Source organism: Eulemur rufifrons, chromosome 17 (genome assembly GCF_041146395.1).
Source record: "Eulemur rufifrons isolate Redbay chromosome 17, OSU_ERuf_1, whole genome shotgun sequence".
Classification (NCBI taxonomy): Eukaryota; Metazoa; Chordata; class Mammalia; order Primates; family Lemuridae; genus Eulemur; species Eulemur rufifrons.
The window spans coordinates 20803021-20863968 of NC_090999.1; the positions used below are offsets into that span (position 1 = coordinate 20803021).

The 60948-nt window shown below is 37.5% G+C and overlaps 1 protein-coding gene across 2 annotated transcripts; it reads left to right on the plus strand.

Annotated features, from left to right (window-relative positions):
• Positions 1–6694: 6694 nt before the first annotated feature.
• CDH6 (cadherin 6) lies at positions 6695–56283 on the plus strand. Of its 2 annotated transcripts, none has more exons than XM_069492505.1 (11): positions 6695–6922; positions 31116–31410; positions 34412–34531; positions 36842–37009; positions 40595–40782; positions 42745–42998; positions 48287–48423; positions 48920–49041; positions 50441–50558; positions 50683–50934; positions 55793–56283. In XM_069492505.1, exons 1-11 carry the CDS (start codon positions 6695–6697, stop codon positions 56281–56283), a joined length of 2373 nt encoding a protein of 790 aa, XP_069348606.1. The 2 variants fall into 2 exon arrangements, with proteins under 2 accessions (XP_069348606.1, XP_069348607.1); XM_069492506.1 differs by having other exon boundaries at positions 6842–6922; positions 55799–56283.
• The last annotated feature ends 4665 nt before the right edge of the window (positions 56284–60948 follow it).

Here is a 60948-nt window from a genome sequence, read left to right on the forward strand (position 1 = left end):
CTGCTGAGACTTTCTTTGACAGGTTAAGTAGTCGAAGCTCTTTTAATGTTAATCATTAAGACCTCACATGAATTCATTCATTTTTATTTTTTCAGACATCCTATGAGGAAGGTACTATTAATATTATCCCATTTTATAGATAAAGAAATTGAGACATAAAATTGTCCCCTGTTTATCTAGCTAGTGTTGATGGAGGCTGAGATTCTAACCCAGACAAGCGGCAGGCCAGAGTCTGCTCTTAACCACATTCTGATCTTTCCTGTCACGATAAAATAGTCTGGACTTTTCCCCCCATGTGGAAAAAGAACTTTTTCCTAATGCTGTAATTCAAGTTTTGTTTTGGTTCCAAGTGAGTATTTCAAACCTAACGAATATTCCTTGAGCCTCAACTATATATAAAATGCCATTTTATGTTCTGTAACACATTTGATTTTATCTTTATTAATGCAATGTGTGGAATATGGTTTTAGAACGAGGGTAATACTGTTGAAATAGCTTCATCTGGAAATACATCAGTTTGCAAACAGATTGGCTTATTATCCACAAATATAAACATTTACCAAAAAAAAAAAAAATCAGGCATCATTTGATGGCTGTTGCCATAATGATTCATTGGCACAAGGGAAGTGCTATGTGGTGAGAGGTGCCAAAGCTGTTTGACACATTTCAGTGGAGTTCATTACACACACGAAATGGAACCAATTTTACTCAACAGTGACTTTGACATTTACAGAGAAATGGAGGTTTAGAAATGAAGACTTCATGTGAAATCCCTACCAAAACTTTTAAATTGGCTCTATCCTTATGTCATCACTTCTAGAAGATCAACCGTGTTCTATGACATTATTTTTATTCACAGCAGGTAGCAACCTATTCAAAACAAAGGTTCTTGGGTGATTAGAAAATTGATCTCAAGCAAACTTAATTGGCTGTAAAATTCTTGTCTCAAAATAAACAACATACATATTTTTTAAGACTTAACTTGTAGGAAGTCATGTTTCCCTTTGACTTCACTCTGTTTAATTCATCCTGAAATACAATTCTGTTTCTTTAATATTCTAGACTTTAACAGACTAAATATCATCCTCATCCCAATTGCACCCAAAGACAGAGTGGGACCAGAGAGATTTCAGGCCCAGAGTTGGAGTCCAATAAGATAGATCTTAAATAGTCATAAATAACCAGCTTCATTAATGATGTAATGTGAGAAAATGTACCAAAAATTAATAAGGGATTTATGATCCAAACATTAAGAAGAGTTCTATGTGTATGGGTTAGGATGACTTAAGTGTAGACAATATTTACAGAAATGTTTTCTATGAACGGCATCATACAAAGTACTATGCTGCCGTATGTATATGCAACACCATTTTTCTGCAGAAACTATTTCATAATGGATTTTAAAACATTCTCTTACTATGGTAAATGGCTAAAGTATATTTATAATGTTGCTTTACTGAATGTTTTCAATGTCAAAGTTAAGGCTCCATGTACCAAAGATTAAGTGTGCTTGGTTTAATTTGTAAGTCTAGATAGCATTATAGTAATACTGCACTGATTACAATTAGTCAAGAACACCAGAACAAATGTATGTCAAGTCTGAATTCTAAAACTTTAACATAATTATATTGCTTTCAAATGTGCCTAATAATTACTTATATGTTTATCTGTAAATAGTGTAATGGAATCAATATCTCAAAACCAGATAATACATTTGAATCATTCAAACTGTTATCAAACATAAGTCACTAGAGAATCAATTCAATCAATGGAGAAATTTTCTAATTAGCATATTAATTATTTATGAATAAAAGGTGATTCCAAAGTACTCTGGGGAACTTGAAGACACATTAGTTTCTTTTCATTCTATGTATTTCTATGAAATATTTTTACACTATTAATTTCCAATAATCTAGGAAATAAGGTTTTGCTAATCAAAGGAAAACTTTAGCCCAGCTTTTGCATTAACTATCACACATTCTAAATTGGTAGAATCTGAATTAATGAGGCCCAGACTCCTCCTAAATGGCATGCATTAAACAAAACCTGGGCTTAACTATGTACTCTAGTGAATATTGAAGTATATATGCATATTGGCTCCCAGGCAAATAAATTTTCAAAGTATGCAATTATCAATGCTATGTGTGTCTTGCCCCACTGTCCATAAACATCTTAATTACTGTCTACTCATCACTAAAATGAGGCTTCTTCAAAGATTCAACCATTTTTCTTGATCAAACACTTCTGCATATCAAATTTTAGAGCATACAATCGCCCGTAGAAAATATTAATAGAAAGCTCCCCCCTGTCAAAAAAATTAGATCCCAACAAAAAGAAAAAGTAGAGACATATTTTATCAAATAGTCTTTTAAGTCCATTGCTAAACTGTCATTAGACTGTAATTAGGCAGTTCAATTTTTATTTTTATGAAGTTGTTTATGTTTCTAACTGATTTCCTCTTAATGCCAAGAGGGACTGCATGGTGAGGGTGGGGGAGGAAAAAGACACAATATCTGCTTTGTTTTGCTTTTATCCCCCTTTCCACTGTCCAATCTTCTGGTTCTTTCCTGACTGAATAACCATGCCTGCTATTTTAAATTTAGTATCTGGACATGCCCTTTCTTCTTTGTCCTTTCCGTTTACTCCCTGACATCTACAAAATGAGCCACCACCTCTGATTACTAGTTGCCATGTGGTTCTCCTGTATTTTGACTGCTTAGAAATCAACAGCTTCCACATTTTTCAAAGTTGTGGTACTTCTGGGCCCTTTCCTTCCTTTGCTTGAATTCATGACCATTCAGCAGCTTAAGAATCCTGGGGTTTTTTGTATTTAAGGCCATGCTTGGAGCATGCTATTTTTTTTTCATTTCATGTTTTTAGATTAAGTAAAATCGAAAATACAAGCATTGTTTTAGTTTTTTTTTTTTTCTGTTGCTTATAATATAAAACCGGAAGATTGGTAATTTACAAAGAAAAAGAATTTATTTATTACAGGTATGAAAGTTGAGAAGTCCAAGGGCAAGGGGCTGCACCTGGTGAGGGCCTCTTGCTGGGGGGCAGTCTGCAGAGTCCTGAGGCCATGCAGGGTCACATGGTGAGGGGCTCAGCGTGCTAACATGCTACTCAGGTTCCTCTTCATCTTCTTAAAAAGCCACCAGCCCCACTCCCATGATAACCCATTAATCCATTAATCCATTAATCTATACATGGATTAATCCATTCATGAAGGCAAAGCCCTCATGACCCCATCACCTCTTAAAGGCTCTACCTCTCAATACTGCCACATTGGAGATTAAATTTCAACATGCATTTTGGAGGGGACAGATATTCAAACCATAGTAGATATCATTCATTTTAGCTTATCCACTTCTTATCTGATACAACATTAGAATAATGTCAGTATGTTAATTACGAGTACCATTTTTACAAGGCCAAAATTACTAAATTGAAGCTATTTCTGATTTTTTTCACCTGAAATAAAGAAAAGATGATTCTTAAAACTTTAACATAATAAAATGGAAAGAAAAAAATACATAGATTCTGTGAATGGGTCCATCCTCCACCATCTTCCAGTGAACTTTCTTTTTTGCCCATATTCCCCTTCATGCAAGCCCTGGAGAGAAGACATACAGTATCCCTGCCGTTTCTGTTTCTGTATGATTACTGTTCAATGCTGAAGTCCACACGCACACAATTAGTATATGAATGAATTCTGATTTCTAAAGTGCTTCTATTCTTTAATTGTAAGAGAATTTGACTTGCTTGGAGATGTTTTCTGAACAATAAAAAAGCATTTAGGCCTAAGAGGGAACTATGCTATCTTCTGCAGACTTTTGCAATGTGATGTGGATGGTTTCTACACATACAATACAAATAGGAATAACAATAAATAATTAGTAATAATAACAGCTAATATTTATTAATACCTTACTAAGTGCCAGGCACTGTTCTACATGGTTTGCACATAATGCCTCATTTGATCCTTACAACACCCTATGAGGTATTAATAGGTACCGTAATTGTCCCCATTTACAGAAGAAGAAACTGAGGTACAGTGAGATTAAACAGTTTTCCCAAGTTCACAGAGACTGTGTTGCAGAGGCTAGATTTAAGCCCAGGCAGTCTGGCTCCAGCATTGCTGACCTTAACCACTATGCAATCCTGCCTATTAAGAAGTACTAAATGACAATTGCTAAGTTATAGGTTCAACAATTTAGAGGGTTTTTTAATTTAAAAAATCTATAGAATTTCAGGGAGAAGTCTATCTGTCTAAAAAACTAACACAAATCTTAATGGATCATAGTAATTCAATTTTGCATAATGAGTTTTTAACAAGGACACACCCTGTCGAGTTGATACAAAAAGAGAAAAACTGATGTTATAGCATCCTTAGAAATATTGCTTAAATTTGTATCACTTTAAAAGCTTATTACCAAGTTAGAAAAAAAATGACATACTTGACATTTTGGTATCTGTGATATTAAAAAGAACTAATATTTAATAATCAAGTGGCAACAGCTTGTGGAGTTTGCACACAACACCCACAGGGATCGGTTTTTCTTTAAAATGGCCCTTAGGAGTCTGCCTTTTAAACAGCTGACACCTCCATTCTCCAAATCCCTCTTTTCTGCCAGCACCATGGGGCGCTCACGGAGGGCAGCCGCAGACATCTAATTCTTCACCGCAGGATTTGTCTTTGCAAATAATGGAGAATGTGAGAAATTAAGAAAAATGTAATTTCAATGGAATCAACCTCAGTGTAATCTCTATTACTAAAAATGAATGGATGTCTTTGGAGGGCTTGTCTCCGTACATCTTCCAGGTTCCCTTTATACACCAACCATGAGGGAGGGAAGATGGATCGTTACCTGATTGTCACTCATTCCACACCTGTACCAAGGCTGCATAATGACAAGGATACTGTTGCCTGGCACTTTTCCAGCATGACTAATTGTCACCGTACTAATCTAACTTACCTGTGGAATTTTCAACTTCCCCAGCCTGCTGTCAAGAAGATGCATAATAATGGAATAAAGGGCTTAAAATGCCGAATGCTATGAAATATTGCACTTATCTTTCAATAGAAAGCTTTCACTAACCACGTGTTCGGTGGTTATAATTACTCATTGCTGGAGTAAAAAACAACAAACAAAAAAACCTGGTCACATACACATTTACCTAGTAGAATAATAGGAATCAAGTGAGCCAATCTTTTCTGATTTAGAGAAAAAAATACTAATCAGACGACTTAAGACGTGTTTCTTTATCTGCATGGTTTAGAGTGAATGTACCACTTCAATTACTACTATGTTCTATATTACAAAACACTTTCTTTTTGTTGTTGTTGTTACTATTGTTTAAGAAAATATTTTTCCTATATCACATAGCAATATAAAGGAGTAATTTATTGGGTTTTTTTAAATGTAGAAAAGTTTATAAAGAAAATCAAGGCATATAAGACTTTAATTGCATAAACTAGTAAACCAATTTGGGGCATCTTTGCCAAGTAGTCTGGCCCTAGGAATTATTAAATGGTAGGCTGTATTCTTGAAAATTAATATTTGCCATGGAAAATTATTACCCACAAACGTAATAGCTGACTTTTCTGAAAAGCCAGTCGATGGCCTTCACTGTACTACTGAGATATGTTTGATGCACCTATGAAAATTATATAGAAACTGTAATTATACAGTTTTAACAAAGAAAAATGTAATTTGACCAGTTTTAACAAATATGCTTGATTGTTTATGATACGAGTAACATTTAGAGATAAAGGCCAAAGACTTCCTAAAGAAATTTGAATAAAGTTGCTTATTTAATTCTTACAGTCCATTAAATACCAGTTTTATAGGTTGTTCAATCAGCTAACCTATAGTGCTATCAGGTCTTAGGAGGAAAAAAAGTTCTCTGGGCAAGTTTGGGAAATGCTGGATTCAGTATGTATGGGCTTATCCTCATCATTGCAAAATACCACTTTAGCAACTTCACTTCAGACTCTTCAATGTGCTCACGTGCACTCCAAAGAGGAGGCGGGTGGTCTTTTGCAACCCTATTTGACCTGATGGTCCTATATACCTGCAAAGCCAAGGTCTGCAGACACGCCTGGCACCTCCCAAGGACTCGGTGCCTTCTAGCGAGGTTTCAACATTATCCACTTTCAACTGAATTCAAATGGTCTGTGATATTCTTTGCGTTAGACTTGTTCGTGAGGATAAATACGGAAATAGAACCAGAAACACAAACTCATTTCTTCTAACCGGATCTCAGCCCACGTATTCTGAGGGAAAAGAGCAGTGCAATAATCCACGGTGTGTTGACCTACAGCAATGCCATTGCTTAAAACAGGATTTTTAGAAAAGAAGAAAGGAAACAGCAGCTTCTTACTCGGCACATGCCTTCCATTTAGCATATCTGAAAGACTGTATTCCTCATTTCAAAATTGATAGCCAACTTTTTTTTTGTTGTTTTGCTATTCAAATTTCTGTCCTCTTTTTCCAGCCTATTTGCTCTAACACTGAATTTTAAGCATCTCTAAAAATGCTTGATATGTTATTATTCTTTCCAGATATCCTCTGAGAGCCAAGCAAAGAACATTAAGGAAGAAAGGAGGAATGAGGTTGGATCCAGTGCAGTGAACAAAAGGCACTTCCAGGAGAGGGGGACTCGCTACCAGAAACCCGGCAGTGCCATCAGAATGAGAACTTACCGGTACTTCTTTCTGCTCTTTTGGGTTGGTCAGCCCTACCCAACTTTCTCAACTCCATTATCTAAGAGGACTAGTGGTTTCCCAGCAAAGAAAAGGGCCCTGGAGCTCTCCGGAAACAGCAAAAATGAGCTGAACCGTTCAAAAAGGAGCTGGATGTGGAATCAGTTCTTTCTCCTGGAGGAATACACGGGATCCGATTATCAGTATGTGGGCAAGGTAGGATTCCTTTGGGCGCTTTGACGTTCTGGGTTTAAAAGCCTGAAGAAGTTACTTCTAATAAATAGACGGGGAGGATGTGAACTAGTTCCCAGTACAGTAAGCATTGTTCCTTATCTGGTAAGACTTTTTTTTTTTTTTTTTCATTTGAGTATTTTCAGGGGAAAAAAAGACTGTAGCAAGAAGCTGAGAAATGTTAGCACTGCAACAAAGAGAGAGAATATGCTCCAGTTGAAAATGAAACGCCCACAACCATCCGCATGGGATTATCATAAATCCTTTAATTTTTACTTTAGCTTAAAAAATGTGGTCCAGCTATTCAATAAAGTAGGGTGTATTAAAAATAGGAATTGAGTGATTAAGTCATAAGGAAAAGAAGGTTTCTTTTTCTCATTCTGAAAGCAAACATTCTGAGCTATAGTCCTTTGGCCAAGTTCAAATTAACTATTTCTTAACTCTGCCACCTATGGCACCACCGTCCCCTGACCAAAGTGAGCCCTTTGCTGTCAAAACCCACCACGGCCTTAGATTTGGTGGTGGCTGCTGCTGCTGCTGCTGCTGCTGCTGTTTGATCTTATCTCCAATAATTGGCAAGAGCCAGGCATTTCAAAATCTTGTGATTTATTTATGGCAAGGTTTACAAAAAAGAAAAATGGTTATATAAAGGTGCTATTTCCAAATATCATCTGACCATTTTATTGACTCCAGAAAGTAAAGTGAGGAGGCCTGGACTATTATAGCCCTTCCAAATTACTGGAGCTGAGTCAGGGAAACAGCTCGGTTAGACTGTCATCGTGAGTTTCACTGGAATTTTATCACCAGCCCCATTCTTGTTGCAGAATATCTGCATACTGAAAAGATGCAAAAGAAAAAAACAAGGATACAGTTTTGTACTTTGCAGATTCTGTGTTTCATAAGTTGGTGTTGATTTAAAAAAATCATTGTCGCACATCCCTTCATAAACAAACTGAGGGTGAATGTAAAAATATACATGATAAAATGTCTTCCGTTATGATTACAGCTATGATGTTAAAACGTCTATATTAGGATACCATGCAAGTAACATAAATTTTGCAGATTCTAAGGGCTGCATGTTCATACTTCAGTCTGCCATGAAATATCCCTGAATAACTAACTGTGTGCAGAGATTCTCGTTGAGTATTTACAACGAAGGAAAGCCATCCCTGGCTTGAGCTGAGGTAACCAGGCAATGTTCCAATGAAGTGAATTATTAATGTGGAATAAAGTGGGAGAGGAAGTATTCAGTGAAGGGGTGAGCATCAACACAGATCCCCCAGGATCGAGCCATGTATTCGCTGTGAAATTCACACGCTGTGTGACTACTGGAAAAAGGCAGTTCACTCACTTGTACTTCACTCCACTTGCTTTGTGAAGTTTCAATAACACAATGTTAATATGGTGATGATTATAAAAGAATGATAATCTTAAAATCTTTAAAGCACTTTTTACAACACAAACAGCATTATTGTCATACAAGATTAAGTTTTAAAAAGTGCCTTGTCTAAAAGATGGATCCCTTTTTTCTTCCTGCTTTTCTTCTCAAATCATGGTGCCATTTTACATCTATAATCCCACCTATTCTTAAAGAAAGGCCAGGATATTTCAGGATACTCAAAACAGCAGTGGGTAAAACCACATAAGAATCAGTTTTACAGTTATAATTGTGAAAGGTAATATTGCCACGGGGGGGCGGGGGGAGGGGAGTTGCAAGCTATGGGCTCGAGCAGATGCGAGAATGCCTCGCTGCACTACCAGTTGCCAATTTTGTGCCCGAGAGAGAGAGAGAGAGAGAGAGAGAGAGCAGGTTGTTAACCTTTCTGGGCTTTAGTTCCTTTATGTAGAAAATGCATGCGGCAATGCCTACCTGCTGGAGTTGCAGTGTAGTTTAAGGGAGATAGGCACTAGTGGCTGGCACATAGTAGGTGCATAAAGTTACTATTATTGGTGAAAAATTCATTGCATACATTCTGTTAAATCTATGCACAATGCGTCAAAGTGGAATATAGACTTTTATAGCACTGCAGAAGTAAAATGAGGTAATTAACAAATCTCTCAGTGGAAAATACAGAGAATAGTGGCAAAATCCTTTCACAGACACAGCTTTGACTCGATCAGTTGGATTTGGGTATTTTATTGGCAGCTAATAAATTTCCCTACCGCACCGTCATGTGTCCTTCCCTAGTGCCCGTCCGTCTCCTCCTTGAATTGGAACACGTGAAAGGATATTAGCTGGAGGAAAAATCAAGGGCAAAAAGTTGGCATCGTTGCCAGCATTGCTATTTCACACGCATGTAAGAGGTGTTCTTGAACTGTTGATACAGCATTTTCCCAAGTCCATCCTTGAAGTTAAAGGATATCAACAGACAATTAAAAATAGAAAAAATAAAAATAAATTTTTAAAAAGAAGAAAGAAATGGAGGGATTATCCCTCATTTGTGGCAACAACTTGGTCCACCTTTAATTGACTTGGAATAAAGCAGACACCAGATGTGATTATCGAGATCCACTAGGTCAGGAAATTTTGGGGCAAGAAAAAATTTAAAAACAAAAAATGATTAGACTAGAGCAGAGGTTCCAAAAACTTTTTTGGTTGACAGAGCTCTTTTTCACAGTGCTTTTAAGCTTAAAAATACCTAACAGTTCCGTTATTAAGTAGTTAGGCTCAAACACCTTAATAAGTATTTCTCTTCTAACAAATTGATAACCATTTGAAAAAATAATACACATAAATTGACAAAAAATGTAATATTTTTACTTCAGTCTTAACCACAGTTGGTTACAAATGGAATGTGTGCATCTATTGGACACTGCACAACTTCCCAATCAGATTGGACATCACCTCACCTCGTTTTCTTTCCCACACTGATTTTTGCACTGTAACTGCTTTTTATCACAGCCACCGTGGAAAACCCAGCTTTAGAAATGTATGACATCATCAAAAGGAATGCAGTGCCACCTACTGTTGACACTGTGAACTACCTGGAGCTAGTAATTGGCAAGGTGTCTGGGAGAGGTCACGTGTAACTGTATTTCCCTGCAAATTTTAAAAGATTTCCTAGCGAGTTCCGTGCTGCACCCCAGGCTGCCTCAGCGCACACTCTGGGAACTACAGGACTTTATATGTAGACATATAAAGGTGTAGAAAAGCTAATAAAACTTTTAATCATACTATTAGCCCAACTAAATTACAATTGCTCAGATCCTATCCTGGGTGCTTAAAATTGAAAAGATTAATCTGTACGTGGAAGGATGGAAACGTTAACTGAGGCAAAATAATGCTGTCGAGCACATAGCACTTAATGTAGAAAAAAAATTTTACATTGCAAACATCTGTGTATATTTGTGTTGATTTGTTCAAATTACTTTGGGGTAAATCATACGGACCGCAGCGACTTGAATTTGATGGAGTGAGGGAAACGTGAGAATGCGTGTGGGAAACAAAGGACTTTCAGGTGTAGACGGGAGAAAAAGAGGGAGGGTCGCGTGAGGTCACCCAGCAAAAGAGGGAGTCCAGGGGCTGGAGCAGCCATCATATTTTAATTAAGCGCAAGCAATGAGACCTTCCTCCTCCTCCTCCATCTTCACAGTGCTCAGCCCTCCACTGCGTTCTGTTGCCAGAGATGTTGATGCAGAAACACCAGCAAGGCAGGGCTGGGCAGGGATGCGCTTATTGAGACTAAAAGTGGCCAAGGTCAATTATAGCTGAAATATTGAAACCAAATTCTGATTTGTGAGAAAATCTCAATACTTCTACTCAAGTGGTCCTGTATTGAGTAAGAGTTTGTGAGCTTAAGATATAGATATGGAAACAGATAGGATAGGATTTTTTTGTTTTCTAAAATGCATGGCCATTTGGGGACAACTTTGAACTGTTTTAGCCTGAGAGCTTGTTAGAAATGCAGAATCTCAGGCCCCACCCTGGATCTTACTGAATCAGAATCTGCATTTTAACAATAACCCCGGGCGAACTGTGTGCACATTAAAATTTGAGAAGCGCTGCTTTTAAAAATGCCTTTCCTGGGTCTCACCTCCCCAGAGATTCTGACTTAGTTGGTTTTTAATTATTTATGATTCAAACATGATGCCAAATGTGAGAACCACTGTCCTTGGATATTATTGCCAATCATTGTAACAAAATGTGGAAAGTTCAATGATAAAACAGGCATCCATAAAGTATTATCAAAATATAAAGGAGAGGGGCCAGCAAGGGTTTGGGATTGAGCAGAGCTTCCTAGATGTTTGAACCCCATCTCAAAGGCAGAGCAGGTGTTAGCTGATACTGCAGAGGGAGAATTGCCAGGACCTCTCAATTAATTGGATGCAGAAGCCAAAGGAGAGAAGGCCGGAGGTTCAAAGAGTCAGAGATTTAAAGATTGAACAACCAGGAGAGTGAAAGGGTCCTCACACTGACACAGAAAACACAAAGAGGTACATATTTTCTTGTCAGGAGCTCAAGGAAACAGTATTTGATTTTTGTACAAAATCCACTTGGGTGATCTTTGGCTTATGTAAATTTAATGGGAAAATGGAGGGAAGTATTATAATTCTCCATTTTCAGAAATCCCCATATCCCTCAAGCCAGCTTTATATAATGTAGCAATTTCTTGACAATGATCGGTATGTAGTCTGATATTACTTTCCATAAGAAAAGAAGAACAAAGCTAGATGTAGATACAGATTAGATTTTAAAGACGTGGGCATTCACTAATACAAAGATGAATTCATTTAAAATCTCAGAATTATTCCTAACTTTAGGCAAAAGATTTGCACACTATCATTAAGCAGCCCACAGCAATGCCTAATTCCCATCTCCTCCGTTTTAGCCTCCACAATGTTCTTTCTCACCTCCTTCCACACACAGTGCAGCCAAGACCAACCTCCAGCAGAAGCACTGAGATACTTCTATCTTTAGTAACATACCAGGAGATCTGTCTTTATGGAATTTAATAAACCATATACTTTCATAGGTATTATCTGATCTTAGCTTTTTGAAAGTTGGTGATGGTTTTCATTTTGAGAGTTTTGAAAAAAAAAAAATTGATAGGCTGTGTTTTTTTTAAATATCATGAAAATTGGGGTCTATTTGAGATGCTAACATATAGGTCTTCCTAATAGGCCTTTCGCTGGACTCTTTAAAGTTAATGTCTACCCAATTCAACGAAGCCACTCTTCTTAAGATAATTAAACAGTAATGTTTTAACAGCCCATAAAAATAAAAGTTGTCAGCAATATACACCTTTAAAATTAGGGATGAGCAATTATTTGTTCCTGTAATTACATGATCCAAATTAGTAAATGTGAGGCAATATTTTATCCATTCTGAAAGATCACTTAAAATATGCTGTTGTTAAAATATAGTTTTTTTCTTTCTATCTTATTCAATTTTTTCTTGAAAAGAGCATAAACTGAAGAATAGAACCCTCCTAACATTAATTCATTGGGTGATTCAGAGTCACTGAACCATTTGTCACTTCAAATAGCATCAGATTAAAGCATTGTCATAGCTAATATTTACTGAGCATTACTGTGTCCCAGACACCGTGCTAAGTGCTTCAAGTGTGTTATCTCATTGGATCCTCACAGCAACCCTAATGCACAGGCATTATTTATATGCCTGTTTTACAGACGAGTAAACTAAGGCTCAGGGCAGTGAAGTCTTTCAGCCCAAAGTCTCCCACGACCAGGGCCCTGACAGTGACCCCACTGTCTGACCACTTCACTCCCTGCTCAGTGATAGCCCCTCCCCTGCATGTCCACCGCTTCCCAGAGCCATTCCCATGCACAGATGAAAAACAACCCAGAACATGCTTTCGGTGATTGCATTTTACTGAATATCACAAATATCTACTGAGAATCTATTGTGCGAAACCCAAGGGTAGAGAGAAAAAGAACTTTCTTGGTGTAAGAGCTACGCCAATATGCTTGCATTATTCTTATGCATGTTCTTTTTGCTTTTTCTTGATTTTCATTTCCAGAACACATCAGTGATATTCAAAATAGTTATATGTGAGCATTTTAAAATTAGGTGTGCCATTCGTGATCTTTTTGGTCATTGTGATTTTTTTTTTTAAAAAAAGCGTCTTTTTCTTTCCCTTGATAATCTTCTCTAAACTTCTGTTCTGGTTCAATGGCCTGCAATAATCTTTTCTCCCTGAGTCAGTGCAAGTGCCTTGGGCACGTCTTTCTTCTTCATCATTTAAATTTAATGCTCAGCCATTTAACGTTTTTATATTTCCACTGGTTAGTGTATTTAAAAGAAAATGCATGTGTACATTCGTTCATTGAATGTATTTATAAAAAATGTTTCAAGAAGTAACTTCCCAACCACCATTATTGGCAATAATCTTCATTGTGTTTCCACTATGGACCAACCAATTTCACTTTCTTAATGACAAAAGCTTCAATTTGCCATATGATGCTAAGAAAATGTCCTGTGTAGCAGCAATTTTCTGACTTAAACTTCACTGTATGCGCAGCTCATGCAGAGAGCAGGAAAGTTAGAATGTCTGACCTTGGTCCTAAACCCAAAGGCGACTGTTCCACTGGCCAAGCCACACAAGCAGAATAATACATAGCAAGGCAAATGAGGACCCAATCCCAAATCCTCCAGCTCCCATTTCATTATGCCTGTGGAATCCTCTAGCCTCTAGCTTGAATTCAATTTGTTGAACAAAATGGAGGGATCAAGGTGAATAAAAGAGAGTTAAGAGTTTGGATCCTTTTCGTTCCCACCGTGGCTATGTTACCTTCACACTCCACAAGTTGCAGGGAGCTAGAGGTTGTTGGAAGGTTAGAGAGGCCCCACATTCGTTAGGACAAATTCCCTGGAACCTCTTCTGCAGGCATTGTCAAGTATTCCTTTATTGATTAGCATAACTTGTTTTTAGTAAACCTTGTAAATACTTGATTTGCACCAGAGTTCTTCATTTTCTGTCTTATCCTGGGTCCACCATGGCAGCTGGGAATATAAATATGCAGAATGCCAACATCCTAGTCTATATTTCTCTTAAAATCAAAATCCCTAATTGTAATTTTGCCTGAAATTGGTTTCAAAAATCAGATAAGAAATTCCTGACATATTGTAATCAACCATCAATAGATTCTAAAACCACTGAGATTTTTTTCATTTCCCCTCATATAAAAAGCCAAGACTATATCATAACCAGAATTATAAATTTAAGTTTTAGAGACCACTACCTCTCTAGCCAAAAGTTTCAAATGTCTTCCTTATGTTCCCACCCATCTTTTATGAAAAATAAACAGGTTTTTGTTGAGGGGGTTCTTCTCTTTGACAACCTTCGTCAAAGCTGGAGATTATGTTTAGATGTTAAAGTGCCGTTGGAACCTCAAGGAGGCAACTGTTTTTTGTGCAGGTGTAGGCTGCTGGCGGCAAACTCCGCCTTCCGACAAGTTTTACGTTGTCAGTTATCAAGATGACAATGAAATATAATCCTCGTGAGCATGGTAAATATGTCAGCATTCTTTGCAAACCTATCTTTCCCTCTGGAATTGAAGAAGAGATCTAAAGGAAGTGCAGCATTCCCCGTAAAAGAATAAGAAAGATATTTTTTATTGCCATTATCGATAAATAAGTATAAGTAACAGGTATTCTCAAAGGCCAGTGTAAGGAATCAAATTTGAAATTATGTGACCTGGAATAAGAAGAAAAGCAGCATACCAAAATATTTCACAGGGAAAATATTTATAGTTTCTTCCAGTCTTCCATTCACAGAGAATATATATGCACAAAAAAGAGGCATTTTAAAAGATTAAAATGCATACGTGCGTGAAAGATATGACTAAATATCTCAGGTGATTTGGTGTGTTTCCTAGGACTTAAGGACAGTTATGGGGTATAAGAAAAAGGTTGAACTATCACTCGGAATGTGGGATTTAATGCCGAGGAGAGGGAACGGAGACTGGCATTAACAAGGCAATTGAAGAAGTTATCTCCGCTGTGGCATTTTTCAGATATATTTGGAGAGAAAATGCTTTTCATTGATTTAACAATTATTCACTAGAGATCGTAAGTTAATAGCATCGTATTTATAGTGGACTATGTTTGGGCCTCAGCTGCACTCCTCACTATCTGTGTAATATTAGGCAAATTATTTAATCTCCCTCTGCCCCCTTGTTTCCTCAACTGTTAAATGAGGGGATTAATAAAATTATTGAGGTGAAGACTAAGTTAATACATAATGAGGGCTCAGAATGGGGCTTGGCATATCCTACCTACTAGTAAGGAGCTAAGAGAAGACCCGTCTAAGCAGGAAGGCGCCCTGCTATGACGTGTAGCTTTAAAGAACAGGAAAAAGGAAGAGAAAGAAGAACCAAAGGTGAGCAGCTGATTGACTGCGCCAGTGTCCAGTGTTGGGAAGTCAAGTTTTATGGTCTAGGAGCTGGTGCCAAACAGCGAAGGCAGCTGGATCTGACTCGTCAACAGCAATCAGGGTGCTAAGTATATATTAATATAAAAATACGAAGTTGTCTTTATTATCCCAAGCAAGACAAAGATAGAATGCACACTATACACCTCACATTATTTGATGATCCTGGTGACTTCTGTGGATTCCACCAATTTAATCTGCCTATCATTTCATTTGAAAACGTCATTTTTATGACGCTACAATTTGGGGTCTATATTATTTCAATTGATGTGAAATGTTAGAATCTGGTTAGGTCTTGTTTCCTTTCAATAAAAAAAAAAAGTTTAAGGTGCCCTCACAATTCAAAAAAAATGACTCTTTTTGCTTGAGATTTTAAGTTGGAATTATCATTGTTAAATTAGAATTAATATAATCTCCTTATATTATTGAACCAAAGTTTTGTTGTGGGAAAATTACTATTGATTTAATTATTAAATTACCCTGAATCTTTCACCTTTTTAAGAGCAAAATAATTAATTTCTTGTTTAAGGTTGAACTTCAATTTTAAATATATTGAGTTGTGTCTTGTATTGTGTTCCAGGCATGCTCTTTGAATTAGTTCTTGAATTTAAGCTTTTGAATACTTATATCATTGTAAACTCTGCAAGACCCTGAACTACATGTGTTACTCATCTTTATAACCCCAGTGGTGCCTAATACAGATTTTGCACATGGAAACAACCAAATACTATTTGAATTAAGCTACAGCTACCATAAAATATAAAAATCCACCTTGTTATGTAAAAACTGCTTCCCGATTTTTTCCAGCTTTATTGAGGTATAACTGACAAAAATTGTGCAGACTTAAGGCATACAATGTGATGTTTTGGTATACATATACACTGTGAAATGATTACCATAATTGTGCTAATTGACATATCCATCACTTCATATAATTACCATTTCTATGTGTATAAGAGAACATTAAAGATACATTTCCTAGACAATCTCAATACAATACAGTATTATTAACTATAGTCACCAGGTTGATATTAGATCTCCATGCCTCCTAATTGATTGATGCAATGGTTTAATATGGATATCATTGCTAGCGTTTTGTGTCATTGAGTTGACAACTGAAAAATCTGAAATGTTTAAAGTTCAAGGATGTATTAGACAGCAAGCATATAAACCAAGTTTCTTATGAAAGTCCTTCTGTGGAAACTACCTCTGGAAATTTCACATCAAAATTGCCCTAATATTTTATAATACAAAGGAGAAAATCTCAAGCTTTCTTAGTGCAAAACAGAAAAACTAAAGACAACACAGTTGTGTGTGCATAAACAAGAAAAATAAGAAAAGTTATAACAAATAAAAATGTCGTTATCATAAAAGTCAGTTCCTTCGAGACTTTTACAAATGAGAATCAGACATTATTTTGGGTCTTAGTAGAAGAAAATTTGAAACAAAATGAAAAAAAGGCAAAAAGAGTTGGCTGATTGAAAACAAATTTTTCTTAAAATTCCTAAGCTACACTGTACAGATAATTCGAATGTTCCATAAAAGAGAAATCATTTAAGACCTGAGAAGCTTTGATTGTAATGATTCAGAAAATGAATCAGCTATACAGAGAAATGTGATAATACAGGCAAGGAAAAATTCTATATAATGACTAATGTTTTAACCAACTGTATATTCTAATCAACATATTTTGAGTTCTCACAGAGAAAAATAATGATTTCTACAAAATAATCTCATCTTAACTCTTTCTACTACTTATATTATGAAAACAATTCAGAAGAGAAACATGAAAGAGGAAATGCAAAGAAAACCCTGCTTTAAAATACAGTTATGCAGAACTTTAGCATGCTGGTTGTTTTGTTTTCGTAAATTGTAAAACATAAGAATCTGGCTCTTTCCTTTCTTGATCTGGAGCCTGGGACTTTTGGGGGGAGGAGGGGGTCAATGCAGATAAATATCATCTAGGAAGCAAACTTTCCCTTTAGGAATTAGGTCAAGCTTTACAGTTGACCCTTGAACAATGTGGGAGTTGGGGGCACCAACCCCACACAGTCAAAAATTCACATGTTAACTTTTGACTCCCCAAAAATGTAACTACTAATAGCCTACTGTTGACTGGAAGCCTTACCAATAACATAAACAGTACATTAACACATATTTTGTAAGTTAGATATGTTATATACTGTATTCTTATAATCAATTAAGCTAGAGAAAAGAAAATTTATTACAAAAATCATAAGGAAGAGAAAATATAATTACTACTCATTAAGTGGAAGTGGATCATCACAAAAGTCTTCATTCTTGTGGTCTTCACATCGAGTAGGCCGAGGAAGAGGAAAAGGAGGGCTGGGTCTTGCTGTTTCAGGGCTGGCAGAGGCAGGAGAAGATCTGAGTATAAATGGACCAGTACAGTTCAAACCCCTGTTAGTCAAGGGTCAACTGCACTTTCTTATCCTATTTGAGTCTTGAGTTTCTGTCCTCCCAACCACGTAAATTATATGAAAAAGAAGAACTATTTGCCTTGTATTAAAGCTATGATCTTGGTGGTTGCCAACCCACTTGCCTTTTAAAGAAAAGTAGAGTTTTAAAATCAAGTCAAGAAAATTAAGTGACATAGGCCAGACACGGTGGCTCACACCTATAATCCTAGCACTTTGAGAGGTGGAAGCAGGGGGATTGCTTGAGGCCAGGAGTTCAAGACCAGCCTGAGCAAGAGTGAGACCCTCATCTCTACAAAAAAAAAAATAAAAAATTGAAAAATTAGCGGGGAGTGGTGGCATGCACCTCTAGTCCCAGCTACTTGGGGGCCTGAGGCAGGAGAATCACTTGAGCCCAGGGGTTTGAGGCTGCAGTGAGCTATGATGATGCCACTGCACTCCAGCCTGGGCAACAGTGGGAGGCCCTGTCTCAAAAAAAAAAAAAAGAAATGAAATGAAATGAAAAAAAGAAAGGAAAAAAGTTAAATGATGAGCAAACTTGAGTGGCAGTACTTTATTCACTTTTATCTCCTTTTCAACAGTCTAGACATCCTTTCCTTGAGTTTTAAAATGATAATATGGCAGTCAGAATTGGACTGCCATGCAAACCAGCAAGTAACTCCTAAAGAAGGGGAAGGTGTGGAATGGGAGAGACAGAAAAGAGAACACAACACAAGAGAAATCATTCCCTGGCAGGCTAAAAATCATCACAGATTATTTTTTCATAGCATTTCATTGCAGATAATTTGTAGTAAGGTGCAATGATAATGGTTTCTTAAGTTTTTTCAGGCTTTACAGTTCATAAAATGCTCTCACATGAACAAGCATTCCTCAAACAATCAGCATAACCACTCTTCCAGCGGAGCAGGATTCATTCCTTTTGCATGTGAGAAAACAGAGTCTGAGAGGGGTTCAGGGATCACAGGGTCAGGGGCAGCAGAGGAAGAAGCTGGGGCTGGAGTTCGGCTTTTTTGAGGGGGTTAAGTCTAATACTCTTTCCTTAGATCACATTACTAAGATAAAGTAGCAGAGTATTTCAGATACGGTGGACAAATGAGACAATGGATGGCATAAATGCTTAGAAATGGGAGGTTGGGGAGAGAGACACACAAGATCCTGGCACTAACATCACAGTGAGAACACTCTCCCCAGGGCGACCATCGGGCAGTGCAAATTTCTCTTCACTGTTGTTCCAGTTAGTTCCTGCAAAGCAAAAGAAAGGGGGTGGGGAGAGAGGAAGAGGAAGAAAAGGAAGAAGAGGAAGAAGAGCTTTTGAAATCTAAGCTGGTTCCCAAGCAAGAAAACCCAATAAATAAGCTCATAATCCTCTTTCCTAGAATCATTCACCATTGTTTCATTGACTGTAGAAGTTACAGAATTCAATTCACTCATTGTGCACATAACGGATGCTTGAGAGTTATGAATTTGAAGAGGAAATAGTCAACTACTTGTTTTATAAAGATACACAGAGTTAACTTTTTAGATCCGAAGAGTCAACATATAAGAATTTAATATCCAACATATTTTTTTTACATTTCAAGAAAAACACATTTTGGGAAAAGTTCATTAGCTATTAGGAACCACTTTTTTTTTTCTTTTTTTTTTTTTTTGGCTGGGCGCTTTGGCTCACGCCTGTAATCCTAACACTTTGGGAGGCTCAGGCAGTAGGATCATTTGTAGTCAGGAATTAAAGATCAGCTTGAGCAAGAACAAGACTCCATCTCTACAGAAAACAGAAAAATTAGCCAGGCATGGTGGGCTGTGCCTGTAGTCCCAGCTACTCAGGAGATTGAGGCAGGAGGATTGCTTGAGCCCAGGAGTTTGAGGTTGCAGTGAGCTATGATGACACCACTGCACTCTAGCCTAGGTGACAGAGCAAGACCCTGTCTCAAAAAAAAAAAAAAAAAAAAATTTAAATTTCTGCTTTTGAATCATCATACCTCAAATGTTTGCATTTTACCTGTTAATATTTTCCTCCAAGATGTATGTGTTAGAGAGAGAGACGGAAAGAAAGAGAGAGGGGGGCAGGAGGAATGTGTGTGTGTGTGTCCTTACATTTGGCAATTGCTGAAGAGATTACACTATGAGGAAAACAGCAGGATTATAACTGGTGAGTTACAATGCCTTACTAAATCAATTTTTGACCGGGTGTCTGCTCTCAGCTTGATCTACCACTGACTTTTCGAAAATGAAAATGTTAGACTAAGCAGGAGCTGAGACTAATGTCACAGTCTGCCAAGACCAGAAGGACTTTGGACTTTAGACACCAAACAAAAGGCAGTAAACAATGCCTTTTGAGGGGAAATAACTCATGCGGTTGATAAACCAAAAGGCATTCGTTTAATTGATAAATCCCAAATGAACAATAACATTTATTATAGTTTGTATCATTTGTGCCAACAGAATTTACAAATAACTTAGCCTGGGGTCTAAAATAATAAGTACAATGAATCCAGAAACGTTTATAATCATTGTGGGGAGAGTTGCTTTGGCAGTACGCTTTGATGTGAATGAGCATAGCGTTTGGAGTCAGGCAGGTCTTGTATCCTTTCTAGGTCTGCATTTAACTTTGTTTGAGTAAATCACTTAACCTCTCTGACCTCAGTTTCCTAATTTGAAAAAACAGAGAAAATAAAGGTTATTTCCTGGAGTCATTGTGAAAATTAACTGATGTACCACACAAAGCATTCTTGTAGTACCTGATACATAGTAAAGTGTTCACTTAGAATTTGTTTTTTTCCCTCTTCCAGTGGAATTCTTGAGGGACCTCATGTAGTTTCCATTCACCTTGATTTCCAGAAATAAGGAACTAATGTAACAAACTACCAAAAGTTAGTGACTTAAAACAACATAAATTTATCATGTTATAGTTCTGGAGGTCAGAAGTCTGCAATGGGTTTCACTGGGCTAAAATCAAGGTGTCTGCAAAGTGTCTTTATGGAGGTTCCGGGGGAAGATTCATCTCCTTATCTTTTCTAGCTTCTAGAGGCCAAGGTATTGCTTGGCTCAAGGTCCCTTCCTCTATCTTCAAAGCCAGCAGCACAGCATCTTCAATTTCATTCTCTCTCTCCCTTTCTCTCTCTCTCTCTCTCCCTGCTGCTTTCATGGTCACATTTCCTTCTCTGCCTCTAATTCCCCCCAATCTCTTTCACTTACAAGGACCCCTGTACCCCTGTGCTTACACTGGGCTCACCTGGATGACCCAGGATAATCTCCCCATCTCAAAATCCGTATCTTAATCACATGTGCCAAGTCCTTATTGCCATGTAAAGTAACAGTCACAGGTTCCAGGAATTAGGATGTGGACATCTTTTGGGGGCAGGAGGGGAAGGCGGAATTATTCTGCCTACTACCACTATTATAGCACTAAAGTTTTGTTCATGTAATAGTTACTCTGGTACTTTTGACACTGAATTTAAGATATTGAGTGTAAAAGATAAATGTCAAGGGAATTAATAAATTTCTCCTGTGTTCAGACTTAAAATTCTTTTGCTTTTAGCACTTTGTCAAAAATTTTCCTCCACATAACACAAGGGCTGTTTCAGTGGTTATTAAATCTAACAAAAGATAAAAGATTGAATTGAGTAGGGTCATATGGAATCTCTGCAAATGCAGAACCCCCTGTGGTTTTATTTAAGTGCATCTTAAAAGTTAAAAGGTACATATTGAGAAGAAAGATGGAAGGATAGAAAGATGGATGGATGGATGGATGGATAGATGTTCTAAATTTTGTGACCCCAGGGGACATTTGACTACATCTGGAGACATTTTGGGTTGTCATAACTTGGGAAGATGTTACTGGCACCTAGCATGTAGGGACCAGGGATGCTGCTGAACGTCCTATAATGCACAGAACAGCTTCCAAAACAAACCATTGTCCAGCCCAAAATGTCAATAGTGCACAGGTTGAGAAACACCGAATTAGATAAATCTTGGCAACTCAGCACTCAAAAGATTGTTCGGTACATTGAGCCTTTGTATTCATAGAACTGGACACAAAGATCCACAGAAAAAAATTGTGTCGTGGCTAATAGATTAGACCTCCTGGACTCAAATCTTGTCCTCTTCATTGTGTGATGCTGAGAAGTTACTTACCTCCTATCTTGCCTCAGTTTCCTCATCAGTTAAGAGCAGATAAGAATAGAGTTATGGAGAGTAACAAATTATATAATCTATGTGAGGAGTTCAGCTCATTTCCTGGCCCACAGTATGGGCTTAATAAATGACTTCTATCATTATTTTCCCAAATCCCAGCCAGACCAATTGCCAAAGGATGAATCATATAAGAGAATACTTTAAAGATAATATAGTTGCACTGTTATAAAAATCCATTGAATTATTTATATTGTATAGAAGCAGATAATTTTTGCAGGTCATGACAGGTAACATGGTCTAGTAGGAAAAGAACATGGGGCTGGGCAAGGGAGCTCTTGCCTGTAATCCTAGCACTTTGAGAGGCTGAGGCCAGGAGTTCTAGACCTGCTTGAGCAAGAGTAAGACCCTGTCTCTACAAAAAATAGAAAAATTATCCGGGCGTGGTGGTGCGTGCCTGTAGTCCCAGCTGCTCAGGGGGGCAAGGCAGGAAGATCCCTTGAGCCCAGCAGGTTGAGGTTGCAATCAGCTATGATGACACCACTGCACTCTAGCCCAGTGACAGAGCAAGACCCTGTCTCAAAAAAGAAAAAAAAATGAAAAAAGGAAAAGAACATCAGATATGAAGGCAGACTGATCTCAGATTTTTTCGGAGAAAAAAAGAGATTTTCTAGATTCTTTTAGGGCCCATTTAACGTATCAACAGATGGGCCTGGTCCACCAAAATGAAACCCACTAATCCCACCTGTAAACATGGTCACCAGCGTTATTTGTGCCAGACTCTGGGCTGCAGGTCATGTTTTCCACCCCCGTTATCGTCTCAGGGTTTGTAGAGGGAATGGGCCCTTCCTTCCACGGAAACTTGGGTGGTGGGGTATTCCCGTAACCAAGGAAGGGACTTCACATTCCTGGCTATCAGATACACAAACACACTCTCGTTTCTACCACCCTGAGACATATGAATCTAGATCCCCAGAGAGGAGCAGTGGCAAGGTCGTGGGTGAAGGTGAAGGCGGAGCAGGTTTTTCCCACTTCCCTTGGGGGCAGTCATGTGGTGAGGGACAAGTCCTGCTTGGCTCCCAGGAGCGAGAAGGGGGCGGATTGATCCCATAGAGGGTACCTGCCAAGGACAAAGCAATCCTGTAGCTAGGACCACAGGTGCCAAGAGCAATAAAGAAGTCATAGCCAGACCTCAGAATCGGGGGAGGCGGGATGAAGCCAGTCGCCTGGACCCTGGAGAGCCGAGGTCATGGCTCTACCCGCCAAACCCGCAGATGGCACCGAGGAAAGTAATGGATGAGAGATACTGTCCAGAGACCCGCGGGTCAGAGGAAAGGACAGGAACTGTCCTTGGTTCCAAAAGCCTCCAGATTCCTCCTTGACATAGGCCATGTGTCATGTGTCCTTCATACTCCCAGATGTCACCTTAGACTGAATCAGGAGCAGAAGGAGAAAGAAACCAGAAAGCCTGGGATTTATCTAAACGAGTTATCTACAGAAACTGTATTACTGAATCAGGCAGACTTTAGATTGTACTAAATTACTGAATCAATATTCAAACTATATCGAGTTCCTAATATTCAATGGGACCAGGGCTTGAGGGATAAGCTACTAAAAAAAAAAAAAAAAAAAGGAAGCTACATCTTCCCTTGCACATCCGAGTGCAGTGTGAGAAAATATGTGACCCTGCAACTCAAGGGAAGGAGCGCTGCTATTTTTGCTGACTTTATGGCTTTTATTACCCCAGGCACATACTCAAGGCTTCTTCTGGTTTTCTCCCACACTGAGCCTTGAAACCATGCCACACACTCATACCATTACTAAATCATTTTTCTCCCATCAGAAATCTAAGCTTCTCCAAGAAGTCTTCCTAAACCATCAAAAAGCTTATGCATTCCCTGACTTCATCTTGTCCAACTTACAAGTTCCTTCTATGCTATTCTTCAGCTTTTCACTTAGTTTGTTATCCCTAACTAATAGTAACAGTACTCAAGTATTTAATTTTTGCTTTTATTCTGTATCTTTTATATATGAGTCAGTATTTCCAAGCCTAAATTACAAGTTTGTAGAAGGCAGGTATTAGATGCTTTTTTATGCATTGCTGTATGTAACACTTCAGACCAATAAATGTTTTAAAATGGCCTTGGTTGACAGAATTAAATTATTTTATTATGGAACAATGTTTCTGTGAAATGGAGCATTTTCTATTAGTTTCTGCAACAGAGTGATACTTGAAACAGGGTTCAGTAAAATCTTGCAGCTTTTTCACCGTTAACAGGTGACTTCTGACCCAACACCCTTGTATTTATAATGGTTAGTGAACTCAATGTACTTATAACTGGTCTGTTCTTGTCAACAAATCCATTACAAGTTGGTTTTATTATCCCATTGAGGTTGAATTTGTTATTAAAGAAATTTTTTTAGATCTGAGGCAATAACTTGAATTGTTCCCTCAGACTTTTCAGATTAAACCATGTGCCTAGTGTTTGGTAGTAATTGCTAAATTATCTGGTGACTTCAGAAATGTATGTTCCCGATATACAGAGTTAGCCTAACCTCAAGTGAGAAAGGGGATAAAGGACTCTAAGATTTACTGATTGTCTGCTAGGTGACAGAAACCTTCATTGATCATTGCCATCTTATCCAATTTAATCTTTACAACATCCATCCATTCATTCTTTGCTATCATTAATTTTTGAGGATCTGTAATGTGCCAGTATGTTGGGTGCTGAGAATGCAGAAGTGATCCAGACGGTTTTGTTTCCTTCTTTTATGAGTTTGCAATCTAGCTAGGAAAACAGCTGTAAAACAAGTCATCAAAAAAGGAAAATAAAATGGGCCGATGGCTAAGTGGGGAATGAATTGAGAGCATATAGGAGGAGAGGCTAACTTAGACCAGGAAGGCCTTCCAGAGGAGAAAATGATTAAGCAGACCTGGCATCTGAGTTTCATTAACCAAGTGAAGATGTTAAAAGGGCTTAATGCCAAGGGGACCACATGCAGGAAGGTCTAGCTATGAAAAAGCTAGTAATGTTCTTCAAAAAGCTGCAAGAATATGGCTAGAACCAGGAGAGCTAGGGAGAGAATGGTGGTGGATGAAGTCAAAGATGGGGCAGAGGCTGTGTGGGGGTGGGAGCTTTATCCCAAGAAGAAAGAGAAGATGCTGATGGATTTATTCAGAAAAGAGTGGCATCTTTGGAATCAGTGTTGGTGTTGTTAAGTTGGTCTATTTACAGAGAAGAAAATAGACAGAAAAGAAGCAAGCCTGGGTATGTGTTTGGATGCCCTCCTTAGGCCAATGAGAAAAGGTGGTGGGTTGGGCCAGGAGGGCAGCAGTGGAAATGGAGAACATTAGGTGAGTCAGGATACAGGTAAGAGGTAGAATTGACAGGAGTTGGTGGCCTAAGGAATGCGGGGATGGCAGCAGAGGGGATGATTCCCTGGTGGCCTTTACAGAGATAGGACGTACAAGAGGGGGAAAAGGTTTTGGAGGGATGGTGATGAGGTCAACTGGGATGTACTGAATGTAAGTTGTCTAAGAAACTTGCCTGGGAGACAATTATATCCTTGACTCTAGACTGCAAGAAATTGGTCTGCACTGGGGTTGTGTATACATTTGGGCATCGATGGTATATAGACAGTCGTTGAATCCATGAAAGTAGATGGATGAGCTCATGTGAGGAGAATACGTGAGAAGAGAAAAGACAAAAACCTAAGACACAGGCCAAAGGGAGACCAACATCTCAGGGGCAGGTAGAGGAGGAATAGCTGGCAGTGTGAACTTTTCTGCGTTCTATCTTAGGACAGAATGAAAACAAGATAATTTAATTACTTTAGCTGATTAATGGGAAATTTCAAAATTCGCCCCCAAATCTTTCCACATTCAAAATCCACCTTTTAAATACTTCATGTTTATGAATTCAAGGGGAACATATCAAAGGCTTTCTCTGAGCTAGACCCTCAGTTAAGCATTTTACATACATTGTATTATTAACTGTCAGAGCAAACTACTTGCAAATTAAGTATCATTATTATTCCCATGATGTGGATGAGGAAACAGAGCTGCAGAAGTTAACTACGTTCCCCAAGTTTACGGAACTAGTATACAGCATGAATTTACACCCATTTCTTCTCCTTGCCCCCCAGTCCATGCTTTAAACCATTATGATTTTGCCCATTAAGGCAATGGTTCTCAAACTTGAGCACACATCAGAATTGCCTGGAGGGCTTCTTAAAACACATATTGCTGGGTGGACATCCCCCAAGTTTCCAATTCTGGAGGTGAGAAATTGAATTTCTAACTAGTTCTCAGGTGATGCAAATGCTGGTGGTCCAGGGACCCCACTTTGAGAACCACACTGAGTTAGGGGAGAGGCAGATCTACTACAACAACAACACGAAACCTCAAAAATACAATGGCTGAAGTAAGATTTTTTTTTTCTACTTCACATTACAGAATAGTCAGATATAAGATTGTTCTGGAACCTTTGCACTTTGTGGCTGACATCCCCTCGGCATTGTCCTTACCAGCCTGGTGAAAGCCAGGTCACCGCCTCACTTACACTGCAGCCTGTGGGAAAAAGAAAAAAGAAAAGTCTAGAGCAGCCAATTCCTAGTAAGCAAGGGACACTGAAGTTGCCGCCTTTACATTCACGCATATCATTAATACATTGTGAAAACTTAACCACAAGGCTGCATAGCCACGTGCCCAGCTGACCCACAACTAGGACCCTGCCACAATAATATGCTGCCATCAGCCTTTTAATTTGTAAAATAATCATCAGATATAAGTTAGTTGACTCATACCAAATCATTAACACTCAAATATGGCAGAGTAAAATATGTAGTATGAAATTTTATTAAAAGATATTTTTATTTACCCAATCCTATAATAAAACAGAATGAACTTCTACTCCCTGCCATGTACTTCAAACAAGGTTCAATTTCTTCCTGATGTAAACTCTACCCGAAAGGCTCTCCCTGGCTTTCATGACACTAAGCATATTTATTAGCATCATGTATATTTGTACACGCATTATACAGAAAAATGTATGTACATATACAGCCATCAGCACCTATATATATATATATATATATATATATTAATTCAGTTTGGTATAACTTAATCATAGATTTACTTTGCTAATTTGAAGTGATATTCAACCTATCCAGCATGAAGGTATTCCCTCTCTCTCTGCTGTACATGCTGTTTCTCTCCCTCAGTCCCAGGCAGGCTGCATCTTTTCACTAGCACTGTTCTTTGCCCATGACATCTCAGATTGACAACTATTACATTTCTTAATAAAGAGCAACATTACATTTGTACTGCACCCTACAAGCATATTAGCCATAACTCAATCTTTCATGTCAGCTAAACATCACTGAACACCCTCCCTAAGCCCATGTCAGGCTGATGTAGGTACCGTCCCTGTGTATGTCATCTACATAAGCTTCTGTTTTCTGTCTCAACAATACGTATGCTTAGAAGACTCAGCTTAGTCACTGACTCAGATAATGACTTAGGGACACACAGGAAATGGGAGCATTGTGGCAGCATTAGCTGCTTCATGGACCACTAAAATTCTGCACAATTGGTGTTATGCCTTGGAGTCAGCACACGTAACATGTAAAAAGGTGCTATGTCCCCAGGGAAGCACCGCACCCAGCAGGCAAAGATGCTCCACAGTTTTGGTGCCACCCTCCAAGGGGCCACATCCACAGCCACAGATTCCTGTGTTTATTTGCCAAGGCACTGCATTTATAAAAAAGAAGAAAAAAAGTAAACAGAAACAAACAGAGACCAAGAAGAGCTCCCTCTGGCAGAAAATGCTGCAAGTCCACTAGTAAACGTCGTACTAGCCACAGGTGAGATGTGACTTACCGAAGGAAGTGGATAATTTTTGCTTGATGGTGAATCGTTAAAAGTGAACCAGATGATTAAACTTAATGGAACAGCCACATTAAACTGAAATTAGTAAAAACATGCCTCGGGCAGCCTACAACCTTTTATTTGTTGTTGTTTAACTTCTGTCGTTTACAGTGGCCATGATGGATGACATCACAAAAGAAAAAATCCAATTAAAATCTAAGTGCTCAATAAACCCCTAATGTCTGGTTGTCGCCACCACTTTCACAGGCACTGATGTCTTGTGTTTCCTCTTTTCCCCAAGAATAGAGAAAATAACTGGCCCCAGGGGAGTTCAACGGAAGGGGAGGAGTGTGAAGAGCAAAAAAAAACCCAGGCTTATGGAGGTTTCTGCTGTGTGTACTCTGCCAGACCCAGATAATGCACTTGGGGAGGACGAGGGGGAGGAGGTTAAATTGTTTTATTATCAGACAATGTCTGAGTGAAGAGATGCATTTTCCCACTAGTTTTCAAATATTGATAAATCAGAATTGTGATCTGCAAAGCAATCCCTGTTCACACTCTTATTTGGCGCCTCCTCTGCCCTTTACATTGTCTTGGGTGTTTGTTCCATGAGTCATCGAAATGGTCTCTCTTGACAGCTAAAAATAAGTTTCTGATTACTTTTACCTGAATAAATCATGTGGCCAGATGTGGTACTCACCTACTAAGTGTGCAACAATTACATATTGAATGAAAGTGGTGAAAGAACTGGCCGAGGAGAGTGTATAATCTAGTGGAACGCAGAATATGATAGAATAAATCACATGTAAAGACAACAATTGCCCCCGGTAGAAGAATACTGGCTTTCGATGACAGATTTTACCTTAGAGATACCATGTGTTTATAAAATTGGGTTTTCAAAAAGTCCTCAAAATAAAGTTCTCAAAGTCAAAATAAGAGCAAAAAATATGCTGCTTATGAATGAAGGGCCAATAATAGTAGCAATATCAAATTTGGAAGGTGCTTTATAGCTTATAAAACACATATAGCACTTTTATTGCATGCTTTCGTGGAGATTAACGCACTATTTGTATATGGTCTCTAATTAGATCTTCACAGCACCCTGGGTGTGTAGCTCTTACTATCCTCATTTTGTGGGTGAGGATTCTGGCTCAGGGAGGTTGATTGTGCTGTGGTCTTACACTTGATGAGTGACAGAGGATGAACGTGGCCCCTACTCGGGTGTGAGGTACAGCACCCCCACACTGTGCCAGGCCGCTGACCTGGAGCAAGGATCTGCCAGGCAGTGACATTGGTTTCCTTTCTCCTGGGTTAATGAAATGGCTTTTTAAGAGCCTTCTTCACTCATTAGAATTTGACAATGGAGAGTTAAACTTTCCCCAGTGGCTCTTTCTGTGTCGTCATGGTTTCAATGTTTCCTTAGCATATCATATTACACAAATCACCAAATGCTCTTGTTTTACATTTCTTATTGCATTCGTCTCACTTCTAAGCAATTTCCTCCCCGTTCACATTTATCTTCCATTATTTCCGTCAAATTGCTTTCAAGACTACTAATTGTATGAATAATATTCTCTTCCCCAAACACTGAGCGATTAACCAGCTTTAGCTGTGTGGCATTGGACACACTTTAAAAATGAGGAAGCTGTACCAAATAATCTATAAAGCCTCTTCTCGTGCTCAAGTTCGAATCTTCTGACTCCTTTCCCAGGAGCCATGTGATTTTGGAAATACGTAAACTGGAGCCTCGGTTTTCCTGACGCTACAATGATGGATTAAATTAGTTCGTGTTTCCCAAAGTATCTTTCTTAGAAAATTGATTATGGGAGATATCTAAATGGGTCACACCCAAAAAGGATTCTTTAAACAAGAAAGTTAGGGAAAGCTAGATTTAAAAAGTCAATAGTTTCAAACTGCAGACACAGCTTTAATATGAATGAAAGACTCCAAGACAGAGGCAAAATATGAAGTATTTCTTAACCTCAACATTTTGGGCAAATGATATTCCATGGAATATACTTTTAGAAAGACTAGGTTAGATTATTTCTTAAAGTCCCCTTTTGCCCTAACAGTCTATTTTCAAATGTGTAGACGCTACTCTGAGCATTTCATATTAATCCAGAGGATGCAGAGTTGCTTTACCCGTTGCTGTTGTTGCTGTGTTGTTGCTGTTTAGACATGGCTGAAACAAGGCAGAGATTGGCAGCCTTCCTACTAACGCTAACTTGTCTATATGTCACTTACACTCACTACTCTGGAGCTCATAAATAGTCCTCCTCAATAAAAAGCACTTTTTAAAAATTTGTAAATAGGGTTAGATTATCTGAAGACCTATGAGATACTACGGAAATTTTGGCTGGGTGGGAAAGGAAACAAAGGGAGCTCAACGCTATGGAAATTATCTTTGGGATAATAAACATGGACGACTTGTCCAAGTAGGGATCATCATCTTCTGCTTTCATGGTATCTTAGCATTCATTTAACTCAACCCTTTACCCAGACCCATTTCACTGACGGTTAATCATGAGAGTTTCTGCTTGATTACCTTCAGGAGCAGGGAACTCACTACCTCATAAGACGGACTATTTCAATTTTAAGCTAGCTCTAATTACTAGAAGGTCCTTTCCTATCTCATCCTAAAATCTGAATGTTAAATGTTATTGTTCTATATGATCTTTTAAATTATCTAGCCAGGTGGCTTTCAAGACGTTATCCATGGCAGCACTTATGATGTTTCTCAAATGTTTCAAGTTGAATTTCATAAATAATCACATCTTCCCAGAAAAGTGGTTATAATCTCCATCAGTAAAGACCCAAGGAAATTACCTAGCTTCCCTAAATTCACCAAGGGAGTAAATTTAGTGTAGAAGCAGAATGTACCCAGATCTCTCTGATTAAATAAAAACAAAGTCCCTTTCTCAATGTATATTGCTTCTCTAATATGTTTGTGTACATATAAGTGAGGAGGGGAGTGTATTAGTAGAATGTGAAATCTGTAGTGAAAATAATAAAATAGTGGAAATAGTTTCCAACCAGCCTAATATGTCTTGGACATCTTGCTACTGCTCAAGCTATTAGTTTTCTCTTCAAAATAAGAAGGCTTACTAAATTTTCCCCCAAATTCTGTTACAGGTCTGGACGATTCTATAATTATAAGGGAACATGTTCATTAATGAATGGCATTTACTACTGAGAGGTTATGTAAAAAGTAAAAAGGAAAAAAAAAAAAACTTGTATGCCTTAGAAAGGATTGAATAAAAGTTAACGCAGCATGCACCATAAAGACAAAAACGGTTTAGGATCACATTCTTGACTTTTACTTTCTTTAATTTTTTTCCCTACACTAGTTACATTCAGACCAGGATAGAGGAGATGGATCACTTAAATATATCCTTTCAGGAGATGGAGCAGGAGATCTCTTCATTATCAATGAAAACACAGGCGACATACAGGCCACTAAGAGGTTGGACAGGGAAGAAAAGCCCGTTTACATCCTTCGAGCTCAAGCTATAAACAGAAGGACAGGGAGACCTGTGGAGCCCGAGTCTGAATTCATCATCAAAATCCATGACATCAACGACAATGAGCCAATATTCACCAAAGAGGTTTACACAGCCACCGTACCCGAAATGTCTGATGTCGGTGAGTGAGATGTGATTTCAACCAAAAACAGGTTCTCCTGTAGTGCATCCACCCAGTAAGGAATGCTATGAGCCAAATTTACTGAGTTGAATGAATTTAGATGCTAACTTCTACAATCCATGTAGTCGTTTTTGTAAGTGTACTGTGTTTCCCAATATTATTCTAGTTTCATTTTGTTATTATTTCTAAGAAAACAGCATTTCCTCTAATGATGAGGGTATGAAAAGCAGGGTGATGGTAGGAGACAGGAAGGAAGACCACCTCCTTTTCCTCCCACCCTGAACTCCCACCCCCTGTCCTAGGCTGGAAGACAGCAGCCTTCTCCATTTCTCTCAGCCTACTTTGGTGTCAGTCTCCAAGCAGGGCTCTCCCCAGTAGAAAATAAAAGCGTGAACTTGCAGTCCAGTCCAAAGAGTAGTGACAGTGGCTTTAAGTAACTGCATGTTTGGGAAAAAGACTCAAAGAAAACTTTTTTTAAAATCCAAAAACAATATACAGGTGATGTCTAGAGGACATATCCTTTACTACTTGGTGGAAATTAAGAGACTTTCATAACGTTAATGGTGTGAATTAATATTTTATGCACAATTCCACTACCAATTTCAAATTTGATGTGTGTGCATTTAATTTATTTAAATTGGGAGAAGGTAAACAGGATTTAAATTAAGGGGAAAAAATCATACTGATATCACTCAGCCATGTTCAAATACTTCATGGGAGACAGTGACAAATTTTAGACTACTTATGTAAAAGGTTATGTTTATTTTCACTCTGTCAAATTCAAAAGGACTGAAATTACACAACTTTATTGTGATTCGGTGAGTTGGATACCAGAGACGTTGTAGTTCATAGATCCAAGACATGGAAAATACACAATCCACCAAAATGACTGTAAAACATCTAAAGTTTTCTCATGAAAAAATTGCTCATCTCATTATTTAAAACCACTGTTTTGTGATAGAAATCACAATCCCTCACCAAAGCAAAAAGGGGGGTTGGAATTCTATAAAGAGGAAAGTTTGTTAGGGGGGAAAAAATGTTTTTCCTCTAGATGGTAAAAGGCAGAAGAATTAATGAAGGATAATCTTGTCACCGGCACCAATCAGGGCAACTGAAACTGGCTGTGCAGGTCGTGCACTGCACAACTTCTAGGGGACGCCATTCACTTTTGAAACCATTATAGAATTAAATATGTGTTACAAATAGTTGGGAGTAACTGGCAGTAACACATCTTGAGAAAAGGAAGACTTTCTTCAATTTGCACACAGGCACTATGTCGATATTCATTATTATCATAAATGAACATGTCATTATTGTGATATATAAAGGCATCTTAAAGAAAGTCCATAAAACTAGTGGAACAACTAACAGCAGAGGGAGAATAATGTACTTTGATATTGAACAGACATGAATTTGAAACCATCTCCACTAATAACCAGCAGTGTGGCCTTGGGCAAATTATTTTATTTCTCTGGTCCTCCAGTTCTATATCTAGAAAAAAATAAATAATAAATGTCAACTCCTAAGGGTTATCATGAGGATTAGATGAAAAAACAAGCTCAGAGCCCCTAGTACCATATCTGGCAGCTAACAGGCACTTAACACATCCAGATAATCACATTCTAAAAGCAGTCAAATTTCGTATTAATGTCAAATAAGAACTTGAGTGTTCGTTGACTTCTGTTAGCTCTCACTCTGAAATCACAGGATGCTCTCATTCGCCCCACCTGCCTTGCCAACTTAAAGGGGTGGGCCCTCTGTCTCAGGCACCAGCACTGTACATCCAGAGCACCCAACCCTAACATAGTGCAATCTATTTGTTCGATAAATGAAGTTGGCTGGATAGTACAAAAGCAAGGTAGAAATTTTAATATTCCCTAGATGTAACTTCCCTGCCCTTTTCATAGACAGGAGAACTGTAGCAGTATGCTTACTGCGTATCTGATATGAATATCAAAAGTCAACCATAAAATGATCTTAATCAAAGGGTCTTATCCTTTTTAAAAGTCACAGCCCTTTGAGAATCAGATAAAATCTATGGGCTTTCTCATCAGTGAAATAGACATGTAAACACACACATGAAAATTTGTATGGAATGTCAGGGGGTTAGGGATACTTTGAAGGTTATTAGGCAACTGTGATCCCTAAAATAAGAATGCTGATCTAAAATGTAATAGCCTTCTGTGTATATTTAATTATAATCATCTTTTGGAATTACAGCTTCCAGATCTTTATGCTCTGTTTTTCCAATTAATTCTTTATTTTAATCCAAAACTATGACATTTAAGGTTCAAATTCTTTCAACTTCTTAGAATTATCAGGTAGATTTATCACTTAGGATGCTTTTATTGGCAAGTAACAAGAAACTCAACTCGAACTAGTTTAAAGAGTAAAAGTATTTCCTGGTTACATTACTTAAATCCAAAAGTAAAGTGGGCTTTGGACATGATTTGTTCTGGGTTCTAGCTGTTTCTCTGTAATTGTCTATTCTATTCCACTTTGTCCTCAGGCTGGCATTGCTAAGATCACAAAATAGCTGCTGCAATATACATCAGCACGTTACAGTCCAGGAGAAAATGTATCTACGACAGAATTTCCAGCAAAATCATGAGTGGCCCCCTCACTGGACAACTCCTAAATTAATTCTTGTGGACAAAGTAACACAAGATGCTAATTGACTTAGTCCTGGATAACTTAAAAGAATCACCACAGCAAGGGTCCAGTCAAACCCAATGATTGGAGATGGGTTGGAATCAATGCCACCCAAAGTCATGATCATTTCCATGCTTCTCTTTAACATCCTATGATATTTATAAATGTTGATCACATCCCTTTAGAGTGAAGAATCCAAACCTGTATAACAAAGCATCCTACAGAAGTTCTGCACTTCCTTGCCATGATAGTTTTACACAAAATTAAGACTGTGCTTTCTTTTTCTGTGTGTAACAAAGATTGTAATGAAGCCTTGATTTATTTTCAGTTTATGTTTCTGTCATTACAGGTACCTTTGTTGTCCAAGTCACTGCAACTGATGCTGATGATCCAACGTATGGGAATAGTGCTAAAGTTGTCTATAGTATTCTACAGGGACAGCCCTATTTTTCAGTTGAATCGGAAACAGGTTAGAATTCCTTTTTGATCGTCTTTTTCTCAGTCTGTAATTTTAATTAGCATGCTCAACTGAGCTAGCATACTTTTTAATAAAAACAGTCTGTGTGATTGAATTTTCTTGCATTCATCTACCAAATGCTAATGATACATTTGTAAACATGACATCTGGATCATTTTAATCAAGAAATCTGGCAATGAATCTTTCATCCACTGTTTCTATAGGGTTGATTCAAAGAAAAAAAATATGCATTGCTTTATTTTCCTTCCAGTTTGGGGTGAAGCTAAAAGATCAACCTTTTCTGATAGCTATTAGGCCTGTTTACATATATTTTGATTCTTCTTTTTCTAATTACTTAGTAGGAATGCATCTCTCTATTCTGCTCTGAAGCCACATGTAGCTATGTGATTTATTTGGGCAAACAAAATGTGGCAGTGATGCAAGTCACTTTTAAGTAAAACTGTTAGAGCTGGTACACAACCCACCACATTCCTTTCCTCGTGCCGGAGTGATCATGGAAACCAACGTTCAGATGGAGTCTGCAGCCTGGATGTCTGAGTGGCATCATGAGCAGAGGTTCCTGCTTGCCTGCTTGGAGCATGAATGAAAAATAAGCTTTATTTGTACTAGGCCACTGAGATTTTGCATTATTTGCTATCATATCATTGTTTGGGCCATCCTAATTGATACAGCCCTAATCAAAGTGAATTGCCTTATGGAATCCTCTTTTCAATATCTCATTTTTCTGTATTTTCTCAAGTATCATGCTAGCTTATAATGATTTGGTTTTTAGTAAATTCGATTTGTATTGCATAGTAAATTCTACACCAAGTTTTGCTATCATAATGTGGTAATTTCCTTTTATACATTTTTTTAAACATCCACTATTGTTAGTAGAAATCAAAACCTCTCTAGGTTACCCACATCCAGTTGGAAATCGATGTGTTAAGAGGTACAATGAACTTGGAAAGAATCCCAAGGAGAAAGAAAATGTTGAGTTGAAAAACAATGAGGATGAAAAATTAGAATTATTCAACTTAAAGGACAAAAGGCTAAGGTGATCTCCTGTATTTAAATAGAGAAGCACTGTTATCTGGAGAACAGAAAGCAGCTGCACTTTCACTGAAGCCAGGACTATAAGAATAAAATTGACCTGTTGTCTGAGGTATTCTTGTTAAAAATAAAAAAAGATATTTTCAGCTTCATTAGTTGTTAAGCACTGGAACGTGCTACCAGAGAAGGTTATAAAGCCTTCTCTGGTGATTTTTGAAAGAAAGTTAATTTAAGCATAAACCCTACATAGAAATTAGGCGAACTTTTAGAGTTTCTTTTAACTAATTATTTTATAACTACTTAACAATAGAGATAAATTTAACCTAACTTAAGAATGTTGATTGCTGTTGGGACCAGTTGAAATAAAGTTCACATCAGCTTTAGGAAAACTTAAATTCTCTAGGATTATACAAGATTATAATTATGAGAGATACTGTGTTTTCTTAAGACCATAGTTTTGTGGTTTAGAAAATCCTCAGAACTTTCATTATGATAGGTATATTTGAGGAACAATTAGCCAATTCAGTAACGTGAAACACAAGAGTTGGTTCAAATATAGAGCTTTCTTAACAATTTTTCATAGTACACCTAAATGTCTTTTATCAAGCAACTACTGCAGTATACCTTTATACCACATGCCAACTTAAACCTTGCTGTATCATCTATAACACTTAATGGCTATAGGTGTGGTGTCTCACACCTATAATCCTAGCACTTTGGAAGGCCAAGGTGGGAAGATCACTTGAGGTCAGGGGTTAGAGACCAGCCTGAGCAAGAGTGAGACCCCATCTCTACAAAAAATAGAAAAATTAGCCAGGCATGGTGGTACACACCTGTAGTCCCAGCTACTGGAGAGGCTGAGGCAGGAGGATCATTTGAACCCAGAAGTTTGAGGTTGCAGTGACTTTGATGATGCCACTGCATTCTAGCCCAGGAGACAGAGCAAAATCCTGTCTCAAAAAAATTCATATATCTATAACATAATTATAATATTAAGTCTTATTTAATAATCTATAGTATTATAGGATTTGACCTGTATTTATTTTTATTCTCCTTATATTACAGGCTTTTTTTTAATGTATCTATCTCCCCTGCATGGTTGTAAAATCCTTCAGTATAAAGGCTGTATATAATATCTTTATATTACCAAGACATCTGCATAATGTTTTGCATATTGTGGGTGACAGTTTATGGTTGTTTGCATAAATAAGTGATTCCACAAAGTATTCTTAACACATCCCTTTCCACTCCTAAATTTCATATCCATAGGTATCATCAAGACAGCTTTGCTCAACATGGACAGAGAAAACAGGGAACAGTACCAAGTGGTGATCCAAGCCAAGGACATGGGCGGCCAGATGGGAGGATTATCTGGGACCACCACAGTGAACATCACGCTGACGGATGTCAATGACAATCCTCCGCGATTCCCCCAGAGTAGGAACATTTGATTGAATGAGTTTCTTCAATCCACTATTGTAAAACTCCAACTTTAATGATTATTTTCCATTGCTGTCATTATTGTCAAAATTAGTGGACTTAGTAAGAACTGGCACTTTTATTAAAAATGAGTTGGCAACACTGTTTACACTCAGGAAATGTGAACATTTATGATTCTCTATGGGTAATTAGCTGAGCGATTTCTGATATGGCTATTGTTGTAAAGACAACATCATTGTTTCATTTTTCCTTATTAAGAAGACTACCACAAACATAAATCTGCTTATGCAGAACATATGTATACAAGCATGCTGCTATTTGTTAGGAAAAATTTGACTTTATATTTTGTGAATTTAATCAGGCATGTAATCTCTTTTAAATCCTCACAAAGCTTTGTAAGGGGAAGCTTTATCATTTTACTGTTTCTAAAAATACAACTGTGGAAGTAACTATGTACTTAATCCATTTGTAATCATAAATAGTTTTCTACATTATGGCTAATTGAGATACTGAAAGTCATCTCTAGAATCATTAACTCTCGTGATTAGATAGGAAGGAAGAAAAAGGAAAAACAACATCCATGAATACCAACTTTGTATCAGCAGTATGCTAAACTCCTTCACATGCAGCCACCTAAGAGGGAACTGGCTTTAATGTAATTTTTCTTCTAGGAACAAAATCCCTTTCTGACCACGATCTCCTAAGAAAGTTATCTCAATCACTAAATAGAAAACCCATTGGCTCTATCATGGCATTTTTATTTTATTTTTTAAATTTCAGAATATTCTGGGAGTACAAACATTTTGGTTACATATAATCCCTTTGCCTCACCCAAGCCAGAGCTACAAGTGTGCCCTTCCCCCATACAGTGTGCTCTACATCCATTACTTGTGAGCTTACCCACCCCTACCACCCCCCCCCCCACCTGACTGGAAACCGATGAATATTACTTCCATGTGAGCACCTAAGTGTTGATCAGTTAGTACCAATTTGATGGTGAGTGCATGTGGTGCTTGTTTTCCCATTCTTGAGATACTTCACTTCGAAGAATGGGCTCAAGCTCTATCCAAGATAATAGGTGCTATTTCACCATTGTTTTTTGTAGTTGAGTAGTATCCCATGGAATACATATACCACATTTTATTAATCCACTCATGTATTGATGGGCACTTGGGTTGTTTCCACATCTTTACAATTGTGAATTGAGCTACCATAAACATTCGAGTGCAGACGTCTTTATTATAGAATGTCTTTTCCTTTGGGTAGATGCCTAGTAGTGGAATTGCTGGATCAAATGGTATTTCTATTGTTAGCTCTTTGAGATATCTCCAAATTACTTTCCACCTAGGTTATACTAATTTGCAGTCCCACCAGCAGTGTAAGAGTGTTCCTATCTCTCCACATCCGCACCAGTACTTATTGTTTTGGGACTTTTTGATAAAGGCCATTCTCACTGGAGTTACATGATATCTCATTGTAGTATTGATTTGCATTTCCCTAATTATTACAGATGTTGAGCACTTTTTAATGTTTGCTGACCATTATTCTGTCTTCTTTTGAAAAGTTTCAGTTCATGTCGTTTGCCCACTTTTTGATGGCATTGTTTGATTTTTTCTTGTTAATTTTCTTAAGTTCTATATAGACTCTTGTTATCAGCCCTTTATCAGATATGTAGCATGCAAACATTTTCTCCCATTCTGTAGTTCGTATATTCACTCTAATGATAGTTTCCTTGGCTGTGCAGAAGATTTTTAATTTTATCAGATCCCATTTATTGATTTTTGTTGCTGCTGTGATTGCTTTAGGGGTAGTCTTCATAAATTCTTTGTCTAGGCCGATGTCTATAAAAGTTTTCCCAATATTTTCTTCTAGAATTCTTAAGGTTTCACGCCTTAGGTTTAAGTCTTTTATCCATTGTGAGTTGCTTTTTGTGAGAGGTGAGATGTGGGGATCCAGTTTCAGTCTTCTGCATATGGTTATCCAGTTTTCCCAGCACCATTTATTGAATAGAGATTCTTTTCCCCAATGTATATTTTTGTATGCTTTGTCAAAGATCAGATAGCAATATGAGGATGGTTTTATATCTGGGTTCTCAGTCCTGTTCCAAAAGTCTATATCTCTGTTCTTGTGCCAGTACCATGCTGTTTTGGTTACTATAGCCTTGTAGTAAAGCTTGAAGTCTGGTAGACTGATGTATCATGGCATTTTTAAAGATGATCAGCTAATATGGGCTTCCTTTAGAATGGAGATATACATGGATCAGCAGGAAATAATTTAATTTTCTTTATTTTTTGAGTATTTAATCAGTTAGCTAAATGCACAAACAGAAAAGCTAATTAATTTCTGACATAATGAGTAAAAGAAAGGTATTGTGAGCCCTAAAATTTCCCCCACAGAGGCTTCAAATGAAAATATCAGAATCCCCACCACTTTGCCCAAAACCCTCCTTTTCGGTATGGAGATGTCCTGGGGAAAGATAACATAAAGATTTACCAGCACCTTGGTAGACAGAGATTTGTAACTCACTCAACTCTTTTCTTAGATAGCCTGTGACTTAGTGGGCAATTGCCAAGGCAAGGGAGAGGAGAATGTAGAAAGGGCAGGAGGCCCTAAAAATGGAAATTGAATACACTAGACAGATACTTAACCTGTTTTATCATTTTACCAAGGCTTAGCCCAATACTTAGGGAATTACTATTACAGAATGCCTACATTTTAGTGGTGCCATAGTCTAAGTTTTTTCTAAAATTATTTGTATGAATGGTTGGTAAAATATAATGGATAAGAGTAGCATAACTTTTGTTTTCACTATTTTATTTTGTTGGTGCTATGTACATGCTGGCCCTGAAACTCACATGTAATCTCCTTAAAATAATTTTACAACATGAAGACATAGGAAACATGTCTATCTACAAAATATAGGTTTTGAATTAGTAGTACAGAAACAAGTATAGGAGAAATCTATACACAGAAAAAATACTGTAATAAAATTTAAAAGAAAGAGACAAAAGAAAAAAATTAAGAGTTTTATCACTCAATGTATTTATCTACAGCCCTAACCCTCAACTGGATCTGGCTCTATGTATGAATAAGATAATGTCTACTTGAACACAGTCTCCAAATTGCTGTAATTTATTTCCACGTGCAGCTATTATTAGCAGTAGCAGAAAGAACTCTTTTAAAGAATACCTAGTAATTGGCTTAAAGTCACAGTTCAGATTAAATTCTTCTCTATTCTTTCTGATAGATTAAGTTAACAGGGGCTTTGAAACCTTCTGTGCCTCCTCTAACAGTTCAGCCATTCTCACAATCACACCATAAACTTTGAAGCCTGTTTACAGGACAAGAAAAGTGTTCTCCATTTACAAGGAGACAGGTCATGAAATAGAAGAAATATTCTTAACAACCATGAAAGTAAAGACATAAGGAGAACAGGCCACCATTTATTATTTCGAGGAAAGTTCAAATCTGTCTTGTATCCATGGTAATGTCTGAAAGAACTTTTAGAAAATGGGTTTTGTTTTTATGATGATAGAGTGTGCTTAGTCTGTGTTTGACTTCTATCTGTCTGGTGATTAATAGGTACATACCAGTTTAAAACCCCTGAATCTTCTCCACCGGGCACACCGATTGGCAGGATCAAAGCCAGTGACGCTGACGTGGGAGAAAATGCCGAAATTGAGTACAGCATCACAGACGGTGAAGGGCTGGATATGTTTGATGTCATCACGGACCAGGAAACCCAAGAAGGGATTATAACTGTCAAAAAGGTAATGCTGCTTCTTAAATATCATACAAGTGAACGCATTTACTTTTCTCTTGTTCCCAAGTTACTGGGGCAATTATAATACATCTCACATAAACATCACTTTAGATTCTTATTTAATAACTATTTTTTTAAAATGCTGACTTTAATTACACTGAGACTCTTGGGTTGGCTTTAGGGGTCCAAAGTAATCTTATGCATGTATTAATTTTATTCTTTCAATAAATTTTTATTAAGAACCTCCTAAGTAAGTAAACATAAACAAATGCTACATAAAGGAAACATCATGACGTATTTACATAAACATACATGAGGTAAATACCATAAATGAACAATAAACACGCAGCGCCGGTCACGGTCCTAGGTGCTAGAGGTGCAATGTCACATTGAACAGATGGTCTCTGCTGTCATCAAGAGCATCTTTCCAGTCTAGGGGGGGAAGAGATAAGAAAGCAAGGAAATAAACACACAAATGTTTGTGTGTTTGAAGAAAAAGGGTAATGCAAGCAATGATCAAGAGGACTTGAATTACAGAGAGAGGATATATAAATACAACAAATTCAAATTAATTAACATGAATTTCCTGTGACCCTTTTAGCTACTCTCTGGAACACAATAGTAAATCTGTTATGTTTTGCGTTCCCATTTTTCCCTAATGTACATTATTTTATCCCCTGAAATTATCTAGCACTACAGAGCAGTATACAAAAGTGTGGTAAGAATTAAAAACCAATAAATGTTATTTTAAGACTAAAAATAATGTTAATTTTGATTAATTCTTTATGATTTCACTAGTATTACATTGGTCTAGTATTTTTCTCTCTTTTGCCACACTACTGTTTTTGCTGGTAAATATAAGCATAGGTGGATGTAACTAAATAAGAAACTTTCTCCTCTCAAGCTTTGGATTACATGTCTTAATATCTGGAACACAATAAAACATGTTTAAGTGACACTCAGACCAATGTTTTATACTATAATATAATTAGGAAGCCCATTAGTGTGCATTAACCTTTCTAATTTTCTTGGTGCCTTATCAGATTCGAACTGAAATTTTGCCTAGCCGACTAAATCACATTCACTACCGTCTTGATTAATTGTGTTTCTAGTGAGCCTTGTCATATTATCATCTAAAACTAAAAGTCAGCAACAAGCATTTGGGTTCACTGTGTCTCCAAAGCAGAGATACTTTTCCCAAAGACCTTTGATGACAATGATCATTACCTCCTTTGGCAAACCCTTATCAAAATATCGTTTGGAATATTTTATTACCTCGTGCAAAAAAAAAAAAGTTTAATCTGTTTTATCTGAATGAGGAAGAGGGAATCACAATGCATACCTGTGCTTCTTAATTCTGAGAATTCTTAGAACCTCTAGGGGAGGTGTTTCATAGTGCAGATTACCACCCCTACTCTAGATATTTTGGTCCAGGGAGGGGCCCAGACATTGGCCAGTTTTAAACACTCATCAGGTACAATTAAAGCCAGACATAAGAACATCTGACATAGAATCATCTGCATATTTGTCACCTTGCCCCTGGCGGTGGCCCCGTCTAGTCAAATATAAAGATTTTTCAGGGGAGAGAGGACAGGCTACACTAGACTCCTGCTTCCAGGTTCCCCTCCTGCTCGGTGTGAGGCCTTGCATCTCGGCACCCACTTTTAAGTCAAGGTCAGCCATGGTTTCAGCCCAGACTTTCTTCAGGGTTGTTTGGCAACTGAACTCCTTCACAGGCTTTATAATAATTTCCCACCTAATGGTTTAGGTATGGGGGGAAAAAATAATTATACTGTATCTTTCTTGCCTTTGCCCAATATCACACTAATGTGTAGTGATGTCTCTAAGCAATATGGTTACATTCATTAATCAGTGATTTGTCCCAAAAATGCTTCATGTCTTGGCTTTTTATATCTTGGCTACTTTAAATACGTCCCTCCCTCCCTCCTTCCCTCACCCCTCTCCCAAGCTCTTGGACTTCGAAAAGAAGAAAGTATATACCCTCAAAGTGGAAGCCTCCAATCCTCACGTCGAGCCACGATTTCTCTACCTGGGGCCATTCAAAGATTCAGCCACAGTCAGAATTGTGGTGGAGGACGTGGATGAGCCTCCTGTCTTCAGCAAACTGGCCTACGTCCTACAGATAAGAGAAGATGCTCAGATAAACACCACAGTCGGCTCAGTCACAGCTCAGGATCCAGATGCCTCCAGGAATCCCGTCAAGTAAGCGCACTTTTTCGACATGCCTCTTTCATTAGCCTCAGTCAGTTTATATTCAGAGGCCTGCCTGTCTGTTAGAAAAGATGAATCCCTTTTTTTCCAATTAGACAGTTGTGCTTTCCTGAAAAAACTACTCTAAATAGCACCTTTAACTCTCATTGCTCACTGCATAAATATGATTTTTAGCAGCAATACAGTAGTCCCTTAATATCCTTGAGTGATTGGTTCCAGGATCACACCCCCTTATACCAAAATTCGAGGATGCTGAGTCCCTTATATAAAATAGCACATTATTTGCATGTAACCTAACCACATCCCCCCCCACTTCAAATCATCTCTAGAGTACTTGTAATACCTAACACAATGTAAATACTATGTAAATAGTTTTATACTGATTTTTTATTTGTATTATTTATTGCTGTATTGGGTTTTTTATTGTTTGCTCTTTTTATTTTATTTTTTTAATATTTTCAATTTGCGGTTGGTTGAATCTATGGTTGCAGAACTCACGGATATGGAGGGCTGACTGTATAAACCTAAAAAATACAAAATTTGAAGAAAAAAACACAAAATGAGCTATAAGGAGTTTACTGCTTATGTAGAAATAGCATAAGGTGAGGTAGCTGAATGGCCTGGGATTTGTTTTAAGGGTTAAGATTTCTTTAAACTTGAGACTTGTCAAAGAGCATAAAGTATCATGTTTTTAACAAGCCAGGCACTACTGGGCTGGAGAGCCTTTTTTCAAGTGTGGGAGAACCTATCATGTAACACTGAGAGGCAGAATTATGCTCCATTTGGATACATAATTTTTCCTTTTGTGGATTTTATATAAACAAGAACTGTTTCATGTTATATGTCAGTGAAATCTTGGGGAAATCAGTAGAGTAGAATCCAAATTTATTCTATAAAAGCAAGTTCTGTTATCCCTGTACTTTCCTTATTCCTTAGTTATAAATAATGTTGCAAGAAGGTCACGTTGCTCTTGGGGACCACCAATGCTTCTGTATTCTAGAATCTTATCAGGAAAACTTGGGAGTCAACCAACCTCCAGCCTTTGGCTAGTAGCTTAGTTGACTAAGAAAAGTGCTAAACCAGAATATCATTGTATAAGTTATTTCCCATAAATAAAGTAAACAGATTGATAAGCTCTAGAAATTCTTGCCAGTGAGTCAACAAATAGATTCTGATCAGGACACCAGCCAAGTGCCAGGTATGTTTAGGCACTAAGGAATATCATCCTGGTCTCATGGGACTTACATTCTAATTGGGGCAGACAGAAACAAGCAAACAGTAAATATATATCAGGTGAAAATAAATTGTAAGCAGGAAAATAAAGCATAGTAAGGAAATAAAGAGTACCTGGAGTGGTATTTTAGATAATGTGGTCAGATTTGGCCTTCTTGGTAGGGAATTATCTGAGTAAAGATGTGAATAAAATTAAAAAGTGAACCATGCTGATACTGGGGAAGACCGTTTTAAGAAGAGGAAAAAGCAAGAGTTAGGTCTGATATCCATTGCATAGCGTGTGGAAAGAGCAGCAAGGAAGCCTACACAGCTGAAAGAGATGAGGGAGGGAAAAGAGTTCAGAAATGAGGCCACAAGGAAGTTTGGTAAGAGGTGGTGAGCGTGTCCCATAGGGCTTTGAAGTCCATGGTAAAGATTGCATTTTATTCTGATTGAGATGAGAAGCCACTGGATAGTTTTGAGTAAAGGAGTTGCTTAATCTAAAACTACATTTTAACAGGATCACACTGGCTGCTGTGTGAAGAATATTATTGAAGACAAAAGAATTTGAGGCTCTAAGGCAGTTATTTTCTAACTTTTCAGCTATTGGGCCCTTTGTTCAACTGAGACCTCATGATAAGTCCCATATTTAAAAAAAAAATGCCTAGCTTATTTTCAGGAAATAATTTTAAATCACTGGGCAAATAAACTCTTGTTTTATCATTCCACTGGAATATCTATAAGACACCTTGAATTGGGCCTAGTCAACCCAGAGTAGCCACATGTGAGCTCCATGGATCAAGTATTTCTCCATATACATTTAATATTATTAATAAGGAAAATGAATGATAGTTTTTCACTTATACACTTATACAGCACAAATAGCATAAGTACTTTCACAACTATTCTCTTACACCACTCTCTAACTGCGTAAGAAAAAAAATCTTAGTAACTCAGGGTCAAATTCAATTTGAAAGTATTAATGCCAGAAGTTTACAAATATGAGCTTTGGTTATCTCTTTGAAAGATCAACATGTTTTTAATTGAAAGACATAATGTCTTCTGGGAATTTAGGCTATATTTCTATGTCTATATTACTTTTTATACCAAATACCATTTTTATCCACTGCATTATTTTCTGTTTTATGAAAGAAAGTAGTTAGCTTGTCAGACTGGGTTTGTTGTCAGCTAATTTTGAAGTTTTTTGCTGCCAGCCTTTCGTTGGTACATATGGATTTGATACATAGATACAGATTTAAGGCTAGAAATACACATAGATATATTGGTACATAAATGTATATTTCAGTGTCCTTTTATAGGATAAAATTTATTCTTATATTAGAAAAGTACATCCATACATAGTTTTGGATATTTAAGCCATAAATATTGAACAACTAGGTGCTAGACAATGTGTTAGGTGCAAAATTAACACTAGAGAATTCTTCCTGCAAACATTGATTTATCATTAGGCAGGCACATATCTTTAATTCTTTAATCACATAAAATAATTTTCTTCCAATAACTTTTATCACAAATTCCCTTTGATTTTCATGAAATAATCTTATGTCCCTATAAATACACATTATGAAAAATTTACACACACACACAGACCTCCTTTCCTCACCCACAAATCTTCCTGACTTGAGGATACATTAGATACATTAAAAGACAAATTATTTAATCACAGAATACAATGTAGTCCTGGGGGGAAAAAAAGAGCTACCTAGCAGAATGATCTACCATAATCTGAAGGGATTGATTACCTTGTTTCTTATCAGTGATGCTTACAATTAATGTGGCTGGATGGTAACCATCCTTGATATAAATTAAAATTACTTTGGAAAGATAAACACCAAACTAGTAAGGCTTCGTGTGTGAGCATCTTTTCTAAACAATGTAGGCATGTTGAATTGTCTATTCATTTTAAATCTCCCAATAAAAGGAAAAAATAGTATATAATTTTTGGTAATTCCTAAAAAGTTACTTTCTCTTTCAAATAGAAAGTTGCCTTCAACTAAAAATTCTCATCTCTTACCCTTTATGTCAAGGCTTGATGGGAAAATATAATTACTTGTAAAACTTAAACCTATAGTGGGAGGAAAAGAGACAAAAAAACAAAAAAAAAGATCACTGCTGTATATAATTGTAACAGCTTATAAAGGCAAGAAGAGGCACATCCTAAGCTTGACATTTTTCATGAGGAAAGAAATGTTTGTAGATAATTATTAAATTTCTTACAAAGTCTATGAATATTGAGATTTCCTTTTTGGTAATTAACTGTGTGCTAAAAATATTTATCCTTCTCAAGTTAAAAATGTAAAGTGATCAAGTAAGTTCAATGCTGTTGCCTAAATTTTTAGTAAATGCTGATTCATGACATAAATGGCAAAAACAATAGCTGGTTCATCTGTTTCAACCCTTTTGATAATAAAAACACTACTTTATATACATTGAAGCTGAAATTCAACACAATTTGATATATATACCCATTGTGAACATCATTAATTCTCTTTAAAGTCAGGCTTAAATGGCCTACAATAAACCTCTAAATTTCATTTAAACACTCACTAGATGACAAAAATTAATTTTATGAAGGTAAAATATATTGTTTATTATAATTCACTACTTATATTTTAAACCAAAATAATTTATTGAAGTTGAATCTTGGACATGGTGTACTATTGCAAATTAGTAGCAAGGGTTTATTTTTCTTAGAGCATTCATAATAATTCCATATGTGTCTGACTAGTTAGCTCGTTTATTTAAATTGTATTTCTACTGAGCCAATGTTTTTAAACTTTGTATCACGATGTAAGTTTTAAAAATCCAGCTGAAGTGGGCAAGATTTTTTCCTAATAGCCTTAACATATCAACTTTCTTCGGAGTTTTTTTTAATACTCCCACTCATCATAAACATGCACACGAACTTTGTCCCCTTACATAGCTATTATAAAAACTAGCAATATTAATAAATTTATAAATAAAATAACATTCTCAAAATCTACTAGTCTTCCACCAGGACAGAAGACTGTCCTTCTTTGGTTTCCAAAATGCCACTCTTGGTTTTCTTCAAATTTATACAAACTCTCCTTCCTAAATATTTATCAAGTTCCTACTCTGTTTCAGGCACTGTGGGTCTCTGCTCTCCCACTGGTTCTTTAAGTGGTTCTGTCCTTAGAGCTTTTCTTCCTTCACTGGACATTCTCTTTCTAGACAGTTGGATTGGAAATCTAGAGTGTCAGTCCAGATCTTTATCTTCAGCTTCAGACTAGATAGCTCTTCCTAGACCTTTCTCAGTCATCTCAGCCTCAGCATATCAAAGATGGAATATATGATCTTCCCCAAGTCTTGTTTTTCACTCTTCTTCTATCAGTCTGTGACAGCCCAGCTGTCCAGCCATACTCCTCAGTTCAGTCTGTGGTCTTTGTTAAACATGATTTAGATTGTGACACTCCCCTGCTTAGAACCCGTTGGTAGATTACCTTGCACTTAGAATAAATCCCAACTCCTTACTATGGCCAGCCTGTCCTGCTTTCTGGATTCTGGCTCTTTCCCCAATCTCATCTCCTATCTCCCATCTCCCTCTCCTGCCTCACTGACCTTGGCCACACTAGCCATCGTTTGCTTCTTCCAACAGAATGATTTTTAAAATAAAATGGATAATAGGAAAATAGCCAATACCCTACCTATGCGTGCACACACACATACACACACACATTGAAGTTCTGAGGTTCTAAAAATTGAGTTAAAAATGTAACAATTCCTACATAAATTTGATCCAACTTACATATAAAGAAAAGAAACTTTAGTGGTGCAAAGTTTGCACCACTTTAGTGCAAACTTTAGTGGTGCATCAAAATCATGCAACTTGTCTGTCTAGTGAGTTTGCTATTAAGACACCCATTGTAAAGAACTAATTTCTCAGAATATTTTGCCTAATGTTAAGATATTCAAATATACACTACAGGTAAAAAAAATTCATGTCACAAATGTTCTGGAAGTAGTTTTATGATGTGAGAACAGCAAATACAAAAAAAGCCTTTCTGAATTCCTCTCTGCATTTTTAGGTATTCTGTCGATCGACACACAGATATGGACAGAATATTCAATATTGATTCTGGAAATGGTTCGATTTTTACATCGAAACTTCTTGACCGTGAAACACTGCTGTGGCACAACATTACAGTGATAGCAACCGAGATCAGTAAGTCCAACCTAATACTATTGCTGTCCCAGTTGGTGGAGTGAGTATCCCAACCAAGCACGGCAGAGCACAGCTGACACTTGTCACCATGCACTGATGATACACTGGTTACATACTGAGGGAAAGAGCCCTGGAATGGTTTGCAGTAATGTTTCTTCTAGTCATGTTGGTTCTTTCGCTGAGAGGCAACCATGGAAGTTCCGCAGTTTGGAAACAATAAAATGGGAATGCATCTTTCAAATTAGATTAAATTGATATTTGCTGGATTTGATTGCAAAAAGCTTATAAATTATAACATTACAGGAATGGCTGAAAAAATGGACTCTCAGACATTTTGTGTGGGGCAAAGGATAAGAGAGGTCAAGTATGTTCTAAAATGCAGTACTCACAGCAGCTTCAGGGAATCTGTGCGTGAATGAGAGCGAGTCAGCATTGCCTACAGGGGATTGGTGATCAACATATACATGCCTATTTCTCTCTGTTTGGTATGTGACAGATAACCCAAAGCAAAGCAGCCGAGTACCTCTATATATTAAAGTTCTGGATGTCAATGACAATGCCCCAGAATTTGCTGAGTTCTATGAAACTTTTGTCTGTGAAAAAGCAAAGGCGGATCAGGTGAGTTTCATAAGAAAGCGCATTCAAATTGAAAGTCAGATTAATTTAGATCGTCTAATCATTCAGATGATTCGCGGAACTGAGGGCTAGTTGTGAATTGTCTATGAAGTGAATACTAAGGAAATTAATGCTATAAATACAAAGCAGGACTGGCATAAGAGAACCAGCAGCTTTTAAGAACTGGAAGTTCATCAAAGACTGAGGCTCATTCCAAATTGGTCTTAAGTTTTCATTAAAATAGATTAGTCACAGCTTTATTGGAAAAATCTTTATTGGTGAACAGATAGTTTAATTACCATATGTACTCGAAAGTAATAACCAGAACATATTTTGCAATTGCCCATAATTCATAGTTTCACTTATTTACATTGCCCATCTGTACAAATAACACTAATTTGTGAATGTTTTACTGTTTTACACATTTGTCCCCACGTGAAATAGGTCTTTGCTGCCAGTGATACAAAAATTATATTACAGTTTGTCGAAATAGAAGTGCACTGTTAAAGTACATGTACAAGTGGAAAGTTGAAGTTACCGTGTTTTATATACTCATTTTCTTTTCAGTTTTTTGCAAGTTGACAGCTTACGTATATGCTAAGATTGCATTTCTGAACACACTGTCCGAAGAGCGCTTCCATTTTATTAAGTTGCAATGTTGTCATAGACCATTGTGAGCCTCAAGGGCAGTGTTTCTCAAGTGGAGTGATTTTTCTCCCCAGGGATATGTGCAGTGTTTGGAGACTTTTTTTTTTTTTTTTTTTTTTGAGACAAGATCTCAATCTGTTGCCTGGGCTACAGTGCAGTGGTACCATTATAGCTCACTGCAACCTCAAACTCCTGGGCTCAAGCAATCTTCCTGCCTCAGCCTCCTGAGTAGCTGGGACTACAGGCACATTCCACCACGCTTAGCTAATATTTCTATTTTTTGTAGAGATGAGGGGGCAGGGTCTCACTATGTTGCTCAAGCTGGTCTCAAACTCCTGGCCTCAAGTGACCTTTCTGCCTCAGCCTCCCAAAGTGCTAGGATTAAAGGTGTGAGCCATCGTGCCCTGCCTCTGGAGACATTTTCAACTGCACAACTAGGAAGGTGCTACGGGGTATCTAGTGGGTAGAGGCCAGGGTTGCTGCTAAACATACTGCAATGCACAGGACCATCCCCCACAACAAAGAATTCTCCCTTGTTCTATGGCTTTCTAACCCATCAGTTCTTTCAATAGAGTGAATTCATTGCAAATTTTTTAAAGGCTATTACCTTTTTAATTAAAATTAAAAATCATTTAGTGAAGTAATTTATTGTAAAACTGGAAGAAATAATTTTGAGTTATCAAAACTTTATGGCATAATTGTACAGGGCTTTTTTAAAAAAAAATTTATGGCAGCTCTATGGTTTTTATCTTAGTTGATTCAGACCCTACGTGCGGTTGACAAGGACGACCCTTACAGCGGGCACAAATTCTCATTCTCTTTGGCCCCTGAAGCAGCCAGTGGCTCAAACTTTACCATTCAAGACAACAAAGGTAAATGAGCTCAAGTTACCTGCCTTACCTGTGTCTGTGTCGACACCTATCTATGCCCGTCACAGTTGGTCCAGTACATGATGCGGTACCCACAAACATTCACCTCTTTGCTTTCCCGTTCCAGACAACACAGCAGGAATCTTAACTCGGAAAAATGGCTATAATAGACATGAGATGAGCACCTATCTGCTGCCCGTGGTCATTTCAGACAACGACTACCCAGTTCAAAGCAGCACTGGGACAGTGACTGTCCGGGTCTGTGCATGTGACCACCATGGGAACATGCAGTCCTGCCATGCGGAGGCGCTCATCCACCCCACGGGACTGAGCACAGGGGCTCTGGTTGCCATCCTTCTGTGCATCGTGATCCTACTAGGTAAACTGGTTCTCCCCGCATCCTATCTCCCCATGGTGAGGGGCTCACACTGTTACTGTGACACCCTAGATTTTTCCGCCTCCCCCATTAAGGCATACAGCCTGCTCTAGGTGAGTAGAGTTACACGCTGAGAATTTGTGTTGTTCGACTATGACCTCATTTTTGCTTGAAAATGGCTTTGGAGAATGAACGAATGTGAAACTTGCCCGTGTCTTTGCTTGCCCAGGAACCAGTCATTCCACCAAAAGAATCTCGTGTCTATCAGACTGGGAATGAATCTTGGGGGGGCAGGGGGGAGGGGGGTTGAAGGCAATATAAATATACCCTTTTTGTTTCATTTGTTGTTTACTATTCAACTTGGCAAACATTGTTAAATTTTAAAGAGTGAAAATGTCCAGTATGGAGTAGATGATGAAGGCCATTTCTACCAAGGTAAAGCTCAAAGATCAGTGGGAAAGTGGAAAGAGGGGTGTGATGACTTTTCCTCTCCTCTAGGAAAAATAAAAGCTGTGAAATTTTTTAAACCTGGTGAACTTATTTTAATCTACCCATTTAAATGACTTCCTTCTTAGCATTGTTCTCTGATTACCACATATGTACCTAATGTAATATCTATTATTTCTTAGATTTTAATAATAAATAACTTCTGTGACTAAGGAAATAAATCTAGCACTCAAAAGAAAGAATGTACTAAAAGTGAAAATCAATGTCTAACAATGATTCAAATGATGTTTTTACCTTCAACCAACTAATTAAGCCCACAAGTGGAGCTCAAATCACTCAACAGACCCTTGACTGGGAACTAAGAAATCGAATGTTAGTTACTGCAACCCTTCCAAAAATAAAAGCAAGATTTCTAAAGCTTCCCTATACAATGAAAAAAGAAAAAAGTAAAAAATCAGAGTTAACCTGGATTACACATGGAAAAAAAAAACCTTTTTAAAAAAATGAAGACAGAGTGATTTTGAGAAGAGTAAAAGTGAACCTACATTTCTCCAAGAAAAGAATGCCTAGGGATCCCTGCTTGAGAGCTTCCCATTCCAAATCAACTTTGCTAATTGTAACAGAAGCCTTAAAACTCAACTACAGAACTGTGATTCTTGCTGTCAACTAAGATTTGGGGAAAGTATTTTAAGATATGAAGATAAATAAAACTGACAGTGTGCAAAGACAAATCAGTGTTTCTAATGGTGTGAGTCTGTAAAAATCGCTTTGGAAGAGAAGAATATGAATGTTCTTTTTGATCAAAAAGTTACTTTTAGAAGCCCTGGACTGGTAGGGCTGTAGTCAAGTAGTATTCCACGGACCCTTTTTGTGGTCTATGGAAAGAGAACCAACTCTCATCTGATAGAGGTGATTCTTCCTGTCCCTCGTCATCTGCCCATTTTCTCTTCCCTCTTTTCTTCCTTCTAATCAGCTCACCATATCTTCCCTTTTCATTCCCTTTCCCACCAATGCATTTGCTGTCTCTTCATTACTTCTAATTGGCCTTGGTGCTTCCCACATCTTGTCTAGTGTCTTTGGAATTCTGTACCTAATACAAAACAAGGAAAATGGGATTTAACCTTTACTAGGTACACACCATAGGCTAGCTGCTGTGCAAGGTGCTTTACAAATGTTTTTCTCACTTAATCCTCAGAATCATCTGGTGCATGTTTACCTGCATCTGAAATGAGAAAACTGAGGCTCCACGGTATGAACTCATGTAGCCAAGTCATGTGTCCAACACGTGGTAGAACTAAGTTCTAAACCCAGGTCTTCTCCCCGAGGCTTGGTGCTTCCACACTGCACTCCACTTTCTTTGTAAGCTTATGGAACTCGAGACAATTTCCAGGCTGAAAGAGAGCCAAAACTAAATAAAATGGAGCAATTGAAGAAAGTGGAGGCAAACCTGAGAGTTTGTAAAAGGAGAGCCACATTGATATAGGAGGAAACCTGGAGTCAAGAGAGTGGATCATTTGGCATCTGGCATTTTTCAAAAATAAAACATCGATAAAAAACAATGAAACAACTACTACATCTAATGTCTCTATGGTGCTTTAGAGTCTGTAAAACTTTCACATTTATTAACTCATTCCTGACAACAACACCGGGTGCTGTATTTGCTTCTGTTTTACCCATAAAAAAATGGCTTAGAAAGGTAACATTATTTAATTTAACTTAGACCTTTTGATCTCCTAGTTTTTTGGTGGGATTTGAGTACAAATTTGCCCAATTATCCACCCCTCCCCGCCAAAAAAAGAATCTTACTGCTGTCCTCTGGCTCCAAAAAGGACAGGGGAAAACGGAAGCTCAGTTCCTGGTAAGGGCACCTCATCAGTGTCTCACTTTCTTAGAACATTTTGCCCCAGGTACTTAGAAATCATGTTTTTAGTTTCTAAGTTAGCTTTGAGAGATCTTCTTCTAGACAGTTATACCCTCAAGAAATTCTGTTCAGATGTGCATTGGGTTAATTGGAAAATACATAGGCAGTTTTAGATATAGAAGAATTAGACCTTGAATAAATGCCTTTGAATTTTTAAATGTCCTCTCTCTTCTAGGCAGTTGTACTTTCAAATGTGCATAGGACTAAAATAAAAGATACAGGTATCTTAAGCCCAGAAGAATTAGGAGGTGATAAGTGCCTGCTACCTTACCTTAAGTGACTGAATGACCTGTGTACATCAGAGCCTAGTTCTTTGCGAGACAGTTATCTTGATTCCTTTCTCTAGATCCCAAAGGCCATTTTTACTTACAACCCTCTCTTTTGCAAATCCATGTCATTGTTTGCACTGGAAATGAGCATGAAGGGTAGATCATAGCATCCCTCTGCCCAAAGCCCTGTGTTTCTCTGCCCCCACCCACCCCCCAGAGGAAAGGGGAAAGATCCCACAGACGTGGTCCTTTCCTATCGTCTCTTCTGCGGGCTCCCTCTGGTCAGACCCCAGGTCTCCTAGCTGTTCCTCAAACACTCAAGGCACACTCCCACCCTGGGGCTTTTCCTCTAGCTCCTTTTTCTTTGCCAGATAGCTCCTTGGATAACTCCTCATGTCTTTGCTCAAACAATGCAACATACACAAAACGTATGTGCTGTATATTCATATTGGCTCCTCAAACATACACAGAAACACTCCCCATCCTCCTTGTTCTGCTCTGATTTTTCTTGTGTATATTGCACTTATCACCTTCTAATAATTTCCTTACTTATTATACACTCCATCCAACCACCCCTACCGATCCACCCACCCAGTGCCTAGAACCCTGCCTGGCACAGAGTGGGCACTACATAAATATTTATCAAATGAATGAATAAATACCCTGAATGGATGTGACAAATGAGGCATCAGGATACTCTCTGGAAGCAAAAGAGAGTGTGTACAATCATGGAACCACACACTTGAAATGGCAACATTGCCATTTCCTTTGGAAATAGTCTATATTCCAAACATGCATCAAAGCACGGCAATTAAGAGTGTGGGCTTTCTAGTCTGACCAACATGGATTTGAATTGCATGTACATGTAACATCTCTAAACTTCAATTTCCTATTATGTAAAATGAGGTTTTAATAATGGTATCTACTTTGTAGAGCTATAATGATAATTAAGTGAGATTCAGTATGTCAAGCACTTAGCACAGTGCTTGGCACATAGAAAGCTCTCAATAGGCAACCCATTATTATTATTATTACTAATACTATAGGTAGGGGTAGGGATATATCTATTATTATATAGGTAGTTACATATACCCTCTAAAAAGCCATTATTCTATAATTCTTATTGCAATAATTCAATTTTCATGGCTCACAAAAATTGGGCCTTGTCACAGATGAGACAGTAAAGAGACATTACTGGAACTTTCTGCAATAAAATTCCATGGACAAACTCAGTTTAACAATATATTTTCTGTCCTGGATGGCTGTTTTCTCTCTAAGTTGTTGCTATGTTTTTATTTTTTCAGCCGTATCCCATTTGCAGATAGATGTGTCTCCCTACAGCTAGCCAGCTATGTTCCACCCCGCCAGCTATGAAGAAAGATCAGAAGCTATTTAAACACAATTATTGCCTCTAATTTGAGTTAGGAGGAAAAATCAAAAGAATGAACATTCTGGATAACAAGCTTATAGAACATGAACCTTTAAAAAAATTTTTTTTTAAAAGTTCTCACTTAAGTGTGTTTATTTCATTTTGCTCAAACAGAAATAATATGGCCTATGGATTATTACCTTCCCCCTTCACATTGGCCAATCTTGAAATCCAAACTAGGTTTCTGAATTGCATCTGGGTCTCTCCAGGTATCATCTGTAATAATATTTCTTTACATGTAGACAAGGTATGCAAACATTCACATCTCTACTTTGGGTTTTGAACTAATTTTACACTTTCCTCGAGGAAGGAAAAAAACAAAGAAGGCATAGTGCAAAAGCTATTTTAGATGTGGGGTTATGCAAACCCTTCCACACATCCGCAGAGGTGCCAGCCTTGTCCTTGGAACCAGTTTCAGAGCATCTTAGGTGTTCAGCATAATTTGCACCCTCACTGCAGTACTTTCGCTGTGGCTGAGCTTTTTTTATTATTTTATTTTTTCCTTACCTTGAAACTAGTTTGCCATTTCAAAGTAAAAAGAAACTACTGACAAAATATGATGGTGTTTTATCCTCTACTTAAATTATAACCTTCTTTCACATATTTTGTCTATATTTCTGGGGCCCGTTTTGATCACGGATGGAGGCAAGTGCATCCTTAAAGAAATAAAAGTTGAGTCTGCGTTTTCTAGAGAACTTTTAAAACTTCGCATTGGAGCACACTGTTTCTTCCTGGCCTTAATTGGGCAGCAAATTAACTTTCCCTTCCCTTTTCTGTTTTGTTTTCTGCTTCCAGTGACAGTGGTGCTGTTTGCAGCTCTGAGGCGGCAGCGAAAAAAAGAGCCTTTGATCATTTCCAAGGAGGACATCAGAGATAACATTGTCAGTTACAACGACGAAGGTGGTGGCGAGGAGGACACCCAGGCCTTTGATATCGGCACCCTGAGGAATCCCGAAGCCATAGAGGACAGCAAATTGCGAAGGGACATCGTGCCCGAAGCTCTTTTTCTACCCCGACGGACTCCAACAGCTCGCGACAACACCGATGTCAGAGATTTCATTAACCAAAGGTTAAAGGAAAATGACACGGACCCCACTGCCCCGCCCTACGACTCCTTGGCCACCTACGCCTACGAAGGCACCGGCTCGGTGGCGGATTCCCTGAGCTCGCTGGAGTCGGTGACCACGGATGGAGATCAAGACTACGATTACCTTAGTGACTGGGGGCCTCGGTTCAAAAAGCTGGCCGATATGTACGGAGGGGTGGACAGTGACAAAGACTCCTAATCTGTTGCCTTTTTCATTTTCCAATACGACACTGAAATATACGAAATGGCTATTTCTTTATATTTATCCACTGCTCTGTGAAGGGTTCTCTGTTCTACCCGTTCCAAAAGCCAATGGCTGCAGTCCGTGCGGATCTAATGTTAGAGACTTTTTTCTAGTACACTTTTATGAGCTTCCAAGAGGCAAATTTTTATTTTTTAGTGCATCCAGTTAACCAAGTCAGCTCAACAGGCACCTGCCGGAGAGGACAGGGAGCAGTGTTTTCACTGGTTCTCTTAGGACAGATTGGAAACATGCTTATTTCCACTGGCCTGGGGTTTTGCTACACTCCATTGACTCAGGTCAGCTGACTGCTCTAACTGTAAATGTCACGTGCTAATGGGGTAAGGGATTGTACTCTAATGATAAAATAGAACCTTAGTAAAAGAAATAAGGGTATATCAGCTCACAAGGAGATGAACTATCTAAGGGTGTGTTATGTCCGTCACAAAGAATTTAAAATGATATTTGCCCGTCCTGTTTGTTCTTCAAGAACTTTCTCTGGCACCACCTACTATTCAAAACATCAGATCCACCAGTGTTTTAAAATTCCTGTTACTCTTAAGGAATAGAAGCAAATCAAATGGCAACATTCAAAAACAATAGCAAAAAAACTTAAGACTTCATTCCTTGCCACTAACTCCTAATTTGTTATATATTAGCCATGTAAAAGGTCACTTTTGCACCATATAAAGGGAAAGGGGAAATAGCTATAATGTTAACGAAAGAAATATTTTAGCATATGTGAAAGCTTTGGCCACCAAATGTATCATGGATTACTAGAAATTCTTTCAACTGTCAGTAGGTTAATGACAAATAAGTCTAATTGTTTAAAAGTTCTTGGAAGAATTTTTCTGAGATAAATTTTAACTCCTTGTCTGTAGTTGTCAGTATTATTCTACTATACTGTACTTGAAAGTAGCAGTGTGAAGTATAATAATTCATATTTTTCAGATACTTTATTACACAATTAAATTGAATTAGTAAAGTTAGATTGAATAAAACTTAAATCCCACTCTTGGAGTTCAATGGAGAGGTTAGAGCCAGCCACACCTAATACCCGGCCCTTCACATCCAGAAACATCTATATATTTATATAACATGATAGATATCTATGAACAACATTGCAATCATGGTGAAAACCTACATATTCCATGTCTAGAAGACGCTTACACAGGGAAAACTTGGATTCCCTTCAACAAGAGTGTTTAAGATTGTGATTAAAATGATAGTTGACTTTCAAAAGCATTACTATTTTTCCATTGTTTTTAACTTTGCTTTCATGGCCATCCTGCCGTGCTTGTCTTTGAACTAATGATAATGTAATGGTCTCAAACTACGACAGAAAAGTAATGTAAAATCCATCCAATCTATTATTTCTCTAATTATGCAATTAGCCTCATAGTCAGTTATTATTCAGAGGACCCAAGTGAACTGAACTAATCCTTCTGGCAGGTTCAAATCATTTATTTCATATGGCTGTTCTAATGACTTTTATCAATAGAATCTTACATTGTGCAGTCATCAGAAATTTCCAAAGTACTGTAATGAAAATATCCTTGTTTTGAAAACCTAAAAACCAGGCTCTGTGTATATATAATATATACTTAAGAATATGCTGATTTCACTTATTAGTCTTAGGGATTTATTTTCAATTAATGTTAATTTTCTACAAATAATCGTAGTGTCATTTCTATTTGAGAATAGTGTCATATCAGCACATATTTTCTGTTTGGAAAAACATTGTTGTTTAATTAAGTTTTAAATAGGCATATTACCCAGAAAGTAAAGATGTCACCTTTAAAACAAGAGAAATGTAGTATTTTGGGTTACTCAATTTGAGTGAAAATTTTTTACAACCATATTATTCCTTGTGTTTCCTGAATGGTTTCCTACTTTACAATGGACTACCCTGTGTACTAACAAGTATTTCATGCTTGAGCTATTTCCTGCTTTCAGGGTTTCTTTTTCTAGTTCTTCATACACACACACACACACACACACACACACACAGAAGAATGCAAACAAAAGTCTACAAGAGGTCTTCACTCTAATCAATATGTATCATAGTCACAGGTGAGTGTTAAAAAAAGATGGCTTAAAGTTAATAAGTACTAGCTATTTATAGCAATAGAACAGCACCTTAATCACATGACTTACTGTACAATTAAAAAGCTCTCTATCTTTATGTTTTCTATCATTTAACAAATTGAATTAAGAAAGATAGTTCTGTAAAAATAAAGTTATCATCAACAGTTGAGGGTTGACACCAGCAATTTCCAATGTTTAAGGATGGGGTATACTTTCTCATAATAAATGAAAGTATGTAGTCCTATAGTTTTTGAGATGTAATTGGCAGGGTCTTTTATCCCACCCTGAAGATGATACAGTGTACCAAGAACAGATTAATATGACAAAATATTGAAATAACTTGAATCTCTCACCACAAAAGCCAATGATGAAGTAAATTTATAGGAAATTGGATAATTCAACACTGGAGCTGAATATTTAGTACTAGGGTCCTGTAAGTATCAAGTTGGAGTGATATCTTCCTATAATTAAGACTCTTTGACATCATGGAAACAGTAAGAGCCACAGTTCTGTCATCCTCCGGCTCAGTCTCACTTCCTTCCCACTAAAATATTAGGTCAAACACCATTCCATGTGCAGATTTTTTTTAAGTGATAGGTCCTGAGTCAATATGAAAGATTCCTGGAGAAAAAAAAGTAATTTTCAGCTCAGTATTCACATTGCCTGTGTCCTTATTTTAGATGTTGATGAAAAAGATGGAAAGACAATGGGAAAAAGTAAAATTTTAATATTTGCTTTAATCACTGAAAAACTAAAATTCATTAAACATAAGCAAGATTGTTTTTACGGGTTGTTTAAAGGATGTTGAGATCTGTCTGACAATTTTTTCCCCCTCTCTTCAAAGAGAAGGGTTTCTTTAAACTACTAAGATGTTTAAATGAAATGGGAGAAAAGCAAAGATGGTTCCATATAACCACGAGAGGGAATCTGGGCACAGTAAATGTATGTTTGTTTCAGAACTTTCCTTTACGGTTTGGATGCATAAAGGGAGGTTCAGCTACAAAATTACTCCATTTTCAGATAGAACAAAACCTGGCAGTTCAATTTTAGCTCAGTATAAAAAAGTGTGATTTAGTTTTCACTTTCAGCTCCCAAAGAGTTGTGTAAAAGTTCTTAAAAATTGAATCTGTATCTTAGAAGCATCCAAATTTTATGGATCCAAATTAGTGTTAGGACTTTTCCATTACTTTCATTTTTAAGTACATAAATTTTCAAAGTCCTGATTTGCTGAACAATATCTAACATCAAATGCTTTGCCTAGAGTGGCTATTTCACAGGGGATAATGATATATAAACTATGTATTGGACATTTTTAGATTCTGTATACTTGAGTACCATAAAGTATGCAGTTGAGAGATCAGAGTTGATTCCTGAATACAATAAATATTTAAATCAGGTACTCATCCTTATCAGCTAAATTCATTTTCCCCAGGAACAGACCTCCAAATAAATTCTTTTATCCTAGTCACTAGTTTTGAAGTGGTATAATTATTCTGGAAGAAACACTCTATAAAGTCATGATTCCCAATATTTTGAAAAGTAGCCTCTGAAAAGGATCATTTTAATGTAATTTTAATTTTTATGTTTTATCTAGATGAAATCTTTTTTTGAATTGTGACATTGTAGCAGGGGACTCAAAATGCAAGCAGTCTGCTGTGTTCAAATTAACACCACAACCTTCTTTATAAGATTATGAGAGTAGAAAGATTAACACTTGGTATGTAAATCTTCAGGAAGATGAACTACTTCCTAAGCTCTGACAGCAGCTTTCTTTTCCAGAGAATACAGACTTACAGTACGGTCTGCTTAAAAGTTCAGTGACTATTATGGTTGCAGCATTTTTAATCTCCCTATGGCATCTTTATGGAATAATTTTCTAAAGGGATAATTCTCTACTAAAAATACCAGACCCCAACCATATTTAATGTGGAGAGCAATATACCCTCTTAGAGAGAAAAATACATTGACTCACACACTTGTTAAAAGTTAATAAAGAAATAGCTCATTTTTAAAGCCGGAAGTTTATGGTCTCTGCATCGTCAATTTAATTTAAGCATTGCTGAGACTATCTTTAATCTATTCCCCATTTTGTAATACCTTATTTATGACGCATTTTTATTTTTTACGTGGGGAGGGGGGAATGTTAGCCCAGCAGAGCCAGCGGATGAAAGTGTTGAAAAGAGGTCAAATGAAAACAAAGGCTCTTACCCACTGTATTTCAGACGGGACTGAGGCACTGAGCTGAGGAGCCACTGGGTTATTAGATTAATTTCAAAAGAGCTTTTACAAGTTGCTTAATTCCATTTTTTTTTTTAAGCCCGTGGACCACAAACTTAAATTTCTCCTCAAATGGGGTTAATTTGACAAATGAGGCATGGACCCAGCGTCGTGGAAAAAGCATCCCGCTATAATGAGATCTTGGTCTTTCTTGTGAGACTACGCTATTTGTGTAAATATGTCTGGAGGCACCTTTTATAAGCTTTTAGTTTTCTATGATCTATTAGTTTAGTGCTTATTAAAGAAGCAAATGTACAG

What these genes read in the sequence shown, in the direction of transcription:
- CDH6 (XM_069492505.1), top strand. Translation starts at nt 6,695, where the DNA reads ATGAGAACTTACCGGTACTTCTTTCTGCTCTTTTGGGTTGGTCAGCCC. An exon ending in TTCAGTTGAATCGGAAACAG is followed by an intron (nt 34,532 to 36,841) that starts GTTAGAATTCCT and finishes TCATATCCATAG; the next exon opens with GTATCATCAAGACAGCTTTG. An exon ending in GGATTATAACTGTCAAAAAG is followed by an intron (nt 40,783 to 42,744) that starts GTAATGCTGCTT and finishes CCCTCTCCCAAG; the next exon opens with CTCTTGGACTTCGAAAAGAA.